Raw genomic sequence first — 69972 nt, forward strand, 5'->3', positions numbered from 1 at the left:
ATTGGGCAATCACTAAGAGATGTCCCGCCCCTCAGCCTATACCACAATGTGTTGGAGCGCTAGCCAATAGAAGTTTGGGTGTGACATAGTGATGTCAACAAAGGAGTTGTTGAGAAACACCCATAGAGTGGGTGGAGACATTAGCCTCATCTCAATACCCCTCCTCGACTCCTCCTTTTCCTCACTCGCGTCCCTTCCTTGCGTCTTAGCTCCGCCTCCGTAAGATGCGAGCGAGAGACACGAGGAGGTGACGCAAGGACAGAGGAGTCCTCAGGTATTAATTGGGATGTCCTCGTTCACTCAAACGTCACTCTTAAACGACGTCTGTTAATGATGACATGTGCACAGCTGTATCCCCTCTCATTGGGTTTAACTGAATAACCTTTAGAACCGGCCCATTTGTTGTTGAATATGTATTTAAATGATGAATCTTTCTCTTGTTAATCAAGGAATTCAATGTATGATGGTTGATCCTGCTTTTGTGTTCCGTTTTGGTGTAAAATGTACATTTCAATAAAATTATAATTATAATGTGAAAGCCTTTACTCTGAACATGTGTGTCCTGTAGATCCCCACATTCACCACAAACCCACATTCAGGACTGTGCATTTTAAATAATTTAACTACTCAATATTTTAACACAAAACAAAACAAATAATTGTTATTTATCAAGATCTAGCCATTTATGAAATAGCTTTCTTAATAGCTATGTTTTAGTGACGTTCAAGATCATTAAACATGACTCAAATTGTTAGTATAGCCTAACCTTAAGAAATGAATTGCACATAAGATGGGGTTGTAACGGGGGATGAGGACACAGGATTATTTATTATGCTTATGTTTTAGTACAACATTGTTTATAGTGTGTGAATTCCTCTTGATTACTCACGCATGTAAACAGCACCACACACACAGTGACATGTAGTCTCTGCATGTTCCCGTCCTAGAAGTTTGAACAGTGGGCAGCTATTATATAAAATACCTTTTATATTAGAATCATATATTAGAGGAAGATTTCTCTGGTGCCTTGCTTAAGGGCACTTCAGCAGTGCTCAGGAGGCAAACCTCCCCCTCCTAAAGTACCGGTCCACTCACAGTACTTGGTTAGTTCTGGGACTTGAACCGAGGATCAGGGGAGGAATGGAAGATAAAAAGCAGTAAGCATAAAGCTTAAGCTACATTTCTGTAGCTTAGTGAGATTGTAGAGTATTCAATGTATTCAATATTTTCGTTATATTATTATTATTGAGATACTCTATAGTGATATACAGTATGTCCTTTCTATTGTGAATTTGAAAATACTTTCTGCTCATGTTAATTTTATCTTATTGTATCTTTTAAATATGTTGAACTCTTGTAATGCTCGACAACACCGCTGCTGTGAAAAAATTATTTAACAATTTGGGATGAATATCTATCTATCTTTGTACTTTTACTTACGTCTTCATTTTGACTCTTTCCTTTCTTTTCCTGTTTCACTCGTATTACTGTTGCTGCTATAACACGTGAATTTCACTATGGGAATAAGGCGTGTCATTACGTATTCATATAGAAGCGTTATACAATTCTTGAAAAAAATACATTTGTCACCTTGTTGTATAATCACAATCATTTATTTTAAAACATAACCCATGGTCCACCATGATCCGCTGCAGGGACACCATGACTGGACTCGGCTTTTGGAAATATAAGCACTGATAGTGTGGTAGATAGTACAAAGGTCAGTGAAAACAAAATCTTATGATTAAATGTTCATGATATTCAAACTGAACAGCAACTTACACATGTAGCTAGTGCCTCCTTTCTTTATTCAATACAAAAACATCACTGTACTCATAGACTCTACCCACCAGTATTGATCACACACCTACCCAGCCACCCACCCTCTACTTCAGCTGCTTTGAAAACAAGTACACACAGAAACCAGACACCACTAGATCTACAAAACTATAGCCCATTAGAAAACATCAACAGGCTATTTACAAAAACGCTTAGCAAACTAACATAATGAGTTAACACAGAACATCAAAAGGAATGCTTATGATCTCTTTATGGCTTCATCAATTTCTGAAATCTGGTCCTTCAGTTGGGTCCACTGTTCAGGATTCAGGGAGATACCTAGGAGAAACAGAGGGTGAAACTGAGTCCAGAGGCCGAAGCCAGATTTTCGCTTAGCGAGCTAACTTCAGGGAAAACTCGGGGTTTCCGGTCCTACGACGCTGGTTCTCTTTTTAACGGGCTAGATCTCCATGGTAACTTATGCTGAGCGGCTAACCTGCTCCGGAGCAGGTTAGGTTCCAGGATAAGAGATCAACTCAGTGAAAGCACTGCCTGCTGACCAATCAGAGCTCAGTGTGCGGAGTTTAAAGCGATCAAGTCGTATTACAGGATTAAGGAAATACAGTTTAAACTGCCGTTGCAGGAAAGACGGCCGGCCAAAATCACAGACTGTGTGAACATGAAAATGAATAGAATATCCCCTCCCATCTTCAGAGCAATCTGACTAATATAACATTAAGAAAGCTTAATTAAATATCTGCCACAACATAAGTAACCGGATCGAAGTAACAGTACAGTCCGCGGCATATCACATCATAATGTATCATATATTTCCTTATCTGAGTCAGCTGAGCCGTATCTGGCCGTGCAACACTCACAGTGTCACATACTGTATGCAGAAGTATTATTTTAAGCAACACATTAAGTTGACGAAACACTCGAGTCAAATGTAATTAAAGTCAGATCCACTCGTGTCTTAGACGGGGCAGTGATATCATAAACCTGTTAATGTACGCATTCAAACACTTTTTCTTTTACCAGCTGTATTCACCTTGCAGGTGCAGCTATGTGGCTTTGATCCTGGATAAAGTGTTTAAGTCATGGATGTTTAAAGTTTAACTTCTTCATATTTGTCTAATATTATAGTTTACTTTTCATTCAGAAGTATGACGCTGCACTGTCAGTACGCTTGTCCATGTTTGTGATTGGTCGAATGCTCCAAATACCACTTCCTGTTCTATTGTCTCCGAGTCAACAATTGCTGTAATGTATATTTGTATAGAAGCCTGAAATAAGGTATGTGGCTAACACAAGCTGGAGAGATTTGAATGTTTGGTCCTACGAGATGAAATGCGTCAGTGAATACCCCACAGTGACTAGCGTCTAAATCAGACTACTAAGACCATCACCTAATTTGAATGTATAGTTAATTATTTGTTTTTAATACAACAGATGTTTTAATGCACCCAATCCAGTGAAATAACAAACCATTTTTATTATGACTGCCACTTTTTATTAATTAAAAATGTAATTAATTTGAATTTATGAAGCAATTTTGCTCTTTTTGTGTGTGTGAATTGTAAATTGTACTGTGTGTTATTTTATCCTATTGCCAAATACACATTTCCATTATATGTAAGTTTAATGGATAATAACGTTTTCTGAATCTGAATCCAAACGTCAAACATTAGCCGCCTTTAGCTTAGCGGTGGTGATGAGGGTCCTGACTACGGTTTCCAAATCCGACTTGCCCATTGATGCATGTTTTAAGCAACAATATGGTTTTATTCCCCTTGCAAAAGGTAGTTGTTGCTCTTAAAGAACTACTGGAAGTTTGTAGAGTTCTCTGGTCATTTGCCCATGCTGGCTTGAAGATGAGCCTTCAATTCATTCCATTAGTAAAACCTTCAAAGTATAACTATACCACTAATCATGTTGATGCTCGGTCCTGAATCAAATTGAGTTCCTTAGTATAACATTTGAATCTGCTGCATGAAATGTAAAGTGTACGAGCTGTATTACGAGCAGGTGTTGCAGAAGAAATAAACAGGTCAAATAAAAATATAAACATACTAATTTATACAACTAGTAATTGTATGTCCTCATTCCTCTGTTGCTTCATATGCAGCAACAGTGTTACTTTTTGATGTAATAGTAATGACCTATTGAAGGATGTAGGCAGCATGCAGTCCATTTTGTGCAGCAGGAGAGCCAAATGACCCCCAGCGCCCCCTTCTGTGGAAACGAGCACAGAGCCCGATGCACAAAACTCTTGTGGGAGCTGTTATCTCTGAGAGTAGTTTTTCGCTTTGTTGCAAGCTAACGCAAACAAAAGCCTGGCTCTGTCAAACTTAATCTGTGGTACACCCCTCGTGTGTAGTTTCAGATAAATATGGACTGTGGGTGGATGAATGAAACCTTACCTTTCTTCCCCGGCTTCATCTCCCCATCCGAGTTTGTCCAGTACTCTCTGACGTCAATCAAGACTTTCCCTTTGAAGTCCCTGACGCTGACGTATCGCATCTTTCCAATCTGTAAGAAGCAAACTGACCGTCACAAAACGGTTTTTCTTCAGGAGTTTAATTTATAGCTTTTAGAATACAACAAGTACTGAACAATACCTCTGTCCACACACAAACTGAAGGTAGAATATTGAAGGCAACAAGACACTGTGCCTATGATATTTTTTTGTAATAGAGAATTACAACAACATTTGTGACCTGCTCTATCGAAATCAGTCGCATTGACCCGAAGACACATTTTGAGTTGTATTCACTGTTAGAAAGAGGAGATTCCTAGCTTTCTAATGATGTCAGGATTGTTGTTGTACTCCAAATATTAAGCTAAATATGTCACATTATATAATGACTGTCACCGAGTCATCATTTTGAGAAAAAGGACTTTAAAGTTTCCTCCTCTCTGGAATCCATCGATCTGATTGGTTATTAGCAAATGATCAAAATAGTCCGGAGGGAAGATATTTTCGTTTGGATTACTGGTCTGGGGGAAGCTCGCGAGAGTGTGTGTGTGTGTGTGTGAGTGTATGTGTGTGTGTGTGTTTGTGTATTTTTGCGTTTCTGTGTATTGTGTTTGTTTCCCGGGGAAAACACTCACGAGAAACACCGGCTGTTGTTATGCCTGCTGTGACGTTAAGTTACTCCGTTCTCCGCTTGTAATTATGCCGTTACAAGCTTCAAAGTTGTATTTATCATCTGAATTTGCCAAAACAAGTGTAATATTCTGAAAGCCAAGACTTTGTTTGATTGAAATCAGATGAAAACAAACTGTAACGGACCCTGCCGTGTTATCTATGATTACTATACGCCTTACATTCATAATTTCAGCAAGGTGAGTGAGAGCTGTCTTCTTCCCTTTACAAGCTTCAAACATGTATTTATCGTGTGATTTTGGAAATAAAAGTTTCATATTCTGAAAGCCAAGACTTTGTTTGTTTGAAAACAAACAAAACACCCGAACAACAATTTTTTTACGCAAATCCACGTTTATTTTGAAATGAGCCGGTGCGACTTCCGACTGATTTCGATAGAGCGGGTCACAATTATAGTATATTTTTTGCAGGACATCACTCACTTTTCCCCTTTAATAACCCTGAACAATTTGTACATATTTTACTCTACCTCTGTACTAGGTTTAAATGTAACTTGCGCACTTGTATAATTTAAGTATATATTATTTTATGTTTGTATATTTTGTTTAGTAGTAGGTTGGTCAATTACAGTAAATCAAACGTGTTCTTTATATTTCATATAGTTCTATCTGTTGAAACTCTATAGATATTTATGTTTCTACTGTTCATTACTGTCTGTCTATTTTATATTTGAATGAGTTACATTTTAAGTCAGTGTAATGCCGTAACAGCTTTAACTACTTCAGATCAATAAAAGTAGATCTAAACTAAATAAAATGTTATTCAAAGTATTGAAACTTCAGAAATGTAAAGTGTACACAGTATAGCACCTACATTTAAACTAGATCTGTGGAAATAAAAAAGTACAGAGATGCAATTAAAAAAAATTGGAGTTTGAATGTTCCATGTAAGCAGAGCACCGGGACCCCCACCTGGAACATGTTGTCTCCAGCATCACTGCCGCCCTTGGAGGAGCCGCCTGGCTTGGAGCTCTCTCCACTCTTTACTTTCTTGGCTGGTTTCTCTGGTGCACTGGACTTCTTTCTTTTTGCCTAAAAAAAAAAAGACGTACTTTTCAAATTCTTGCCCATCATTTGTGATCCAGGGCTAACTGTATATGGATAGAAAAGGCAGACGTTTTATCAGCAGATTTGGAGAAAGGAATGAATGACAAAAGCAGTAAAAGGAAGCACTGTCAACTATGGTCAACAATTGTATTTATTTCACTATTTAATTAAATTAATTCTTAGCTCTAGCCACCTTTACTCATAGTTGACTCCACTCCTTCAGTATGTATGTCTCCAGGCTTGTAATCTGATTTTTATTTAAAAAAACTCAATATTTTCTCAAGCTCGTCGTTTTCTAATAAGATCTGCTTTATGCGCTTCAAATGTAAGTGAGTAAAGCAAACACATCAGCAGTTTATATTGAATACAAACCTTGGTTTCTGCTTCACTGTCAGAGTCACTTCCAGATGTGGAGGACAGTCTTTCCTTTGATTTTGGCATTCTGCTGACAGAAGAATCAACTATCAGACCTCTTTATACAGCAACGTATGCATGCACAGGTCTTTTTTATCTTAAAATATTCATCAGTCCATTTAGTTGTCACATAATCTCATAATACAATATCACAATATGTGTGACGGCCTGTCCACACAGCGGCGTTGGAAGCTTCTTCCCATTCACTTTGAATGGGGTCACTTTTCACCGAACTGTGGACTACAGGAAGCAGCAGGGAGAGGGACACGCCCCCATCGCCATCAATGGGACTACGGTGGAGAGAGTCAAAAGCTTCAGGTTCCTTGGGGTCCACATCACTGAGGACCTGACATGGTCTATTCACACCACCACCATCACTAAGAAAGCTCGACAGCGGCTCTTCTTCCTCCGCAGGTTGAGGAGGTTCAAAATGGATTCCAGGATACTCTGCAACTTCTACAGGTGCACGATAGAGAGTATCCTCACTGGCAGCATGACGGCCTGGTACGGCAGCTGCACCGACCTCGATCGTAAGGCTTTACAGAGGGTGGTGAAAACTGCACAGCACATCACCAGGACGGAGCTGCCATCCATGGAGGACCTTTACTCCCAGCGGCTCAGGAAGAAATCACTACGGATTATCAAAGACCCCCATCACCCCAGCCACAAACTGTTCTGTCTGCTGCCGTCTGGCAGACGTTACCGCAGCATCCTGGCAAGGACAAGAGTTTTGGAGACAGTTTCTTACCGCGGGCAGTGAGACTGTTAAAAAATTGAACTGTTGAAACAACTTCAAACATTCATCTGCTACTCAGTAGTATGTATCTAATACCTAATATATATATATCATTCCAATTAACTTGTATATAGACTCATACTGCACTATTCCACATCATAACTTTATTTCATTTTTATAACTATTATTATTTTTGTATTGCTCATGCTCTTATTGTTATTATGTTATGTTATTATGTTGCATTGTTGGAGAAGCCTGTGACATAAGATTTTCAACTGCATAATTACTCTGTAGCTATGTCAGATTGACAATAAAGAACCTTGAACCTTGAACTGCATTGTGGGAAGCAGAGCGGAGCTTTCCTGGCGTTTCAGGCTGCAAAAGTTGAGCAATGTTCAACTTTTGAAGCTTCTGAAGCTTTCGGTGGAAGCGTCAGCCAATCAAATCATATGCCAGTACAAGATCTAGCCAATCAAACCGCTGCTTGTGTGTCAGGGGCGGGAGATTCATGTGATTGGTTGTTGGTCGAGCTTCAGACACGCCCGCCGGCAAGCTTTTTCCAAAGCCGCTGTGTGGACGGGCCGTAACTTAAACAGAACACATTATGAAATGCAAGTCTCCACAGTGAGCATGTATCCATGGGCACTATGAAGGGCTCTCTCTCCAGCCAGTGTGGACAGGAGGAAAGATTACAGCGGCCAGTAACTCTGCATGTTGGCATGAGAATGGTATTAGGATACAAAAAAATCTAATTTGGAGTATTAGAACAGCAGGTACAATAATATTTGTGTCTGTACAGCGTTTTAGCCACTGACATATTACAGGAGCTGGATCTGGATCAGAAAAACCTTATGCATGAATGTACATCATGCGAACAACATGCTGTTATTTTTAAAAGTGTAAATCCTGCACAACATTTAGCACATCTCTGCTCCACACTACCTCTTTTTAAATCTGCACAGCTCTACACTTGAATATAGTATTTGTCATATTGTATTTAATTTGACTGTCCTCAGTTTCTTACATATTTATATTTTGTGTAATATTGACTTTTTCTATTATTTTTAATTTGTTACAATAGTCTTTAAATGGCTTTTATAATAGTATGTGTGTTGCTCTTTTCGTGTAAGGGTCTTTGAATGCAGCATTTACACCAACACAAATTCCTCGTTTGTGTAAAGCTACTCGGTAATAACACCGACTCTGATTCCGTTAAATTGCGTTCTGACGGCACGGTGGTGGTTTCCAAAGGTAGCAGCATTAATTAAGAAAAATATAAATAAATTAAATCTAATCCATGATATTCTATGAAACGGACAACATTGTAAATAATGTTTATAAAGCAGCGGGGGGCATGTGTTATCATCCAGATTGAATCATGAATTCTACTAAACGACCAATCTCCGCCATTAGTTCCGTATATTGTGGTAACGGTGTCATTAGTGTATTATTGAGGCGTTTAAGCGCTTTAGAATGCATGTCTCTGAATTCTTTCACGTTTTAATTCCAGAGCCTAACGTGCAGTAGCGTCCCGCCCAGCGTTAGCTACTACCCTGAGACTTAGTCCTAAATGCACCATATTAAATTCCCCATGAATGCACCATAATGATACCAGCTAATAAGCTACATGCTATCTGGATAGCTCTGTCACGGTGGCTAGCGTTAGCAGAGCTGAACCCCAGCACATGCACTCTGCCTGCGTGTTTAAGATAAAAGGACCTTCTTTAACTAGTGCACTGGAACAGTTAATATGCTGCGGAACACCGACTTGCTCTATTGAACCAACCATCTTTGCACTGACACGTTTTAGCATATTATTTAGAAACTGTCAATGCTTACATGATGTGATGTAGCTGAGCGGATGTCTTGACAGGAAGCGGAAGCTCAATGATTTTCCGGACTAATAGAGTGGCGAAGTCCCTCCCCTTCCGGTTGAGCCCCATGGGACCTTATTTCGGAAAAGTTATGCATTGAAGTCAATGGAGAGAGAAAGATTATCTTTCGATCCCGTTTGAATTGTGCCACGAATTACACATATGATGTTTGTCAATTTAAAAGATAATTTTGCAAGTCAAAAAAAAAAAAATGTGTCGTAAAACTGTGAAGTAACACATTTGTTTGTGTGAAACGCTAAATGAACTACATCTCTGGTCAACCACACACGTCACCAAGATGGCCGTCACTACTGTCATGTCAACAAACGATTGACTATCACCACAATGAAACACGTCCTGAAGAATGTCATGCAAAGCCTGCCTTCCTTTGATTCTCTCTGAACTGCCTGGTCGTTTTAATGTTTAATGTCAACCATTTGTGCAGATAGCATGAAGTAGAAAAGATCGCCGATGCTAACGTTAGCGTTAGCATTTCTCCCCCGGAATTAAATGGTGTATTATAGAATGATCACACCGGTGACAGTACTATTCAAAGGGTTCACGAAATATGACTACTACTCTTACTGTTTAACATTTTGGGTTACTTAATGTTACTTCATGTTAAGGCTAATAAAAATGACAAGGCTGTAATGCTAACTAACGTGCTAGCTACTAGCTAGGTAGCTAACTTGATCAAGCCACTCCTGGTCGTTTCATCAGACGGGAAGCAAAAGAACGAGCAAGACCCATTGCTGGTATAATAACAACCTGGTACTAAGCACACAGGCATCTTGTTAAAGTTATCTTATCTTAGCCAGCGCCATATAGATAGATTCTATCTATATGGCGCTGATCGTATATATACGGTATTATACGTATATCGTAGTGTCTCAATTGTGACATCACTTACGCGACTCTGGGATTTGTAGTCTTTCTAGTTACGTATTTTTCATAGTCTTATATTTCAACAGTTTTACGACAAACTGTGACTTTTTTGACATGGAAATGATTTTTTAAGATTGACAAACATCATATGTGTAATTCATGGCACAATTCAAACGGGATCGAAAGATAAGTTTTCTCTCCCCATTGACTTCAATGCATAATTTTTCCGAAATAAGGTCCCATACCCCGGAAGTAAGTGGGAGGGACTTCGCCACTTATCTTTCGATCCCGTTTGAATTGTGCCATGAATTACACATATGATGTTTGTCAATCTTAAAAAATCATTTCCATGTCAAAAAAGTCACAGTTTGTCGTAAAACTGTTGAAATATAAGACCATGAAAAATACGCAATTAGAAAGACTACAAATCCCAGAGTCGCGTAAGTGATGTCACAATTGAGACACTACGATATACGTATAATACCGTATATATACGATCAGCGCCATATAGATAGAATCTATCTATATGGCGCTGGCTAAGATAAGATAACTTTAACAAGATGCCTGTGTGCTTAGTACCAGGTTGTTATTATACCAGCAATGGGTCTTGCTCGTTCTTTCGCTTCCCGTCTGATGAAAGAGGAGTGTGTGGATCAAGCTAGCTAGTAGCTAGCACGTTAGTTAGCATTACAGCCTTGTCATTTGTATTAGCCTTAACATGAAGTAACATTAAGTAACCCAAAATGTTAAACAGTAAGAGTAGTAGTCATATTTCGTGAACCCTTTGAAGAGTACTGTCACCGGTGTGATCATTCTATAATACACCATTTAAGCCCGGGGGAGAAATGCTAACGCTAACGCTAGCGATCTTCTCTACTTCATGCTATCTGCACAAATGGTTGACATTAAACATTAAAACGACCAGGCAGTTCAGAGAGAATCAAAGGAAGGCAGGCAGGCAGCTTTGCATGACATTCTTCAGGACGTGTTTCATTGTGGTGATAGTGAGGGTAGTCAATCGTTGTGTTGACAAGACAGTAGTGACGGCCATCTTGGTGACGTGTGTTGTTGACCAGAGATGTAGTTCATTGAGCGTTTCACACAAACAAATATGTTACTTCACAGTTTTACGACACATTTTTTTTTTTTTTACTTGCAAAATTATCTTTTAAATTGACAAACATCATATGTGTAATTCGGGGCACAATTCAAACGGGATCGAAAGATAATCTTTCTCTCTCCATTGACTTCAATACATAATTTTTCCGAAATAAGGTCCCATGGAGGTCCACCGGAAGGGGAGGGACTTCGCCACTCTATAGAGAGGCGAAGTCCCTCCCAAGTCAATTGGGAGAAAAAACTTATCTTCTGATCCCGTTTGAATTGTGCCACGAATTACACATATGATGTTTGTCAATCTTAAACAATCATTTCCATGTAAAAAAAGTCACAGTTTGTCCTAAAACTGTTGAGTTATAAGACTATGAGATTCAAGATGGCGCCTGTGTCGGCTCGCCGCTCGCTTAGCTCTCTACCTTTAGCTGTTCTGTTTTTGTTTTATGTTTGTCAGAATGTCTCTGCTCTGCTCGTTTATGATCGCCAAGCTCTCCTCCACCTCAGACCCTCACTGGAGTTGATATTGCTGCCCAAACCTACATCTGGCAACCATAAATCGTCCCCCCCCCCCTCTACTGTCGGATATCCCCACTTACCTACGCCGGTCACACTGCATCCTGCCTCGCCGAAAGCGCTTTCGACGACGGGGAAAGCGTGGTGGTGCACTGGTCCATCTTAAGCCATACCTGACGGCTTCTTCTGTGAATTATCCACGCCTCGGATGTCATGGCCCTCCCGCTGCACGCCAAGTGAGGGATCGGTGGATTCACCCCGTTTTTCCGGAGCTCCGGACTCTGAGGGGCCCGCTGGCAGCTCCTCCTGCCCGACTGACTGCTCCCGGCCCGCGCGGCGTTCAACACGCACATCTTCGTCAGCTGAGACGCACTACACCTTCGGCAAGCCCGGAGCGAAAACTTTGCATGGCTTTGCTAAATGCTAGGTCGATAGCAAACAAAACGTTCCTGCTAAACGACTTCTTCACCTCTCGTGAACTGGATTTTATGTTCCTGACGGAGACCTGGGCCCACGCTGGCGAGTATACACCGTTCTCTGAACTTCTTTCTCCTGACTGTACATTCTTCAGCTCCCCCCGTGCCACTGGCCATGGTGGGGGCATAGCATCAGTGTTTAGAGCTAACCTCCAATGCCGATTGCTTCACCCTGTATCTAGCTATGCCAGCTTTGAGTTGCAGCTTTTTGAACTGAACCCGGCCTCGCCTATACTCTGCGCAGTCGTGTATCGTCCGCCAAAGTGTAATAAGGATTTCATAAATGACTTTTCTGACTTTCTGTCCGGGATCATGGTGAAATATGATCGTGTTTTGATCTCCGGAGACTTCAATGTCCATGTGTGTTGCGAGTCCAAACCTCTGGTTAGGGACTTTTTAAATCTCCTTGATTCCTTTGGTCTCGTTCAGTCCGTGGCTGGCCCAACACACGAAAAAGGACACACTTTGGACTTAGTATTATCGTTTGGACTGTCTGTATCTGTGGATGAAATATGTGCAGCAACGCGTATCTCAGACCATTTACCGGTTCTGTTTACAACCTACATCCCTTCCGCAGGAGTCGAATCACGTGCCCCGGCGCGTCGTCTAGAGATGGGCGAGTCCTGATTCATCCGGATCATTAACCCGGATCCTAGAAATGAGCTGGTCGTGACGAGTCTCCCCTCTCCATTAACCCGAGTCCTTGAGTCCCACACTTGGTGTGACGTACAAATTAAAACTATAAATTGCGTCACTCGCTACTCTCTTTATAACATGTAAAATCACATTACAACGTACCCCAGTCCATCTACCTACCCTTTAGCAAGTATACAGGATAGCTGCCTGCCAGAAGTTATCGTTTGGCTCAGGGGAGGGGACGCGGATCAGTGAAACTTCCTGCAGACTCGTGGGGACTCAGAGGAGCCGACGGCTCCTAACCGTAATAGCATAGCAGATCCAGAGATCCATACTCGTCATGTGCACGAGCATAGCCCCTCCTCCAGCACCCGGCTCCCGCACGAGTCAACAGCAGACTCGCAGATTCGCAGATTCGCAAATCCTGACTCGCTGCAACACACAGCAGATCAGACTCGTGCGGACTCGGAGCCGTAACCATATAGCAGCAGATCCAGAGATCCAGCAGACTCGTCGTCATGCACGAGTCCACAGCAGACTCAGATTCGCAAATCCAGACTCGTGCGGACTCGGAGCCGTATATAGCAGCAGATCCAGAGATCCAGCAGACTCGTCCTCATGCACGAGTCAACAGCAGACTCAGATTTGCCAAATCGCAAAATAACCCTTTTTTTTGTGATCAACATTTTTTATTAAAGCAAAATACACTGTGTAGCGGAGGTTAATATAATGTCAGTTTAATAGATAGATAGATAGATAGTACTTTATTGATCCCAAATTGGGAAATTGTTGTTACAGCAGCATAAAAGGCATTTTACAATAAAACAAAACTACAAAATATACAAGAATAGAAAGAAAAATAAAATAAAATATAAAATATAAAATATACATGTCGAAATAGAAAATATACATGCAGATATTATATATATATATATATATATATATATACAAATATATATATATATTCAAAATATATGGAATAATAATATGCTCGTGAAATGCATCAACTTTTCGATTTCACCGATAGGATTTCTACGGTCTTGGTGATGCTGACTCATATGACTCAAATGACTCATATGATCCGGATCTCTTCAATGACTGACTCAGAAGACCCTGAGTCCGTAAAAGGATCCGGATTTGCCATCTCTAGCGTCGTCTGCGTTCGATTAACCCCTTGACTGCCTCACAGTTCTCTGATGTTTTTAATGCTTCTCCGATCTGTAAATTAGATGTGAACTGTGCTTTTAATGCTGATGAGCTTATCTCCATGTTTGATTCGACATGCACACTAATACTGGATTCTGTTGCTCCTTTTACGCTTAGACGCACCAAAGTTCTATCAGAGCCGTGGCTCAATGACTGTACTCGTGCTCTCAGACGCGCTTGCAGGCGTGCAGAGAGAAAATGGAAAAAGGATAAACTCCATGTCTCCCTAGAAATCCTTCGTGCTTGCCTTTCCGACTACCAGACGGCAGTCAAAGCAGCCAAAACAGAGCACATTTCTCTGTTAATCTCCAAAAACAGCCATAAACCTCAGGTTCTTTTTAATGTCCTCAACTCGATCATTAATCCCTGTGATGTTTCTTCTATTGTCCCATCGACTACTCTCTGTGATACATTTCTTACATTTTTTATTGAAAAGGTATCTGCTCTTAGGCTAGCCCGCTACCCCAGATCCTGCTCCTTTTCTGTGCCCTGCTGTCCTCGACCACTTTGAGCCTGTATCCCTCTCTTCTCTCTCGGATGTAGTCAAGCACCTGCGGCCGACAAACTGCACCTCAGACAGCATTCCCTCTCGCCTTCTCAGAGATGTTTTTGATTCAGTTGGAGCAAGTATTTTATTACTTTTAAACACCTCTCTTACCTCAGGATGTGTCCCAGCTGCCTTCAAACATGCCGTGGTTAAGCCACTCCTTAAAAAGAAAAATCTCGACCCCTCCATTCTCGCAAATTTTAGGCCCATCTCCCAGCTACCTTTTTTATCAAAAGCCCTGGAGCGAGTAGTCTACGCCCAGCTGCAGTCTTTTTTAACCACGCATGGAATCCATGAAAAGTTTCAGTCTGGCTTCAAACCCATGCACAGCACTGAAACAGCCCTTTTAAGAGTTTTTAATGATCTGCTCCTAGCCGCCGACTCAGGTAGCCCAGCTGTCTTGGTGCTGTTAGACCTGACAGCTGCCTTTGACACTGTGGACCATAGCATCCTGCTGTCACGGCTTGAACAGTCCGCTGGCATCACAGGCTCTGCCCTTGCATGGTTCAGGTCCTACCTGACAGACCGTAGCTTCTCGGTACAGCTAGGTGCCTTCTCCTCTGCCAAAGCCCCTCTTACCTGTGGGGTTCCCCAAGGCTCGATTCTGGGCCCCATCCTTTTTCTACTGTACATACTGCCCCTAGGTTCAATACTCACAAAACATAACATTCCCTTCCACTGCTACGCCGACGATGTACAGATCTATCTGCCTCTCAAAGCAAATGTCACACACTCACTACAGCAGCTGATGGACTGCTTAGCAGAGATAAAATCCTGGCTGAGCAAAAACTTCCTCAACCTCAACGAGAGCAAGACCGAGGTCATCTTTTTTGGACCGCAACCTCCAGCCTCTCCGGTTGATATTCTGGGCTCTATCAAAAAAAACATCCTCCCCTCGGTCATGAACCTTGGAGTGACCTTCACCAGCACTTTTAAATTCGACAAGCAGGTCAGCACCGTAGTAAAATCCTGCTTTTTTAAAATAAGACTATTGGCCAAAACCAAGTCGTATTTATCTTTTAAAGACTTAGAAAGGGTTATTAACGCCTTTGTAACCTTGAGACTGGACTATTGTAACGCTTTGTATGTGGGTATGGACCAGGCCTCAATCAAACGCTTACAGCTAGTCCAAAACGCTGCTGCACGTTTGCTGACTGGCCACAAAAAGCGCGACCACATCACCCCTATTCTGGCCTCACTACACTGGCTTCCAGTTCGGTTCAGAATTGATTTTAAAATCCTTTTATTTGTTTTTAAAGCACTAAATGGGCTGGCTCCGGCCTATATAGCTGAACTGCTCCAGCGCTACACCCCAGCCAGAGCTTTGAGGTCTGCTGACCAGCTGCTGCTGGTAGTGCCCAAGACCAGGCTAAAAACCCGAGGGCACCGAGCCTTCGCAACAGCTGGCCCTAGGCTCTGGAACACTCTGCCCCTCCATGTGAGGTCGGCCCAGACCCTAGGGGTTTTTAAATCAAAACTAAAAACACACTTCTTCTCTCTGGCTTTCTAGTTAGAGCGGAGCACGACTCCTGACTTTTCCGTGTGTTTTATTTTTATTTTGTTTTTTAAGATTTATCTGTTGTAATTTATTGTCGTTTATTGTGATTTGTAGTAATGTGTTTTTATTACATGTACAGCACTTTGGCTCGACCAAAAATCGCTTTTAAATGTGCTATATAAATAAAACCTGATTTGATTTGATTTGATTTGATTTATGAAAAATACGCAACTAGAAAGACTACAAATTCCAGATCCCATTCTGGGTCGCGTAAGTGATGTCATAGGCGATAATGCTCCAAGTGGTTGCGACTCGCAATTAAAGCAAAGAAAAAGAAGAAGATGTCATAACTGATTTATTCCCTCCAATAAATATAAGAGATTGCTAAAATAAATGTACTTTTACAAGATGCCTGTGTGCTTTGTACCAGGTTGTAATCACAACAGTAATCATACCTCTTGCTCGTTCTATCGCTTCCCGTCTGATGAGAGGACCAGGAGTCGCTGGATCAAACATATCAGGTAATATCAGAGGTAATATACATGTTGTGCATGGAACATAGTCAAGTTAGCTAGCTAGCTAGTAGCGAGCACGTTAGTTAGCATTACATTACATGACTTAGCCTTGTCATTTTTATTAGCCTTAACATGAAGTAAACCAAAATGTTAAACAGTAAGAGTAGTCATGATGGTAAGTATTTCGTGAAACGCCTACTGCGCCCTCCACCGGGTGCTAAGGAAGCAGTTCAAGTGTTGTTACTTTAAAGTGTTGTTACTGACCTTTTTCTCTTTTATTTTCTTTACCTCGCCTGTAACTCTGCTGAGACCATGAGGAACATGCACACTGGACTGACCTGCTCTGGCAACCTGATTTCCACTGTACGTATTTGGTTATGGTATATTATTTATATACATCAAAGGCACAATGCACCCCCCAGAGCTGCACCCCACATAGACACACATGTATTGAGTGTGATATTTTGCATAGGTCATGTGAAATCATCTTTACACACTTGAAAACTGTAGGAGCGGCAACTTGTTTTGAAAATTGAATTTTGAATATCCGATAATAAAGTTGATCTGTTTTCTTTATTCTTCTCTCTTCCCAGCTCCATCCATCACCATTCTCTGTTCCTGCAGGTCCTGCTTGCTAATCAATGCTCATATTTTTTTACACTATTACAAATAAAGTCAATATATTGTATGACATGAAGTTGTGCTTCATTCTGAGTCAATAATAAATTCATTCTGCCTTCATTCATTCTGCCTTCAACTGCACAATGATTGTGGACTGCACCGACATCCATGTAGCTGCCCCCCAGTAAGATGAACCAAGCAAAGTTGACATACTCAACATACAGCTGTGCTCTTAAGTTTACATGAAGAATTTGTGAAATATTGGTAATTATTTGGAAAAAATGACTGATGATGCAGAAAACTTTTTTTATTTAGGAACAGTGGTCAGGTGAAACCATTTATCACTACATATATGTGTCACACATAAAAGGCCAAACACACTGTTTGGCATTTTAAGAGCTCTGTCTTACTTCCTCGCTCGTGGTCCTCTTCTACCTGGTATTAAAGACAACCAAAACACACACAAGCTGAATGTTAAAAGTGCTTCACAAGGTAAATAGAAGAGTGCAGACTGTTTAAACTATGGGTAGGGGGACTATTTGTGTGCAGTCCAGTTGTACCTGGAAGGGGAAAATTGTAAGAGAATGGCAAAATATTCAGCAGCAGGCTTACCTGATGATGTATCAGAATAATCACTTACATGTGATGTATAGGATGCTACACAGGTCACTAAAGATAAAGTGTCAGGAGAAATAAGCAAGATACAGGATCTGTTTAATCGCCATGTAGGTTCTCTTTATTGCACTCTCAAGACATAACAGTAAATAGAAGTTCACATTTTTTATGTAAATAAAATAGAAGTTGTACATGTAAGTTAACATTATCAATATAAAATAAAGTGTCAGTTGTATCAAGACTATATAATAACAGTAATAACAATAATATAAAATAAACTGTCCCAGGTGTAGGGATAGGCTCAGCAGCATACACACCTTAGTGCAAAGTTGTGTGTCAGTATTAATAAAAACAATACAAAATGAACTGTCCCAGGTATAGGGATAGGCTCAGCAGCAGACATTTTTAACAGTGGCAACTATAGGGAGGAAGACCTGTTGGCTTTCACTAGCTGGGAAAGCACTTCCAGAAACCCATTCTGAAAAGTGGTTTGTCGCTCATCCTGGCGCTCCTGGCGCCGCTCGCGCTGCGCCGACACTTCATCCTGGCGCTCCTGGCGCTGCGCCCACACTTCATCCTGGCGCTCCTGGCACTGCACCCACACTTCATCCTGGTGCTCCTGGCGCTCCATCTGCCGCTTCAACACTTCAGCCTGGCGCTCCATCATCGTGAGCATCTTGTCCTCCGTTTCCTGGGCCTTGGTTAACAGCACCATCTGATCCCCGTGCATCGACTCTTTCACCACGGCACGCCGGTCCTCCAACGCCTCGACGGTGTCAAAGAAATTCACATCCCGTGCCCGCTTTCCTAAGAGGGAAAATAAGCAAGATACAAGATCTGTTTAGTCGCCATGTAGTTTTACAACATACTAGGAATGTGTTTACTAGTCAACATTGGACAGGGTGCAGGCCGGGACAAGACAGTGTACACAATGCAGGTGTATAGTAGAAGATAATATAGGATCAAATAGCATAAAATATATATATGTATATATATATATATATATATATATATATATATACACACACACTGAGTGTGTGTGTGTGTGTGTGTGTGTGTGTGTGTGTGTGTGTGTGTGTGTGTGTGTGTGTGTGTGTGTAGCTGCCGCTCAAAGTGCCCTTATTTATTGTTTTGTATTTTTGAAGAGTGCTTCATGTATGCTTGAACTTTGTTTAATGTTGTTGAGGCAAGTTTTCTTACCGGAAGTCATGTGACCTCTAGCCCGGATGTTTACAATGTTTGTGAGAGAGTAAAAACGGCGCGAAAATGTGTAAATGCCGGTCTAGGCGAATACGTTTTCACGCTGTTTCATAATTGTACCAAGAAGGAAATAAACGTGATTGTGAACATCAGTTCGATGCGTAACGTTCTTTCAAGACCAAGTTACAGTGTGTGTACCTTTGCGTTTGGTTGCTGGTAAGGGGGACGACAAAGCGCTGTGATCTGGAAGGGAAAGCTTGCTTGTTTCCAATCCTGAGAGTTGTCCAGCCTCGCCTGAAACAGACGATTAGTGCCATGAGTTAGTGAAGCAAATTACAGAAACACTGCACAGTTATTCACAAGTCAAAACGTTTTCATAGCGGCCGAGAATATCTAGCTAGCTAGATGTTATTATCCAGCTCGGGGCCGGTGTTAGCCAGTTCAGCCTAGCATGGCTAGCTTGATCTACTGAGCAAATAAAAGTACATCTGAGACCATTATTGTAGTGATGTGTCGGTCGCGAACGAGCCGATTCTTTTGAACGGCTCTTTGGTACGAACGAGGGGAACCGAGTCGTACTTGGTGAGAGCCGTTCTTCTTATCGTTCAATCAAAGTTGGTCCGCACTCACTGCCTGCCAAAATTCACTCGCCTTTTAAAAAGCTTGATTTTGTTCCCCAAACGTATTCTGTGAAGACCCGCCCCTACTCTGATTTGTAGGTTTCAGCACGAGGAGTTAGGTGGGGTGGGTCTTAACGGAATACGCGAGAGAGAGAAGTCATAACAAGTGGTACTGGACAGATAGACGACGTGTTTTTCGGATGTAAAATGAGCCAAACGCGAAAACGCAGCAGCATTTGGATGCACTTCAACCAAAACCCAGGCAGTGATAAAGCGCACCATTTGTAAAGGCAAAATATCCTTTAAAGCAGGGTCAACAAATAATCTCCATCGCCACTTAAAAACACACTACTAATATTAAGAGTTGCGTGAATTTCATTCAAGGCAAGGCAACTTTATTTACTTAACACATGCAGAGGGTAAATTCAAAGTACATTCACTGACATGAATGACATGGATATGGCGCCACCTTGTGTCATGTTTACAATGCAGATTATTGACATTAGGTCTGGCAATGCAGTCAATCATTATCCTGGTGATTATTTCGCAGATAAACCTAGTAACCCCGCCCCCTTTTTAAAAAAACGGCTCTTTTGAACGGCTCTTTTGAACGGCTCTTTGAAAGGAACGGAGCCATAAGATCCGGCTCCCTTCAAAGAGCCATAATTCCCATCACTACATTATTGTGCAGATTAAGACCCCAGTGCATGTAGTTGATTTTACCTTCGTCGTGGTCGTCATCGTTGGCCACTGAATCCGCCGTTTGAGCGGCGGCCTCCCACACCATCGTGCCCGAAACGAAGGTCGATGCTGTGCCGGAGAAAGGTCTGTGGCCTAGCAGAGCATCCAAGCTCTCGTACCATTTACTGGTCTTCCGGTCGTTACCACTCTTGTTATTATAGTCTTTAATTTTTTTGTAGTCCTGCCTGAGTTTCTTTATTTTTAGCCGGCGTGCCGTGGCACTGTGCACGATTCCCAGCTCGAGTAACTTTTTCGAACAACGCTCGAACATTTTGGAGTTGGGTACTGGCTTCAGTAGCATTCCCTGGGTCGCGTCCTCGGCGTAGATTTCCAGAAGCGCCGACACCTCCTCATCACTCCACCGCTCCGATGATTTATTGATGCTTGCCATAACTGCTTTCAAAACAAACTACTCTCCGTTGGTGCGCTGGGTTTATGTAGCGAGCAAATCAAATGGCGGCTCTCCAAAACATTTCAGAGTTTTACGGGGCGCGGTTTGCAATTCGCCCAGCCAATCAGAACTGGGGCACTTTTTTCCCTCAGGAAAGTACGATCTCTCAGCAGGCACTAAAAATGGGGGTAAAAGTTCCCGAGATTAAGTGCTATTTTTGGTGTGAACGCGACATAAGGGGTACTAACGGAACTAAACGCGAAAGGTACGGTGAAAAGTACTCCGGTGTGAGCGCGGCTATTGCTCTTAAAACTCATTTCCCTGCTTCTCCTGGGCTGCGTCTCAGGTCGATTAAATGGATTCCTTGCGTCCCTCACTTGCGTCGTTTCCCTGCGTTTAGTCCCTCCCACCAGGGAAGCATGGAGAGACGCAAGGAAACCACGAGAAGCAGGGAAATGAGTTTTAAGAGCAATGGGACGTCCTTTCCTCCGGAGCGTCACGTAAAGCGACGTCCGTTTGTGATGGCGCCGCACAGCTGTTCGTCTGACAGCAGCCAGCTCTGTCCCCGTTATTTTCACAAACATCCCCGCCTCTGTTAGTACACATTTACTGACACAAACATTTGTATCATCTGTTGTAGACCCAAATACATGAAATGCAATAAGAACTCATTCTCAAAAGAGATAAACGCCATTCTTAAAATGTATAAACGAACAATAGTTAGATTAATATTGATTAGAGTGCACAATAGAAATAAAATAATTCAGAGAAGAAAAAGAGATATGTTATCTATCAAAACCCAGTTAGATTAACATTCATTGGATTGCACACTTAGTTTGTGTGGATATGTAGCAAATTAACATGTTAAATAGCACTTAATGACTGACTGAATGGAAATGACAATAAATGAAAATGTAAAACGAAAAAGCGATCATGAAAATGTTTCCAATAAATTAATAAAATAATTTTTCATCACTTTGTTGTTCAGATATATCACATATTTGTAACTGAATGATGCATTAATTGAAACAAAACACAGTATAAACTGAGGAGTGAGTCCCGTGAGTTTCATGTGTTTTCTTCACTCCGCTGGGAAACTGCTCTCATGTCAAGAAGCATCAGATCAGTGCATGCGCTGCATCGTCCAATCAGTGAGCGATACACAGTAAGGGGGCGGGGCGAGTATCTGAGGATTTCATCGGAGGATGGTCTGGTAGTTCCTCGGTTATCGCTCCTCCATTATTGCTCCTCGCTCCTCGATCCTCGGTCCTCCGGCAGAAATAAGAGCCATGGGACGCTACTCAAGATGGCGCAGACAAATCAACTTCCGGTGAGACCGAGGACCGACGACCGAGGAAATGAAAATAGTCGACCTGAGACGCAGCCCTGGGGTGTTTCTCAATCGCGAGTAAAGCTGCTTCCGAGCCACTATTTCAAGCATACTACGTCATCGAGTGCCGCCGAAGTACTGTTCCAATCTCCAGTATACTTGGAAATCTACCGAGCCCGGCGTACTCCGTTTGGAGAAATATCGAGTCTGCACATGAGTGGACTTCGCGGCCTTAAAATCCCCACACGGACGGACCAATTTCCCCAAATCTGTGGCGGAAGATGTAAGGCGGGGCCTCTCATATGACGCACACCTGCACACTTGCTAGCGTGTTCCACACTTCGTTTTTCCGAATGCCAGGAAGTATTCTTGACTCGCTTCTGAAGCAAGATGCTCGGCAGACATGTGCTACCAAGCAAGCGTACTCGCGATTGAGAAACACCCCTGGTTTCCTTGGGTCTCTCCATGCTTCCCTGGTGGGAGGGACTAGTCGCAGTGAAACGACGCAAGTGAGGGACGCAAGGATTTGATTTAACCTAAGTGAGATGCAGCCCCTGTGTGAAGCTATCTCTGAGCTACAAACGATCCACTACCGCCCCCTACTGGCCGGACAGGGTCCAACACTGATCCACTGCAGATGGAAACATTACGCACTGTGTCAAAGGTTCAGTCAGTGTGTCATTAAATGTCATTAAAATACTGCATTTCATATGCTAGTAAACAAAGTGAACTACACATGCTAATTTGAAGGATTTTTCCAGAGCCAGGGTGGGAAGGCCGGCATTAATATTAAAATATTATTAAAAAATATACTCCCAACCGGATAGGAGGAAATAAAAAGAGAATAACTAATGTACCCTGATGTATAATTTAGGCAAAAATAGCAATGCAATGCATACAGTATGTGAAAAAATGTCTGGTATTTACGGTAAAGTGCTTGTGAACTATTAATTTATACCACTTGCTAATTTGTTCACCTCCTTAAAGCCAGTTGAGTAGCACTTGAAATGTTTTGGCTTTATGAAACCTGATGTACTTATATGATTCTGTTTTCTTCAAGTCTGTATCTTCCTGGTCGAATGCACTTATTGTAAGTCGCTTTGGATAAAAGCGTCAGCTAAATGCAATGTAATGTAATGTAAAGTAAGAAATCATTCCAATGTGTACTATAGGACAGTAAAAAAAAAACAGTTTAAAAGGGGAGTGATTAGTCAAATATGAATAAATAAAAAGAAAGAATGCTAACTAGGTAACATAAGATAAGAATAAACAAGTTTAAATGATTTGTTATTGGTTGTGATCATATTCTAAAGATGTTTGGATTATTGAAAAGTATACAGCTCCCTTTCATCTGAGTGTTGAGAGCTGTATCCATCAATTCATGTTGTGCTCAAAGTGCTCCAGATTGATGCATTTCACTTCAACATTTAAAAATAATCTTCCTGGGGGTGCATGCCCCCGGACCCCCCTAGAGGAGGTGAGGACCCCCCTAGAGGAGGTGAGGTCCACCCCCAAATAAAGCAGGTTAAAATTATTAAATTGCATACATGTTCTTTTAGTAAACACTGCAAACGGGTCCCACAGACCCAAACAGCAAACAGCAAAAGGTAAGTATATTATAATGTGTAATGAAAAAAATACCAATAACTGTATTGCATTGTTTTCTTATGCGCAATTACTTCATACTGTCTTTGTCTTTTTCGTCCTGCATTTATTGTGACCCCCTCAGAAAATAACTGGCCCCAGCCTGGCCCCCCCAGTCAAATTGGTCTAGAACCGCCACTGCTGTGGTGCCCTTGAGCAAGGCACTGGACACCGTGGGTGGGAAGGATCACATAATTAATAATTAATAGAACAAAATACACACAACTAAATAGAGAAAAAGAGAAACATTTATGTATAATGTAGGCTAAATAAGGTGAATGGTGTCCTTATCTGAGGACCTGTGGCTCAAAGACTGGATATTGACCATAATAAATCATTTCTGTCTTTTTGGGATGTCTGTACTTATTTACTAAAGTGTGATAAAAAATAGTTTTAAACAGTTACAGACATTTTATAATATTATTGTAAAACAATGCATATTTAAATAATACTATTCTCATATAGACACACATTTAAAGTTAATTAGTGAAATGTTATGTATTTTGAACAGGCTGCAACCATCAGGGTCGGTCAGATGCAACATCTGACATCTTCCTTTCAAAGGTATTTTGTGAGTTAAAGTAGAAGTACTCAGATCTTGTACTTGAGTTAAAGTAGAAGTACCAGAGTGTAGGAATACTCTGTTACAGTAAAAATCCTGCATTCAAAAGGTCACTCACTTACAGTAAAAGTAGAAAAGTATTATCATCTAAATAAAGTTAAAGTACCAAAAGTAAAAGTAGTCATTGTGCAGATTGGTCCATCTCAGAATAATATATATGATATGTTTTATAATATATATATAAGATTGATCATGAAAGTGTTCTCAAAGCTGGTAAAGGTGCAGCTAGTTTGAATGACTTTGTATACTGCAGGGTAGCTTGTGAATTTACTCCAGGTGGAACTAAAGTCTGATTTAACACTTGATTATATTTCACATCATTCATCCACATCTGTAAAGTAACTAAAGGTATTCAATACATGTAGTGGAATAAAAGTAAAAACTTTAACTCTGAATTGTATACAGTAGAAGAAGTAGCATACAATGGAAATACTCAAGTAAAGTACAACTACCTCAAAATTGTACTCAAGTACAGTACTTAAATTAATCTACTTAGGTACTTCCCACCGCTGATTATAATTCCACAGTGCTATAAGCTGATTTAAATAAATACAAATGTTACACTCATTGTGATGAATGTATTACAGACATGGGCGTATTATAACATGTGGTTGTGCTGTTCACCATCAGGGTGTGCTTTAGGTCTCAAACCGAAACTCAATGTTCACTCAGCCTTCACTGTTTCTACTGCAGACTGCAGACTTCAGTCCTTTAGCAAGACTGTGTTTCACACACACTGTTTCACTGTGTTTCACACACACTGTGTTTCACTGTGTTTCACACACACTGTGTTTCACTGTGTTTCACACACACTGTGTTTCACACACACTGTGTTTCACTGTGTTTCACACACACTGTGTCTCACTGTGTTTCACACACACTGTGTTTCACACACACTGTGTTTCACTGTGTTTCACACACACTGTGTCTCACTGTGTTTCACACACACTGTGTTTCACACACACTGTGTCTCACTGTGTTTCACACACACTTAAAACACACTGTGTTTCACACACACTGTGTTTCACACACACTGTGTCTCACTGTGTTTCACACACACTTAAAACACACTGTGTTTCACACACACTGTGTTTCACACACACTGTGTCTCACTGTGTTTCACACACACTTAAAACACACTGTGTTTCACACACACTGTGTTTCACACACACTGTGTCTCACTGTGTTTCACACACACTGTGTTTCACACACACTTCAAACACAGACTCTCATAGGTTTGATTTATTTTAGAGTATAAGGGAATATTATACTTGTAATGCCAGACAGTGGTGTAAAGTAACTAAGTAAATCAAGTACTGTACTTAAATACAATGTTGAGGTACTTGTACTTTACTTGAGTATTTAAATTTTTCGCTACTTTGTACTTCTACTCCTCGACAATTCAGAGGTAAATTGTGTTCTTTTACTCCACTACATGTATTTAATACCTTTAGTTACTTTACAGATTTGGATTAATGATGTGAAATATAATAAACTCTTAAATCAGACTTTAGTTACACCTTGCTTTTGAATGAATATAATAAGGAAATGTCTCTGAAACGCTCATGATGACCTCAGACAGTGTCCATGTTTTCAACTTGAACGCTTCAGACCACACTGTTTTAGAGCGGGTGGTATTTCCGACATGTTGTCTATAAATATGAAGCATGAAACTGCTGCAGTTATTTCAGTTTGTTCTCTACTTCTGTCATCAATTTCCGTGGTGCTAATGGTGTGAAAGAGGAAGTGAGAAGGAGGTGCTGAAAGCCCCACAGTGTGAGAAGGGGAAGTGCAGAGCTCACTCAACATCAGAAAACAGAGACAACTGAATATTCTCCAAGCTGGTAAGACATCAACTTTATTCTTCACCTTCATTTGGTTCTTTCTGAGGACAGGAAGATCAGCTCTCCTCCTTCTCTTTGGTCTTTATAATATAACAATGTGTTGACGGTATTATCACAGACAGAACTTGTAAAAAACTACTCTAAAATGAATCCAACATGTTCAGTTTTAGAATCGTATGTAGATGTTCAGTAACCAAAAATTAAAGTAAATGTTCAGTTCCGACATTCCCTTTATTTATTGTTCTAACAGCAAAGATGGATTCACAATTCCTTTCTGAATACATTCATGTTTGATGTGGTCCCCAGAGGACAACATCATTGATTTGATATTTGGGGAACTTGTGGCATTTCCACAGAAGACCAAACCCTGGGATGATTTTGGCAACATCAATAATAATTCATGTCATGTTCGATAATGGTACAATGATTTGAAACGCACTCTCTGTGAATAAACTGAGCGGATACACAGGAAGTGAGATGTGTCAGCGTCTCTTTCCTGCAATGTGACCATGTTGTTTAGACACACACACACACACACACACACACACACACACACGCACACACACACACACACACACACACACACACACACACACACACACACACACACACACACACACACACCCCTACTTATATAATACTGTACATACAGTACATGACAACATGATACTTTGTTCTTTTCCGCTGCAGGTCTGATCAGGTTCCAGAATGGCTCAGAGCTGCCTCAAGTGTTTGAAGTACATCATGTGTTTGGCCAACTTACTCTGTTTTGTACGTATGTCTGAAACACCCAGCCTCACATCCACACATCATTATGGTGCAACACGTCAGGATCTATTTTCATCATGATGTAGCTCAGCTAATACATAGTTATAAGTAACGTAACTATTTGAATTACTTAATCAAAACGATGTCACTTCTAACATTGATTACTTTTCTATCAAATATGTAAACATGGGCAATAAAGCTGAATATACAGTTAAAGCAGCTCACATCAGTATTCATCAGTTAACACTTTTCAACTTTTATTACAAGGCCTTTATTTGAACAGAAATTAATGTTGGATTACAGCAGGAGAATACATTTGATATATTATACACATCATATTTTTACTCAAAGAAACTTATTTGGTAATAACCCTTTTGTTATCCCTAACATTTTGATGTTGTGTGTGTGTGTGTGTGTGTGTGTGTGTGTGTGTGTGTGTGTGTGGCAGGTGTGTGGTGTGGCAGTGCTGGTCCTCGGGGTGTACATGATGTTGAGCTTCAGGATGGCTGCCCTCACCCCCACCCTGGCCAGCTTCACCGTCCCCAACATGCTGCTGGTCAGCGGCATCGTCATCACCTGCGTGTCCTTCCTCGGCTTCCTGGGAGCTCTGAAGGAGAACCGCTGCCTCCTGCTGACGGTACCACACACACACACACACATACACACACACACACACACACACACACACACACACACACACACACACACACACACACACACACACACACACACACACGCACACACACACACACACATCATCATCATCATCATCATCATCATCATGTGTACTCAATAAAGCCCTTAAGTCCTTTTCTTTACTGAATTTTGTTAAATGTTTTGTGTTTTTTCGACAAAACCAACGCATTTGACCAAAAACATAACATTAATCTGTATTTTGTTTCGACAGAATCAACATATGTTGGCAATGGTTATAGTAAGAGGTGGAAAATACCCTGTTCCTTAAAAAAATTGTACAAACATTCCATGACAAGCAAAAGTCCGGAATTCAAAGTGTTGTAAAAGTATAGTGTTATAGAGTGGTGCCGTGATGACATCTTTGTAGGCTGACCCTGAAGGAAGCTGCTGGTTCCCTCGACAAAAAAGCAACGGGATTTCTCCATAGGATTTTGGACTATTGTAAAAAAAAGATCTGTGGAAAACGAACCTGTTTGATAAATGCACGTTTTGTTCAGCCGGATAATATCCACATGTCTACCCTACTTTAATCATGTTCGAATCATAAATCTAATGGCCAGAAGCAAAATGCTAACGTTATGCTATAAAGGAACTACAGCCGAGTACAGCAGCACGACTTCAACGTCACGCCAACTTAAGATCCATATTCAAACATACAGATTCAAAATTGTACAAGTTGAAGCGTTTGTTTGAACAGTTTGCAGGAGGCAGGGGGTGTTTCTCAATCGCGAGTAAAGCTGCTTCAGAGCCACTATTTCAAGCATACTACGTCATCGAGGGCCTCTCATATGACGCACACCTGCACACTTGCTAGCGTGTTCCACTCTTCGTTTTCCGAATGCCAGGAAGTATTCTTGACTTGCTTCTGAAGCAAGATGCTCGGCAGACATGTGCTACCAAGCAAGCGTACTCGCGATTGAGAAACACCCAGGTACTTGCTTTCAAGCAGAACAGGGCAAACAAACTTAGCGGGAGTGTTTACGTGTTCGGCGTAATGACGTACAACGTCCTCCACAACTTCTGTAGTCCTATTCAGCCACTTGTTAACAACCATCATTTTTCAGACACGTAGGGTGTTTCTCAATCGCGAGTAAAGCTGCTTCAGAGCCACTATTTCAAGCATACTACGTCATCGAGTGCCGCCGAAGTACTGTTCCAATCTCCAGCATACTTGGAAATCTACCGAGCCCGGCGTACTCCGTTTGGAGAAATATCGAGTCTGCACATGAGTAGACTTCGCGGTCTTAAAATCCCCACAATGCTTTGCGCACGGACCAATTTCCCCAAATCTGTGGCGGAAGATGTAAGGCGGGGCCTCTCATATGACGCACACCTGCACACTTGCTAGCGTGTTTCCACACTTCGTTTTCCGAATGCCAGGAAGTATTCTTGACTCGCTTCTGAAGCAAGATGCTCGGCAGACATGTGCTACCAAGCAAGCGTACTCGCGATTGAGAAACACCCGTAAACTCTTCAAGTGGTAAAATGCTAACTCACTTCCTGGTTTTAGGACTCGCTCCTGCACCTCTCTATTAGGAAAAGTTACTTTAAGTACACATTATGGGGAGAGGGTCCTGACTCCTTTCACAGAGTTGTATTTGTATTGAGTATACTTTTAAATTATTAGTTTTTATGTGTAACCAATGTTTAGCCAATTCAAATACCACAAATACCTCAGAGTAAATTAGATTAGTTTATAGCATATTTCTACGTCCATCTTAAAGCTAGGGTAGGCTATTTATTTTAGTATTTATTAGTTGAAATTGTCTTTATATTAAGCCAGCATTTAACTCCGTTTCATATCAAAGCCGCCTTTAGCTTAGCGGCGGTGATCCAGGCATGCGGTCGTGCTGAAGTTGTTTTACATCGTTACTTCCCTTTTTACTTCTGCCCGATTGCATTTACAATCATCATAAAGTGGGGTTCATGTGTGGAGAACAGCTTTTCAAAACATGTAAGTATCATATATTTAAAGCCAAAAGTCCTTTTTCTGGCGGTTGCCTACTCCAGTTTTAAAGCAACAGTCTCCAATAACTCAGCTGTTCTCTGTGGCGCCCCCTGTGGTGATGAGAGTCAGTGCAGGTGTGTGAAGAGATCCAGACAGTTGGCTGCTTGTGTATTTTCCAGCAAAGGCAGTTGTTCATTTTTAAATCAGTTATTCTCTGATAAACACAAGGTTGAAACATATAGTTAGCAACGACCAAGATCTAAATAGTGTATAGATAAAAATGTGGCTCAAAATGATGACACATTTATGACAGCTTGACACACACCTGTGACACATGTTCAAAGGGAAACACAGGACACACACCGCGGCGTTACCTTTATTAAAATGACTTGGTTTTTGAAACTAATTTCAAATATTTAAAAACATTATTAATTAATTATTTGAGATCACTTTACAGACATTCTTTGGCCTAATCACAATTTTTTGAATTCATTTTATGTGATTTTATTTTTTGTTTCATTTTATTTTACTTTAATAAAACATACGTATATGTAATTATTCTAAGATATTAAATGTCAGTCAGTGTTTCCCAAAGTAGGGGCTCCATTTACAACATTTTGTTTGCATTTTAGAATATTATCATTTTATATATAATCATAGTTAAGTGAGCCATATACATCATCCAACTAATTTGCATAATATAGAAAGTAAAATGTAAAAAAAAAAATGTGGTGTGTATTTCAAAGAGTGATCATATTGTGTGACAGTTCTTCCTGCTGCTGTTCTTCCTGATGCTGGTGGAGCTGACGGCAGCCTGCCTGCTGCTCATGTATGAGGGGGAGGTAGGTCCATCACACACTATGAACATAACACTGATGACACACACACACACACTCCATGATCTGCAAATCTCACCTCACTGTTCAGATTGCTAGAATGGTGAATGACGATCTTACCAAGGGTCTGGAGTTGGCCAAAGGAAAGACTGGAAATAGCACCATGAGTGAGTGGGACTATATCCAGGATAAGGTGAGAGACCTGCGAAGTGGGAGGTGAACGAACGAGAGGTCACCTTGGTCTGTTGATAAAGGACTTTGTCTCTCTGAATGATCTGTTTCAGCTCGACTGCTGTGGAGTCCATAACTGGACGGACTGGGGGGTCAATGTGCCGGAGTCCTGCTGCCGCCTTGGGGTCTGCGGGACCACCGAGCCTCTGTACAGAAAGGAGGTAGACCTTCAGCTTTTCCTAACCTCTTTTCCTTAACCTCAGTTAAAAACGTCACAAGGGTAAAGAACAGAGGTGGGAAGTAACTAAGTGCATTTACTCAAGTACTGTACATTCTTTAGATACTTGTACTTGAATTGAGTATTTTCCCTTTGATGCTACTTTTTACTTTTTACTACGATACATTTAGTTACTTTACAGATCTGGATGAATGATGTGAAATATAATCAGCTCTTAAATCAGACTTTAGTTCCACCTGGAGTAAATTCACAAGCTACCCTGCAGTATACAAAGTCATTCAAACTAGCTGCACCTTTACCAGCTTTGATAACACTTTCATGATCAATCATTATAAAACATATAATATATATTATTCTGAAATGTACCAATCTGCACAATGACTACTTTTACTTTTGGTACTTTAAGTATATTTCGATGCTAATACTTTTCTAATTTTACTTGAGTAACATTTTGAATGCAGGACTTTCACTTGTAACAGAGTATTCCTACTCTCTGGTACTTCTACTTTTACTTACAAGATCTGGGTAATTCTTCCTCTTCCACATCTTCCACCGTGCATATCACCATTCAAACATGCTGAATAAATGAATAGCTTAAGAAACAACACCCAACCCAGTTAACACCTTTAAATGTTGACTTACTTACTTTAAACTTAATTGTACAGTTGTTAACATAAGGTTCATAGTTCAATTGTTTAACTTTGTCGACAAGATTAAGTTGAATGCTTAATAAGCTGCGTTTGTCTGTCATGATTAGTTATTTCAATAAGAAACTTTGTTTCTATAGGTAACTGCACATCTGAGTTGACAAATATGACATGTGGGGTACCTCAAGGCTCCATCTTGGTGCCTCTTCTCTTTAACATCTACATGCTACCACTGGCTCAGATAATGAAAAACAACAACATAAGTTACCATAGCTATGCGGATGACACATACATTTACATAACCATTTCACCAGGAGGCTATGGCGCCGTTTACACGAGGAGAAAACTGCTTGTATCTGCATAGTTTCGCGTGCGTATAGCCCTATTATTTACACGAGGCCGATAGAAACGGACCCCACAAACGATAACGGGTCCCAAGGTGGATAGATTTGCAAACGAAACGCTCTGGGGGGTCAACCGAGTCCGTGTAATCACCTCTATACGAATATTTCCTGAAAAAATAGCGATAGCCCCACCTCTCCCCACCTCTCCTGCTCACTGCTGTAGCAACTATCAAAAATAGCTGTGTTAATTAAACGCACAAGGGGTTCTTGAATGAAATAATATTATAAAAGGCAAACCAGAATTGTTAACGCCCAATATACTCCTTAAACAAAATAAACAGAGTCAGATTTCATGCATTGATCCATTATATTGACAAAGGAGTGATCTCACCCGGTGTTTGTAGAGAATATCTCTCTTTCTGAGCGTGTCCTCTCCACAGAGACGTGCTTCTTGGTCGGTCGATGCAATATCCACAGATTCGGTTTCTTTCAGTTAACTTCCCCGTTGCATTTATCGATATGCTGAGGAAATTACTATATCCCGCTGAATACCAGCAATCGCCACACACTTCCTCCTGTCAGTAGCTACTGCTAGTGCTACTGCTACTGACTATGCTACAGATATTAGTGCAAAATCTACAGCTCCTCTACCACAACCATCAGTAACTAGACCCTCCAGAAAAACGCGGGCTAAAATCCTTGATTATGCGGGCTAAAATCCTTGATTATGCGGGCTAAAATCCTTGATTATGCGATTAAACATGCGGGGTTTTTATGCGAAATATGCGGAGAAGTTGCGAAATATGCGGAAATATGCGAAAAGTTGCGAAATATGCGGGAGGCGGAAAAAAGGTGATTCTTCTCCCACACCCTGTTACTAGGCTACTACTGAATGAAAGGAAGCCCTTTTAAAGAGTTCCTATGATACACACACACACACACACACACACACACACACACACACACACACACACACACACACACACACACCTCCGCCTCATTCTGTTTTCATTTACCCGTTCGTTATCTGACCAGCTACCCCCCACTTTCGTGCAAGACATCTGCGTACTGCTTTGCCCGGTCTTTAGCAGAAATGTTCGTAGGCAAATGGGATGGATTCGATTTGTTCATCTTGGTCAGAGCCGTATAATAGTATAATTATAATAGTATATAATAATAATAGTATAATAGTAGGCTATATAATAATGTATATGGCGCTGATCTTGTTGCTTTTCTCTCTCGTGTGAGTTCCACACATTCACTCTACGGTGTTGTTTACCTGCGCGAGCTGATGACATCACTACTTCACGTTAACTTTTTTTTTCCTCAATTTTGTGTGGAAAAATGCGGGGATTATGCGGCCTTTTAAAAATATGCGCTATTTTGCTGATTATGCGGTAAATTATGCGATCGCATAATCGCGTTTTTCTGGAGGGTCTAAGCAACAAGTGGACATGGAGAATTACATGAACTACATGTTGCTAAATACACCGCGGGGCTTAAACAGAAGGGTAGCCATGGCAACATTGCTGCGGGGCTGCTCGGGCTGCTCTTCTTCGCTGCTTTTGGTGTATTTTGGCGGAAGTTACAGCGCCACTTACAGTCCCGGCATATGTACTACAGCGTTTCCAGCGGCCTCGTTTGAACAGACACGTTAAATGAAACGAATGCATGTGAACGGAAGACTTTTTTGAATACGCATACTGTGCATAAACGCAAACGTTCCCGTGTGAGTGGGGCCTAAGCTCCAATTCAAACACTGAGTAAGTGCATTGAACAAATCAATGACTGGATGTGTCAGAACTTTCTCCAATTAAACAAAGATAAAACTGAGGTAATGGTTTTTGGAGCCAAGGCAGAACATATAAAAGTTAGCGCTGAGCTTCAGTCTGCAATGTTCAAAACAACAGATAGAGCCAGAAATCTAGGTGTAGTCATGGACTCTGACCTGAGTTTCAACAGTCACATTAAAACAGTTACTAAATCAGCCTACTATCACCTAAAGAACATATCTAGGATTAAAAGACTAATGTCACAGCAGGATTTGGAAACACATGCTTTTATCTTCAGTAGACTGGACTACTGTAATGGTGTCTTCACAGGTCTCATAACACATCTATTAGAAAGCTGCAGCTGATTCAGAACGCTGCTGCTCGAGTCCTCACTAACACTAAGAAAGTGGATCACATCACTCCAGTTCTGAAGTCTTTACACTGGCTTCCTGTGTGTCAAAGAATAGATTTTAAAAATCTACTAAACTATATCATACAAATAAAGAGAATGTAGGCCTGTTATATTGAGATATATATATTATAAACACTGCACAGCTGTTCTCACTGTAAACATTGCGTCGCGATGAAAGCAGTTAATAAAATAATATCCAGGGGATACATGCAGAGCTGTCATTGGCTGAGATAAGTCTGGCCGTGCGTCACAACTCTTTTAAACATCACTGTTGCCGGAAATACATCCGCGGAGGAGCCATCAGTGTATCCTCGGTTATAGCTCCTCCAGAGAGCCTCCTCGACATTTAGAGAAATGAGATGTCCTTCAACATGGCGCGCTGAAATCCATTTCCGGGTCACTACCGGAGGACCGAGGATTCGAGGAGTCGAGGAGGGGAAATTAGTTAAATGAGAAAGGGCCCTTGCCTTGCCTAAGCAACAGCATGACGTTAGGCTTGTTTGGACACACTGCAGAGGTCAGAGGTCAGGTAAAGTGCCAGATGCCTCACCTTTGCATTTCCCTCTGTCTGCAGGGTTGTTTGGGGACGCTGAAGACTTTGTTTGAGGATAATTTCCTCACCACTGGGATCTCTGTCATCGTCCTCTGCATTATCGAGGTAAACTGATGGTGGTTATATTTACCATATAAATACTTTCAATTCATACCAAATAAAGACACTTTTTTGTTATCTTCTCCATACAAAATATAAGTAGGTTGTTTATAAGTGATTTATTTGTCAATTTATGTTCGGTTAATCTAAGATGCAATTGATCTCACAGAAAGAGGCTGCTATGTTAGTCTGTTTAGAAGTAAAGAAAGGCTGCAGAGTACGGAAGCTGGTGCTGCCATGGCTCATGGTAGCACCCTGAATTAGAAATACAACTCTATTTCCATTTACCACAAGTTTTACTCTTCTTTTTGAAATGTATGGTTAATAGACCTAATTTACACAAAATCAAACCTCATTTCTGAGTTAAAAAAGGAAACCATGTTGAATGATTTCGCTCCATTGACCACAGATGCTATACATTTGAAAAAAAAAAAAAAACCCAATGAAGATGATCATAAGTATTTTCTCATGGGAAAACATAGTATACAATCAAACATGTTATTTATTAGACTTGTGGTGCGCCAAAATATAATTGAATTTAGCGTTAATAGAATATCCAAATCAGCTCAATTTAAAATAGCTTTAAGATAAAATCTACTTTATTAATCCCAATTTGGGAAATGTTTTCGTTGCATGTAAAACAAGTATTGCACATTTAAAAAAAAAAGGGAACATATGGAATCAAAGTAATTTTTTCAGTTTAAAATGCTACATGAATGTTGAGGTTGTCTCATATAGGAACAGCTCATCAAATGTATACATCTCTTCTCCCAGATGATCTGCCTTTTACAATTCACCATGTCCTCTTGTTGGTCCACAGGTGCTGGGAATGTGTTTCGCCATGACGCTCTTCTGCCACATCAGCAGATCTGGACTGGGCTACAAGTTATAGACTTTACAACTTTGATCTTTTATCAGTTTTTCACAGTTAATATCCTTTAAGGAATCATGTTTAATTGATGATGCTGACAAATCTGAAAAGATCAGAAAATAGTTATCTTGTGAAAACGAAAACGTGATTTTATTAATCTTTGTGTGACGACAAAATATCTTTGACCTTAGCATAGAAGAAAATAATGTATCCAGTAGAAATGGGAAGAAAATGTTTAAGACATGACCGCGGTGTCCTTTAACGGAGTGAAGCTTTTTAGATGCTTTTCAGTCTGCGCTGTGTGCAGGGAGACGACTGTTGCCGTTGGTTTCTCCAGACTTTTCTACATTGTGTCTTTTAAGAATAATTGCAGTATGAAAAAAGAGCTTTTCCTGTAAAATACATGACTTATATTCTGTAACTTTCTAACAAAGACTCATCCTGTAATATACCAATAAAGTATTGTTTACAGTATTTACACTGCTCTGCATCCTCCATTTTAACTTCATGTCGTCAGAGGATCAGCATTTCCTGTTCTTGCTCAGTTCACTGATGTGAATGTACATGTCACCACTTCCTCTTTAGACTCCATCAGTTGGTTCCTCTAAAATTAAAAAAACACCTGAAACTGACTTGAGTTCCTCTTAATCCACTATTTTAAGAATGGAGCACCCTTTAATTTAAATGTAAAGATTGATTGGTTCTTTGTTAAGAAAGCGTGATTGTAATGTTTTCCTTGTATGAGAAATAAAACAAACTAACTGACTTGAAAGACAAGCGAAGGTTTTTCAAACAGTTGGAAACAAGCAGGTAACACAGATAATTGCTTTTATTTGAAGAATAAATCCTGCATCAATATTTTAAGACAACAAAACTAAAAAAATACTAAGATATCATTTACACTTTAAAATAATTTTGTTCTTTTGAAACCACACAAAAATAGAGAAAAGTACAATTTTTGTAATTAAAAAAATGTAACTGTACAGAGAAGAATATACCATTTATTGCAAACTGAACACCCCTGACACCTCAGAAACTATAAACACAAGTATTGCAATTCACCTAGAGATATGGAAAGACAAAAATCTATTCTGATACAGATCGCTCCGCCCCTTCTTCTCCGAAACAAGCAGCTGTTAGTCCGTTTTCTCTCGGCCGCCCCAGGAAGTCTCCAGAAGCAGCGCAGGCTCCTCTTTGTCATCCAAACGTTCAGGTCCATTTGAATAGATTTTCAGTAACTGTGGCATTTGTTGCCATTGGATACCAGATGAACCGTCCTCTTTGGGAGACGCCTCACTTTCTGAACAGGAAGTAATGAGTTCTCCACTACACAGTCCCTCTGAGAGGCTATGCACGTATGACTTAGATTCCCAGGAAACCTGGTCCACCAGTGCATCATGGACATTCTGTCTGAAAGACTATAAAAGCATCGTATTTAAAAAGGTGGGTTTCTTTCATTCAGCAGCCAAAAGGCCATTCAAATACTGAAAAGCTACATTTAAACGTCACAGCCCATATCACGAGTATTTTGAAGTGTTGTCATTAACAAATGCTATCGTAGTGAAAACCTATGAACAAAATATTGCAAAAAAGTTTGATATCTAGTTTGTGCTTAAGATGTTTAAAAGACATGTCACTACAAATGCCCCTGCAGGAGACAGTATCAGAATAAAAGTTATTTGAAGGAGCAGACAGTACCGAGCCTAAAAAAACATTCTTGTTAGAGAGCGATGGCGAGTGTTGCAGAGAGTGATGTCCCTCTGCCAACATCTAACCACCTCACAGAACACATTAATAAATAAAGACAGAAACTAAGTCTTTCATAACTCTGCTTCACAGATCCCCACCCCAACAGGTTAAACCAATGCCCCCCCCCCCCAAACCACGAACCATCAAAAGAACTGGAATGAGTAAGAACAGTAAGGGTACCCAGCCCCTATCTTCACAACATTCAAATATTACGGTTTAAATATCTGGTCTGCTGTCAGTTCATTAATGACTGATGCATACAATATACAGCGGAGAAAAGCCAGTTCACAGAACACCCCCCCCCCCCCCACACACACACACACAGCTGGTCCATTTACACTTGAGGGTGACACTAAAATCCAAACCACTCAGTAGTATTATAAAGCTAATACTTCCAAGAGAATGACATACGAGAGCTGAGAACTCTGTATTATTGAGCCGTTCAAACACCGCTGCAAGGAAGAGAGCAGGCGACTAACCCGTCGCCGTGAAGAAAACTAAATTAGTTATTTCAGATGTTACTTTTAAATCCAGGAAATATTCTACATGCATCTAGAAATGGGACTTCAGGCATGTGGATTTCTCTCAGTGGAACGAAGAGTTCCCCATGCCACTGACACTGATGATGTGTCCACATTAGTTTACAGTTTTTTCATGGGACTAGGATTATAATCCCTGAAAGAGTTTAGCATGAACCAAAACAATTCTCCTGTAATGAATAAACTCCCATGATGCATTTTGTTCTGAACAGGACAAGTGTTGGGAAAGAACTGCAGACCCATCACAGGTAGACATCCAACAGTTGAGGCTTGTTGTGAGGTCTTTCCAATGTTACATTATGCCCCTAATGCGCCAGGGACACTGCACACTTAATTACAACTAAAATGGCAGAGAGCTGCACACACCATCACACATCCACCATCGTTATTGATCATTACAGTGAATAACAGTTGATTACTGATCAAACTGTGAGCCATCATCTACAAGTGAGTGTTTGTTTGTTTCCTTCTGTTCCAGAGCGCCGGGAAACACTGAGCTCATCCTTATTGCTCCCTCAGTCTGTTTGACAAGGTCTTCTCCCCCCACACATTGCACAGAAGCTGCAACTCCATTACAGTGATACAACAGCTTTGCAACAAAACCTCTAGACAGGTATTCAAGTATCCACATAACATGCCAGCCAGGTGAAATAACTGAAGCCATTTGCATTACCTAATGTATGCATCCTGATCCTGACTATCAGCAGCTGAAGTGCTGACCCAATCATCCAGAGCATGGAATCAAGGGCAATCGGAATTTCAAATATCATTTTAAAAACAGAAAATCTGACAGATAAAACAAATCTCTTGACATCACAATAAGAATGAATTTCAAGCTCATTTTTTTATTCCTCACATAATTAGCATCACTGTGGGCGTAATGGAGAGCTACTCCGTGAATAGAAAACTGTAATGTTGAGACTGCTGGAGACAAAGAATTGGTGGGGAGTTTGGCAGATGTTACAGCAGGTTTTAATCCTTTAACACATGCACTGGAACCCTGAAATGATCTAGTCATCACCCAGAAAAGCTGTATGTGAGAACGTGATCAACGTGACCACACAACAGGTGGACTTCACCCTGACGGCTCTAAGTAGAGTCTGTGGAAATCTGATTTGAGCCCATATGTGACTAGAGTTCTCACGTCTAGCGAGTGGGCGTGTTGATGACTTTCCTTTCACAGCTGGCAGTGTCAACCAGAAGAAACCAAACAGCCGAGTATAATGTGGAAGGGTCTTTTACATGGAGACGCCACGGACAAAAATGTCTAACTTGATAAAGGGCGAGATAAAAGCCAACTCCAAAGATTCAGAGCAATTTGAGGGCACAAGAGACAAGTTATCCAAATGACGAACCGGCTAAATGACTGCACTCATGTCATGATGTGCCTCCTGCATGCTCTACCCCTCTCTTAGACCAAGTGAGAACGCTTCACCTGTTGTTGGCTACATGTGTGTAAGGGAAAGAGTTCATAAAGGAAACAGCTCAAGTTACTCAGCGTTAATGCACTCCCAAAAGCTACAGTACTAGTTAAAGTGTGTGCCGGTATGACCCTGAAATATCCTCCAGTGGTCGATCCACGGTGAGCGTTAGAAAGGATCTGCTCAGACTAGACCGCGAGAGACTCGATGAAGCTGTGCGGGGTGCACAGTGTCTCTGAGGCGTAGAAACACAGAAAACACAAACGTAGCGGCAATAACAACTAACCATTTACATTTAGACTGCAACTTACTATGATCTCTCAATTCCTTATCAGGCTAAAAAAAAAAAAACACGATGTGATGACATTCTTTTTGAAACAATCTGCAATTTCACTTCATGTTCACCACAAACATGGAACTATATGGTGTGTCTCCGCGTATAAAGGGGCAGAGCAACACAGTGGTCTGTGGACACAAGATTGAAATATTGCCGTTGAAGTAGAGACTCTAGATTTGTTTACCTCATTAGAATTGATATTCTTCTAGGTTTAAGTGCCATCTATCTAATGATTAGCAGGGGTTATAAGGACGGTTTTTTTCTTGACTGGAAACTTAAATGATGATTTGAAACTTATATCTTGGAAATGTTCAATATCAGAATGATTAATAAAATGGTCAGACAAACCCTTCTGTGTACACTACAAAACTGTTGGTCCTAACGATGTAATCCTATATTCAGTGTGAAGCGTAATACAACAAGCTAAACAATGAACCCAGCGGGGCAGGGTAAATATCATTTTACATGTAACTGATAGCCTTTAGTTACTTTGAAGAAAATGAGTCAAACTAGATAAATGTGTCCTGTTGTTGTTTAGTTCAGAATCAACAAGAGAAGCACATTTTCATTCCCGACAATCTCCTTTATCTTTTTGAGCCGGTTACTGCTTTATTGTGTACCCAGATACTTTCCTCTATCTTACTTCCTATCATTCATTTGTTTTTTCCAATAACACTTTTTTAATTAGTGAGTGTCGAAGGTTGCCATTTTCTTCTACACTGGCAATGGATTGAACTTTCTTATTCTCATATGCCTCCACATGTTTATTATGTCGATGTGGTTGAAACATGACATTCATTCTAGCAGGGAAATATTTGCAAAAGAATGAAATAGAATAGGTTTACATAGAGATAACATGTCTTGTGTTTTGAAAAACAATCCCAAATGGGCAGTTTGTTTTCAAATCACTATCTTCACACCTAGACTGACAGGGCCGCATGACAGCTGAGCGTTTGAATGATGGAATCTGATCAGCTGACCTGAACAACAGCTCTAGCATGTCGTACACTATAATTACACTACTCCACTGCTGTTAGTAGGCTGCCTCAATGTTGCAGGGTACGTGCAAAACCTGTCTGTTTTGACCTTTTCTTCAAAGCAACTAAAACACCTCCTTGTAGGTTAGGTCATGAAATGCATCAGTTTGATGGCTTTTCTCTCAAGTGGACTGATCCGAGGCTTCTAGATCCAGAACACTTAATCAGCACATCTGTTTTCACTTGAATAAAGGGAAGGAGATTCTATATCAGATAAAACATGTGTTCTGGTTGTTTCTGCAGCTGTAAGGCTCTGCAGGCGCAGGGAGTGAGTGGGAGGGGGTGGGGGACAGTCAGCCTCTCCGAGGCACGGAATGCTGTGGTCTTTTTTAAAGGGTGACGCCCTCTCTTCCCCCATAGCTGGGGAGCTTAGAGAGGCATCAGCCGGGTGGTGTGGAACAGGAGGGGGTTCAGGTCCTCAGCGTGGACGGCCCTGTGGAGCGACGGCTCCGAGCGACTCCGCTCTATTTTTGGCAGCAAGTCTTGAACCTGCTCAATGGATACCAGGATCTGAAGAACCAAAGGTAAGGATTTGTCAAAAGGTTGTGAACACTCATCCTTGCATTTTGAAAAGTTTTTAAGATATGACAGTTGGAACTCCAGCTGGTATACTAAAAACAATAATTGTAAGGCATACACAACAAGATGGGAAATCTACACTCACCTGTGGAAACAAGGGCCTCTCGTCACGTTTGAACTTCAGGCAGTCAATGATAAGCCTTTTCATTGACTTGGGTGAGGTACTAGACAGCTTACTTAGGTCTGGAGACAAGTAACCACGTCCAACCATAAAGATAATCTGAGGAAAGAAAGCAGAGGAAACTGATGCTGAAACCTGACAGAGCTGCTTGTGAAAGGCAACAATGCTAGTGTCACAACAAGATAAGGTGATTTCAACGTGCTTAACTTAGAAGGCAAGGCAAGTTTATTTATATAGCACCTTTCAACACAAGGCAATTCAAAGTGCTTTACAAAAATGAAAGACATTAAGAAAATGGCATTTAAAAACAGTCATTAAAAAGCAAAGATAATAAAATAAACATTAAAAGAAAAAATACATGAATAAAACTTACAGTAAAAGGGTTAGCCCCAAAATAATCATTGGTTTATTAACTCACTGTGTAACACCATGAATTTGTGGAGAAAACTTTGATGAGTAGCACGAGACTGGTTAAAGGTGGGGTAGGTAAGTTTGAGAAACCGGCTTGAGATACACTTTTTGTTATATTCCATGGAATGCTCTTAACATCCCGATAGCAATGAATATCTTAAGAGCTTTGACAAAAAATCCATTAAAAAATGTCATCTGTGGAAGCCGTAGTACTGTAAAAAGTACGACCAATCATTTTAGCCGGCCCGGCTAAAATGATTGGATGGCCTACCTGCCTGTCAGCCTTCCATCTGTGTACAAACTTATCTCGTGCCCTCATTGGTCATGTGCGCGTTCGTGTGTGTTGGAGGAGGGGCTCTGTAAGGAAGTGGCAGATTTTTTCCGGCTGTGTATTTTCAAATTCTAGCGATCTCGAGCTGGTTTCTCCAAAATGACCTACCCCACCTTTAAGGCAGAAGTCTTTTAAATGGAGACATTTTCGCTAAATAAATGTAATAAAACAAAATATATGAAAACGAAAACTTTTCTGAAACCAAACTAAAACTTGTGAACTATCAAATAAAATAGAAAAGTCAAAACTAATATACCCTGTGAGCACATAAACACAAGAGGAGGAGTGTAAAGTAACCTGGTCTCTGTTGTTGATATTCGAGTAAGGCAGGGTCCCTGACATCAGCTCAAACAGCACAACTCCGTATCCGTACACGTCAGACTGGAACGTGTATGGGTTGGTGTCCTGCATCCGGATCACCTCAGGAGCCTAGGAAAGACAAAAGATACAATAAGCAAAAGAGTAAGCACTACTCAATGAGGTGTAATGACCTGCCAAATCCAAAGTTACACATTGAAGTATTCAATATATAGGCTGATACTTCTTAAACACATCAAATATTTCTATGCTAACATCAGCACTCGTTTCCCCATAAAACCTGCAAGGGTATGAAATGTATCCTAAAAGCGAAGGAATACATTACATAAAAGATCTATTTTTCCACATTTACATAAAAATATACGCAGTAGGGTGCACCATAGGGATGTCCCGATCCGATCACGTGATCGGGGATCGGAGCCGATCACGTGATTTTCACGTGATCGGGGATCGGGAGAAAAAAATCGGGGATCGGATTTTTTTTTTTTTTTTTTTTTTTTTTTTTTTTTTTTTTATAAAATATTTTTATACATTTTATTTAATGTTACAAAACAAAAATGACCATGTTCACGTCTTAAAGTCATCCTGAGGCCTTAGTTTTGGGTTAAAATTACACAACATCATGTATGTGTTGCTTCTTTTGGGCTTGTTTTCATAGACCTGGTTGCTTATTTCTCTCAAATCTGGCAACAGAGTGGGCGCAGTGTCTAATAGTAGCAGTAAGCTAACGAGAGGCTACATTCAGCTGGTGACTCGGGAGTCGGGACAGAGAAAATGTCAGGAGTTTGGAAGTATTATAAAATTGAAAGCGAAGGCAGTGTAACAGCCAGATGCAATGTTTGCAAGGCGGAGGTTCCGCGTGGTGGAAAGAACAGAGCTACGTTCAACATGACCAATCTAATACAAACACCACCAACAACAACACGACGAGTACACAGCGGCCACTCAGGTAACGGCACTGAAACAACCGACACTTTCAGAGACTTTTAAAAGGAAAGAGAAACTACCCCAGAACAGTGAAAAGGCCAAAAAAAGAACAGCCAAGATAGCTGAATTCATCGCGTTGGATGACCAGCCGTTATCTGTTACCTTTTTTTTCCTCTTAATGCATTGCATAAAGATCGGATCGGGAAAAATCGGTATCGGCAGATTGTCAAAATCAAATGATCGGAATCGGATCGGGAGCAAAAAAAGGTGATCGGGACATCCCTAGTGCACCACAATTATTTTTAGATCATCAAATAAACAGAGGAACTGGGTTTCTATCTTATTATTCAGAGTCACTGTGAAATGTTGTCTATAGCCAGACCGTCATCTTGAAGGACATCCCAATTTTGAAATTGCACATCGAGGAGCGAAGATCGAGCAGGCTCGCTGGAGGAGCTATGACAAATTATACAAAATAAAAAAATTCTGATTCTGATGTAAATTAATGTATATTTTCTTGTGTCTGACGCGTTGTGAGAAAGAACGTGCATATGTATTTACTTGTGTGCGCGAGCGTGACACGCATTGCAGACCGCCAGTTAACCGCAAGTTTACCTTGACTTTCTAATGCTTCTAATGCCTTTTTTGCCGAGGTTCAAGGCATTGACTACAGACAAACAGTGCCATTTTTCCCACTAGTTCAAGCCATCATCCTGTATGTATGTATTGAATGTGTGTGTGTGTGTATACAGGGGCGCCGTTTACCGACAGGCAAGGCAGGCAAGTGCTTGGACCAGAAGGGGGGCCCCCAAAGAAGGTAGATTAAGAAGGTCCACAGCAACGACAACATGAACAACTTTAATTTACTGCAACGACATGTCGGGAAACCCCCTCAAGGGGAGCCATGCATAGCGCGCCGAAACTGCTTCTTAATTTCAGTTTCGTTGCTCCGCTCCGGGGGGGGCATTGTACACTTTACTGGCATTGATCCGGACCAGTGACCTTGTATACAATTCACAAGTGGACCTTTAACAAAAAAGTTTGAGTACCCCTGCACTAATGTATCCTTCTGGGATGTATTTCTGGCAACAGTGAGGTTTAAAAGTGAATATTCGCATCGCTCTAATCGCTTGAGTTTGACTACGGCTGTCAGGTGTGTTTACTCGCATCATTTAAACAAGACGCGCTGGCGAGGGGGGTTATCTCCATGTAAATACTATGGTAGATACCAACTACAACAAAATGAACATATTTTACCGTGATTTAATTGTAATGAACGTTTCATAATGATGCCAAAATAACTACATACTGATACCGGATAGTAAAAACCATGAATTAATGCTTTGACGAGTCTTCTTACAATACTGCAGGCAAAACACTTTTTAAATGTGTGTTTTCTGAATGGAGATCTGATCTATCAGGCTAAGCTAACATGTAGCCTTTCTGTCCACACTCAGAACAATGAGTTTTTACATAACATTTCAATTGTGGCCTGTCATTTTATTCTCTCATTGTAGCGGAGATAGATGAGGGAAATATATCCAGGCTCTGATAGTGATAAGATATTATGATAGTGCTCTGATAATTGTTTGATTCTCAAATCTTATTCGTATGTTTTTATTTAGCATGTCTACAGGATAGTCCGTAGTTAAATCAGCTTATTTAATTCTATTTAAAAGATTTTCCCCTCAGTCAAATCACACCAGATCCATACTTTTAATTAGTTGAATTTCACAATATCTCATTTAAATCACAAACATGGACATATGTAGCCATCTTACTTTTTGAGTTTAAAATAGATTTTAAAATGTTGCCTTATGTATTACAAACTGACCATCGTTTTATGCGTCGTTTCTTGTTAATGTGAACATTTAATTAACCGATGAAGTCACATGCCAAAGGAAACAATAATGTTTAAGTCTAAAGAAAAACAATAAGTGTTTACTAGGACTAATCTTAAGAGTGGTCCCACAGCCCCAACACACTATATTTGGACCACTTTTAAAATGTTGTGAGGTTTGGTTGTTTCTACTGTAAAGACTTTTGTAATTTCTAAAATAGTTGAAAACTGTTCAAATCGAATGTGGATCAAAAAGCAAAGTAATCTATCACTATCATAAAATAACACGTGAAAAGTGTTACTAATTTTTTAGATTAATAATACATAATCTATAAAAAGTTATAAATATTCATCAAATATTATAAACTTTGAATACGAGAGAACTGAATCAGAGAGCTTTCCAATGACTTACAATGAGAAAAGGTGACAATAGTTTCATTGGATGTCTCTTCATGGACTCAGTAATCATATAGTGTGAAGAGAGGCTTACCATCCACAGAATGGATCCACTGGGCTGCTCCACCTGCTGAGAGCCGCTCCACCGAGACTTCACTGTGGCCAGGCCAAAGTCACCGATCTTTACAGTCCAGCCCTCGTGGAGAAAAATATCTAGCAGAACAGCTCAGGAAACATAACAACAAAGTCTGGTCGTTTTTACTTACCACAAAAACCATTAACAAGCAAGAGATTATAAGAAGGGCGAGGTGTCGAAAGGAAGCTTTCTGTAGAAAACACTGGAACAAAAGGATACTGTTTGATTTCAGGTCTCGATGAATTATGTTCTTTGCGTGAAGGTAACTGAAAGGGGAGGAAATACAATCTTTTTTACAAGACTTGACCCCACTTATTACATCCTGCACAATATTAGAGAGCCTCTGGGTTACGTCATCAGCTTATTCAGAGATTCTACTGTGTAGCCAGTCTTGACTTTTACCAATACCATAAGAGTGCTTCCTGTGCTATGGCCAACAATACTAAAAAAACTATTTAAATGTCTTCTAATCTACAGCTGAAACAAGTTTGACAACATATAAACAGTTTATCAAAAGTAAACATGGAATAATTATTAAATCCAAACTGACTATCATTCTTACAAAGTGCTTAAAATTGCGTGAAATTAAAACGTGATTTCTAGCATTTGATAATCCTATCAGCAGTGGTTGAGTGGTGATGCGGAAATAGAATATAGAAGCAGGTCTTACTCCATGCCCTGTGCTGTTTGTCTAGCCACATCAATGCGACGCATCGTGTCAAACTTGGTTTCTGTGACGTGCAGATGGCGGTACAGGCTGCTGCCTTCACACCACTGAGTGATGATGGCGAAGTTGGGCTTAGTCATATAGCCCATGAACAGCAGGATGTTGACGTGGCGGGTCTTCCTGAAGATTACAAAAATGGCAATAGTGTCAGAAATGAAAAGATTGAGGTAGTTATGGAACTGTTATGATTGAGTCATATACATGTTTGACTAATACTGGTTCATTTTGAGATCGCAGTCAAAGTGGTTTTTAACATTGTGTTTCAGATTACGCTGCAATGACAATTTGGTACTTTATAAGTCAGGACAATTCAACTGAAAATATGTAGTTAAGTTAAAGATATTATTACTTATGAACCTGGTAAAGCAGTGTATTAGCAGACACAATTCAGACGTCAGGGATCATAGAAAGGAAAATGAATTGTAAGTATTGGTATGTAAATGTAAGCATTGATAAGTAGACTTTATGAAGTGGCAGGTACAGGGTTCTTACACCTTTTCCAAAGTCAAATTCAAGCACTTTTCAAGCATTTTCAAGGTGCATTTTCAAGCTTTTCAAGCATCTTACAGCTGTTGTAAATTACATATTTATATACACATACTTATACTCAAATGATTATTTCCCTACCTCACATTAAATCAGATGTTCTTTATGCTATAAACAACCAAATGTGTGTTTCATAATAGCATTCTACATGAGGATGAAAAATTAAAGAAAAGAAAACTAAGTTTAATATTTCAAAATGAGTGACCCATCTGTACGTAGACTGGGCATCCCATATAACCTGGCTGAGCCAATATAAAACAATCAGCCAAATAACTTTTCAATATATTATTGATTACTATTTTTGAGGTACTTTTAGGTTGGCAGTAAACACAAGTCAGAGTTAAATGGTGTACTTTTCCTCCACTACATGTATTTAATACCTTTAGTTACTTTACAGATGTGGATGAATGATGTGAAATCTAATCAAGTGTTAAATCAGACTTTAGTTCCACCTGGAGTAAATCCACAAGCTACCCTGCAGTATACAAAGTCATTCAAACTAGCTGCACCTTTACCAGCTTTGAGAACACTTTCATGATCAATCATTATAAAACATATCATATATATTATTAGGGATGCTCCGATCGCCAATTTTGGAGCCGATCGCCGGAATCAGTATCGGCCGATACCGATAGCGCTCTCTTTTCCTCTCTCCCCCTCTCTCTCTCTCTCTCTCTCCTGACAGCCCGTCAGTATCTCCTGCAGCTCACTGATCCAGTAATGAGCGACCCGACAGTGAAGAATAAATATATTTATAACTAGTTTAGCTTGTTCCAGAGGTAGATCAAATAGCTAAGTGTGTTAGGTCTAACTCTTAATGTGTGTTCTGCTCCGCTCACCGGTCCGTCACAGCGGGTGGAGCTGCAGGATTTCTGCTTCACACACACGTTGCATACCGCTATTTTATTGTCATTTTCGGACACTTAAAATACTGCCTAGTGAAGCCATTTTGGCGAGCTTGTTTTGCCGCGCACAGAGAAAAGTGTCATGTATTTTACATGCAACGATAGCCTAATCTAAAATGCTCTACTCTGGCGTACCTTTCGTGTGGTGTGTGTCAGCGCAGACTCTCGCATCGTTATTGTTGCACACTTTGCAGGAGGCTATTCTTGGGCTTCGCTTGACCCTCGTCTTAGCCATGGCTTGTATTTGTCTTCTGCTAGCCAACGCTCGTTGACACGGCAACCTCCTGGCATACTGTCATCTATCACTCTCATCAGAATGCCCAGGTCACACACGTAACAAAAACACTTGCCGGTCACGCGCATTGCGCGGGAAGGCCGGAGCGGAGCTGTTTTATGTAAAAGCGAAGCAATTAAGCGCGCTCCGACTTCTTTATTTTCTTTTAATCTAAAAAGCGAAGTAAAGCATTTACAATTTCAAGCACTTTATCCCAAATTCAAGCACCATTCCCAAAATTCAAGCACTTTTCAAACCTTGAAAACACCTCGTACAATTTCAAGCATTTTCAAGGATTTCCAGCACCCGTACGCACCCTGCAGGTAGTCTGTCTCCTTTGTTGATTGTGAATTATTGTGTATGGCAATGATTATATTCTTTCTTATGTTACTGTAAAAAAAAAATGTAAGTAACTGTAAATCAGAGACCATCTATTTCTGTTATCCATGCTTGTTTATGTGTCATGGGATGTGTAAATAGAGTTGTGTTTTGATTGTGAATCTTTTTTTGTACACTACCGTGAGCAGAATAAATGACAAAAGGATATGACTGTTTTTTTGTCTTGTTTAAACTGAGCATTTTGAATGATACTCTCAATACATTTTCCAAAACACAGAAGAAGCCCAATTTTGAATAAAAGAGACTTTAAGTTAGAACTTCTTACCGTAAGACCTGCATTTCATTTTTGAAGGCCTGCAGCTGTTCCGGCGTTGGCTCAGTGACTTTCAGGATCTTGATGGCCACGTCTCCGTGCCACTTGCCCTTAAAGACTGTTCCAAACGAACCTGCACCTATTCTCTTCTGAATGTTGACTTCTCGAGAGTGGACTTCCCAGTAGTAACTGGAGTCTCTGTAGCCCCCTCGGTGCTGAAACATCACATGAGATTTAATGTCATGTAATTAAATGTAAACCCTCAAGATTTCATCAATGTGAATAGGTCAACCAATGACCTGAGAATAATGTCAAAGACTACATACCACTTTCTTTTTGTCATCAGAAGAGGAAGGCTTGCGCTCCTTATGCTCTGAGGGAGACTTGGGGGGTCTACTCCCTGGGGTGAACAGAGAAGAGGGCGGGCTGGTGGAGGGCTTTGGTGAGGGCTCAGGACCTGCAGGCATGACAAGCAGGACAACCGATTACTTCAAAAAAAAGAGCACAGATAAAACTACAACTGAATACCAATTCTGAAAGGGAGCAGGAAATCAAAACTGTTTTTGTTAGATTTGAATCACATACCCATTGTGTTGTTGAATTTTAGCGCTTCCTAAAAAAGGAGGAAAAACCCAATATTATACATTCACATTTGATAAACGATTACACAGGTAAGTAAAAAGTGTTGAGGTCGGGTTTGCCTACTTTATAAGGACCAGCAATTTCAAGCACTGGAGCTATGCGTTAGACTTGTGGTGTTGTAGTGGAAATTATATAAAGAAGTTAGTCAGCAGTTGGTCAAGGATAAACATTTCTGATGCACCACAGCTGGTTAGTGTTTGGAGCCTTCTTTTTTCTTTTTCACAAGGTGCGATTTAGGTTTTACAGCCAATTGAGCTGTTACACATTGAACAGGTACGTACATTCTATACAATTAGGTCTCCTTAGCATTAGACACCACTGAAAACATGAAGCAGGCAACCAACACTGACCTCTATAATGCTGACACCAGCAGGGCCCACTGTGCTGACCATATGAACATTTGGAGTAGAGGTGGAGCGATGCCTCTGTAGAGACTGCCCATCTCCACCAAGCAAAGGAAAGCGGAAGGCTGAAGTCGGAGACAGGAGGTCCATCCTGTGGAATCAAGTAAATGGTCACATTTTATAATTCAATATTAGTTTCACAGACTAAGGGGTCATACACACGCCCTTGTTCACTTACATCCAGTGCTGTCAATGTACACGTGTGGGTACACGTGTGGAAGGCACCATCAAAATGCTGCACACAGTTACATATGGTTCAACTTTTGTAACGCAACAGCGCCCAGTTTGTCAAGTGATGAGAAACAACGTATTAATTCTTATGGCATCGTTCCTTTTTTACGCAACTCATTCTTCGGTAAATGTGATCAATTTAGTGAAGAGCTATCGTTACCCAAAGCTTTAAGGTCTGCCAGTGCACACACACACACACACACACACACACACACACACACACACACACACACACACACACACACACACACACACACACACACACACACACACACACACACACACACACACACACACACACACACACCACACACACACACACACACACAACACACACACACACACACACACACACACACACACACCACACACACACACACACACACACACACAACACACACACACACACACACACACACACACACACACACACACACACACACACACACACACACACACACACACACACACACACACACACACACACACACACACACACACACACAATATTACCTAGCCAGACCAGACCAGAAGCCCTGTGTCTACGAGGCGGGAAAGACATTGTATGCGTTTGGCCCTAAAGACTTAACTGACACTTGAATTTTATTTGTTAGGGTTAGCTTACCCAGCAGGCTCTGGGGTTAAGGCTAGGTTGCTCTGCGATGGGGAACTTTCTGGCAATAGTATCCGTGGGTACTCATCTGTGCAGAGATTAGGATCACACCTGACAAAAAAAATAAGAGAAAAGGCATAAGACCAAAGAAAAATTTAAACAAGGTGTCAGACAAAGGAAGACCGATTTAAGGAAGTTGGTGCAACTCTCGTTACATGTAACTATATTCAACCTACCAAGAGTGATCACATTTTATGATCTATGCTGTTGACCTGATTTTTTTATTTGTGTATTTATATGTTTGTATTGCACCCACTTGTTGTTTAGACTTTTATATTTCACATACATTGTGAAGGAGACATCTGTTAATCAGCAAATATATTTTTTGTGTTAATGAACTTCGCAGTCCCTCGGAAACAGTTATGAGAACTGAGCAAGTTGAAGAAGACATTGAAATGTGGTTTCAAGCTTCTAAAGAAGGTAGTATGTCGACTTTGAGTTAAGATCATTACTCCATCCATTGACACAGGTGCAGTTGGAGTTTATCTTAATAAAAATGAAGTTCAGAAAGTAATCCAGCCTTCCCTTCACTCATGCTAGGGGGTTGCGGCCATGCAAAAGAAACAGGGAGAAATATTGCCCTCATTGATGATTTCGAACACTTCCTCAACTCACCGTTTGCTCACTGTGTCCATGTCCACACACACTGTAGGGACCTTGCTACTGCAGTGCTGGTGAAATTTGTAGCCACATGTCTGACATCTGAAGCCGTTAAAAAGAAACTTGTGGCAAAAATCACAGTAAGCCAGCTTGAAAAATGTTTTCCGTACCTGAACAGAAAAAAGCCACAACATTTAGATTACACCTTAGGCATTGAAGAAACATTCAAGCAAAAATATATATTTATGAACCCAAATATAAAGTGGAATATCAACCAAGCCAGCTCCTTACAGGTTGGCCCTCTGTTAATATAAGGTATAACAAAGAAGCCAAAAAAACATGTCACAGCTACTCACAAAGTTGTGCATTGTGAGGGGAATATCATCCAGAACCTCGACTAAAAGCTCCTCTCCAACCAGGGGAGTGATGTCTGTGTCCCAGTCCGTCAGTCTCTTACGTCTGGAAACGCATAAAAAAAATGTATTGATCTCCGAATTTGAGACTGCAATTTAAACAGTGAAAAGGTATTGAAACGTCTATTATTATAAACGTATTCTATAATGAAACATAGTTTATTATATGATGTATATGATTCAAACAAGTAGTGAACAAGAAGTAAAACTGAATTTCCTTCTACTTGAAATGTCACAAATAATCTGTCTTTGCACAGGTAAACAGTGTGCACACAAGTACGTTAAGAAAAGGAAGCCTGTCGAAAAACTGGGTTAGACCACCGCTGACAGCAGGGTAATTATTTTATGTTTGCCTTAAATAGAAGTATGATTAACCTGGGCGATTTGGCCATTTGATTATCCGACTGTTGTAGTTTCTTGTCGAGTCAGATTTGTTTTTTGGAGATGTTTACAGATATCCGCAATAAATTCGTATGAGTCCTCAGGGCAAGAATCATGAAACTACATTCAACATGTCCCTTTAAACAACACACACATCTGCACAACCTATATATATAAGCCAAATAATTAGGATCAACCAGAGGAATTCTTTGTCTCTTTTTTACTGATTTTAAATTGTTAGTTCACTGAACTTGTAGCTTAAATAAATTATAAATAAAGTGTATTTATTATTAATTTAAGCTACAGGGTGTAAATAGCGGTTTACAATTAAAAATGTAAGTATATTATTTTATATTTAAATTATAACAAAAGACTCTAAACAGACCAGCACGTTTCTGCCCATTTCCAAAAATCAAAGCTGATACAAGAGGATGGGCCAGTCGTATATCAGAAAGAGGCCTAGGAGGAACTGCATTTATGAGCATGTTTAAATTACTCAAAGAATGGGCAACCATTTTTACTCTTCAGTCTTATTATTTTACAATTATATCAAAAGAACACAGTCTACAATATTCAGATCTGAGACTTGTGTTTATTGTTTGCCGATGCCCTTTCATCTTTTATGTTGGTGATTAGGAATGCATCCTTTATCCCTATATGGTGTTGTAGGACATTCAAAGGACAGTAAGCAATCTTACCCTTCTAGCAGGCGAAACACAGCACAGCAGTCTTGGCTCAGGCCTCTCACTTTGAGAGCTTTATCTAGACTCTCGTACACAGTCTGTCCTTGGCGAACATTCACCTGAAAACAGGAAACTGCATTTCAACAAAAGCGACTTTGAAAAGAAAATCATTGGCCATGTACACACAGGAAAAAAGAATGCATACCAGAAGTCCTGAAAAGCAAAAATGACAGCTGCACATTTTGAGTTCATGTTGTTATCAGATTATCCATGTTATGACAGAACTTCAGTCCAGTTTACAGATAACCTTTTCCTTTTCCATCCTATTCCTTTTTTGGACTACATCAGAGCTCTTAAAGACAACATTGATGTTTGGCAGTGAACACAGCTGCTGGTCCCATACTGATGTTACCTCCCCAAAATGTCACAACTGTGTGCGCATTTCTCACATGGTAATCCAAAACCGATTTTGATCATAGCGTGGTTTGTCTGTTCTTTTGATATAAGACACCAAGCAGAGTAACTGGAAGAGCTCAGCAGTCAATACATTTTTCAAAAACAGGTTGAACATATATTGTCACAAAACTATCAACTCAAGTTTCACGTAAAAGGCAACAGAAGTGGACATGTATGGTTTGCTGTTTTCAGTTAATATGAATAACAAGATGAGTGCATTATCAGTATTATTAACATTTAGCAGAACAGGAAACGACAATATAACAAATATGATTTAAAATCTGTACAACCTCACACCACAGCAATTTTACACTAGCTTACTCACTGACATCTTTAGGAGGATGTCACATTCTGTGTGAGTTATAACACTTACAACCAACAGTGCTGGCAAAATTATTTATACGGATATAGATTCAGCCTTCCCATAACATTGATACTTTTTGTATTAAAAAATGTGTTTTTCTGCTGAGTGATTGATTAGAAGCAAGTAAAGCAAATCATCTCACCACTGTCCTCTGTTTGTTGGGGAGGTAGACCCGTATGGTGCCCCCACCTCGGGGTACATCCTCCGGACTGGTCTCCCCTGAGGAGGAGTAGGAGGAGGAGGTGGAGGACATGATGAGGCGGGAGGAACTGGGACAAGGAGCACTTAGACACCACCTCTTTAGGAGAGCTTCATGCGCAGTGGGATGGATCCAAGAGAGTTAGCCCTTTACTTGGAGCCTGCAACGACATGGACATATTTCAGTTTTGACACAATATAGACTACCTCCTGTGTGAATAAGGTGGATGCCGTTGTTGGGGGAAAAGGCCATTTTCTGCCCTAGATATAACGATGATCCTATTAGATGAAGCTAAAGGTTCCATTACTAAGAAACAATTAACACATAGCAGAAAGCCTGTCCCAAAAACACTATACATGATCACAGCACGCAAACAAGCAAAGCTGTACAAAACCAACGCTGTCCATAACTAAAATGGCTATGAATCACGACCAACTATTTCAGTCTATATCTCCATTCACAATACCAGCCTACATGCATAATATGGACACGACAATTATACATAAATAGTTTTGAATTCACAAAATGCAGAACGCAACGATTATTGGCAGCTCTTGCTGGTTATTTAATTCAAAAGCTAAATTGCATACATTTACGAGTTTTGATTAGAGGGAGTGTGCAGGTGAATTAATACAATTATACCCTCCCACCGCTTTTACCATACAACGTTAGTGAAAATGCTGTGTTTGTTAGGTGGGTACTTGGTGTCGGATACACCAAACAAACTCTGTGGAATGGCATCAGTCTTAATACATCTATATAGAAACATGTGTTGCTGACAAGGAAAACCGTGTATGCAAAGATACGGAATTAGTTCTGGTAATACAAGAGAGATAGCACGTACCCGGTCACTTAGCGGCACATACAAACGAGAACCATGTTTAAAGCTAATGCTAACTAGCATAACAATTATACACGTACACCAACAGAAACATCCGTGCATGTGCCGACGAGCTTTCATTTCATGTAGAGATATAGCGCTGAAAGACAAAGTTGCAAACCTGCAAACTTGCTATCAACTCGCATGCTAATGCTTGCTAACGATAGCCTTTTAGCTTAGCATGGGCTTTGCCTGCTAAGCAACATGACATCTCGAGTTTGGAAGGCCATGTTTCTCTCGGAGCGCTAGTTAAACGATTTAAACTAACTAGCAAACTACTTTAAGAACTGCAGAAGATAGTACGATGTGGGTATAAACTAATGTAATAAAAAATGTACGCTAATGCTAACGATGCAATATTATTATTGCGTTTGTAATTTCCTCTCAGCTCGACTTGAAACTGTGCGAGTCAGCTGGTTAAATGCTGAGGGGAGTAGGAGAGGAGATTGTGTGGCCAACTCAGAGGCTAGTTAAGTTTACTCTACTGTACAGTGTTTTTAAGCTACTCCTAGCCAGCTAACATTAGCCAAAGTGGGGTTTCTACCACCGCGTCAGCTTATTGAGTACTTATGTGTCTTCCCAAAATAAACAGCAGTGACTTATTTAATCGACATGCTGTAAACTGCACACCGTTGTTGCTATACAGTTGCCAGGATAACAGCAAAGCACCTTCCGTCACATTGTTTATTACAGTTTAGATACAAGTAAAACGCTTACCTGTAGCAGCCATTTTGAATTCTTTCAATCTGAAATCAGATCTGTCAAGAACTTCGTGGAAAGCGGAAAACCTCCGAACTGCTCCGCCCACATTGGTTGATTGGTTGAAAGGGCCAGTGGGTGGCGCCAATTCACCGTCATGTTTAATCTGTCATTACTGATATTCAGTAATAGCCTATTAATACACATGCCAACAAAGCAGGAGTGCACATAGTGCTGTACGTACCGAACGGAAACTAAGTAGTAGTTATTATTACAATATTGAGAGTAGTGACCAAACAATGTAGGCCTAAGTGATAAAAAGGTTTTTACATGACATAACATTTAGCTGACGCTTTTATCCAAAGCGACTTACAAATAGTGCAATAAACCATAAGATTCAAACTAAGGACAACAAGAACAGTGCTGACATATTTACTACAAACAAGCAATATAATTGTAAATGCATGAGCATAAGTAAAACGTCTCTAAATATCTAAGTTTTCCTAGATTAGTAGGGTGAAGAGGCATGTGGGCTAGAATATTAGTTAAAGCAAATAGCCATCTTTCAGAAGAGTTCAGAGAAACTATAGCAGTGCTCCAAACTGGATATCATAAACACAGAAAGTAATCAGAAACAAGTTTATTGCCAGGTACGTTCACACGTGCTTTGGTGTCTGGTGGTGCTGAGTGCTGACATAAACAATCTAAGAGAATAAGTTGTCAGAGTGGGTCAAAAATATAAATGTAATAAAAAGAAAGTATTTTTTACAAACTATTTGGTATTACAAAAGAATAAAGACAAATATTTACACCAATTTGTATTTAAATATACAAAAGAACTTAAAGAGCTTAAAAACTAAAATACTTAGGACAATGAATATATGAAAATGTATATGGCAAACTACAGTGTAGTATTGTATGTGGAGGGCTGTGGATGGCCTACCTGCCTGTCAGCCTTCCATCTGTGCACAAACTTATCTCGTGCCCTCATGGTCATGTGCGCGTTCGTGTGTGTTGGAGGAGGGGCTCTGTAAGGAAGTCTGAAGGATGGGGCAGATTTTTTCCGGTTGCGTACTTTCAGCGCACTCGAGCTGGTTTCTCCATTCTTACCTACCCTACCTTTAACATTGGTCTCAGAGACGGCTGGTGATAAAAATGTCTGGTGGGGCGAAAAAAAAAACAACCTACAAGCAGGGGCGGACTGGCCATCGGGACGTTCGGGACGAATCCCGATGGGCCGGTACTGAAGTGGGCCGGTTGGACGATGCGGGCCGGTCGGATATTTACTTGCGGCACAGAGGTGGGCCGAACGGATAAGTCACTAGCACCCCCCCGTAGACAATTTACTAGCAGTCTTTACTTGCGGTACCGAGGTGGGCCGGCGGTACCGAAGTGGGCCGGTCGAGAGTCCCTGGATGATTTGTAGTCCCAGTCCGCCCCTGCCTACAACACCACTCTAAAAGGAAATTGATTGTGATTCATGGACACTATCCCCGGTTGTAAGCTCGTCCTCGATCACTTGCCTGCTGATGAATTTTTAAATCGGGTCGGTCCGGTCCAAGCTCCTTTATTCTCTTTTTTTCTTCCAGTGGACGCCTTGTGAAAGGGTGTTTTTGTAAAGAAAAAACTGAATTTTCTGCGGCCGCACTTGAATTTGCCATGACAATATCATCCAGAAAACTAATGGCGGGTGTGAACATAAAAGACAGTGTCATAGTCCAATCACATCAGGTCAAAGATCATGAAAACAATACAGATTCGCTGCCAATAAAAGTGGGAGGGTGTTGGGCGCAGAGAGTTGCGCCCCGTGGGAAAATATGAAGCCGCCAATCAGCGAGCAGCTTTTGGTCACCTGCTTACCAAAAGTTGAACGACTTCCATTAGGCTTGTTTGAGACAAGCGAGACCTGCGCAGACCTGCGCAATTGCGATCAACGTCTTGCTAGTGCGTTGCATGATGGTTAGTCATTTTGTCCGACTTGCTCTGGAGGCTCGCCTACATGAGACGTTGAAATCTCGCGGGACAAAGAGAGCGAGGCGCGGACTTGAGAGCGAGGCGCGGACTTGAGAGCGAGGCGCGGCGAGGCGGCGCAGTTTCTCTCCACGGGCTGCGGAAGCGAAATGCTTGATGGGAAACGACTTGCTGGTATCTCGAGCTGAGCGCTCATTGGTGGGTTTTACCCCGTGCTGGTGATGAAAACTCTCCATTGGCTCGGCAAAAGTGTGTTGTTGTTTTGTGTCAGTTTTACGTCGCCACTTCCATTCACATTTTCATCATTGTTCCACAATGTTTATCATCATTAAATTAATATCTATATATTTTATTCTATACTTGCACTGCGGAGGTGGTGGCGGTATGCACCTTAAAGTTGTTTGAAATCCGCCAAAAAACCGAGAGAAGAAGAAGAAGATAGAAGCCGACTCCGAGCTGTCCGACTTCAGGCGAGCTTTTTGAGACCTCCCCCGGCTGCGATCGGCTATTCTCGTCTACTTTCGAGACGAGAGCAGCTCTTCTCAAACAAGCCTATTCACTCTGATTTGGCCGGCGTTCCTCAACCAGGAAGTATGTATTCACACAAAAATACCCAAAATGCGGAACAATTTTTTACGGAATGCAGACTACCATGCAGGCGCATCGTTCAAGGGAACACGTTTATTTCATAATATTTTATATATAATAATTCACGTTTATCATGTTTAAGTAGACTTTCTTCTCGAGATATTATGAGAGGGGGCGGCGCCCCAGAGCCCCGCATTGACCAGCCGCCACTGGTTGTTCTGTCGTCTGAAGTGAAAACATCTTATTGATATTTCTTTCTATTTTATTGCGTTTGATGTTGAGCTAATCCAAAAGTAACGGAAAGTAATTAGATTACATTCCTTTAATATTGTGATACTCAGATTAGGTTACTGATTATATATTTTGTACAGGCAACTAGTAATTGTAACGGATTACATTTTAAAATAACCGTCCCACTCCCAACTCTGATGGTAATATATTTTAGTTTTGTTTCCTGCTATCTCCTGTCCACCATCCGGTCCAGTAGATGGCGATAATGCACCAACACGTCTCACCAGTAAACCTTAGAAAAGAAGAAGAAGAAGAAGAAGAAGAAGAAGATCTCCCAGCCTGCACTGCTGCTGTTGTGTCCGACGTTACCGAACTACCCTGACTACAATCTGTGAGAGACTGTCAGCCCTGAACCAGACACAGAACCAGCCGCCCTGTGTCTCCAGGATGAGTATCCGGACCCTGCTCGCCTCCGGCGGGATGATCGCTTCCATCGGGCTCGGCTACGGGATGTGGTCGATAATCTCTCCCGGAGAAGATAGGCGCAGAGAGATGCTCAAGGTGAATCAGCTGATCAGCATTCACTGTATACACTAGCCTACTAAGTGAAACTCAACTTAAGATAAAAAATGTAGCACCACTTTGTGTATCAAGCACAACAGTTGCTTTTATCTTTTAGAAGCTCACATTCGATTATAGTTTCCTACTGTAAATGTAATATATCGTAGCCCATGACACTGAAATGTCTATAGTACTGTCTGTGGATGGTTGGCTCTCCATGCAGATTCTGTCTTTATGTGCAAACGATCCTATTTGGTATGCTTTTATCCCTGTGCTTTAAACAGTTGCCTGCTAGGGGACTTCAAATTAATATGATCATTTTTTGCATATTATGTAATTAATAAGCACTGTGCTTATGAAATAATTACATAAACTACGTGTATTATTGTTGTTCTTCAACATACCAAATAAATTCTATGTTAAATCCTAGTCGCCGATAAACCTTATTTGGGATCAAAAGTCAAACAAAATTGTCGACAAATATTAAAAACCAGCACGACTAAAAGATGCTTTCATTACATAAAAGGATCATAAAACTGCATGTGTGATTTGACTCGTTAACATTTTGGCAACAATACATTTAAAGGTGGGGTATGTAATTTATTTCAGAAACACTTTTTGTTATGTTCCATGGAATGCTCTTAACATCCCGATAGCAATGAATATATTAAATGCTTTGACAATAAATACATCAAAAAATGTAATCTGTGGAAGCCGTGGCGCTGTAAAAAGCACAAACTTATCTCGTGCCCTCATTGGTCATGTGCGCGTTCGTGTGTGTTGGAGGAGGGGCTCTGTAAGGAAGTGGCAGATTTTTTCCGGCTGTGTATTTTCAAATTCTAGCGCACTCGAGCTGGTTTCTCCAAAATTACCTACCCCACCTTTAAGGTGAAAGTATTTATGCAAATATCTTTTGTGACAACATTCTCTTTATGTAATAATAAATAATAATTCATTTATTTTATATAGGCGCCTTTGAAGGCTCTCAAGGTCGCCGTACAAGCACACAAAAAACAAGATACACAATACATAACACCAGCATAAGAAACGTAAACAAGACAATGCAGTATATAAAAATCTAATAAATAAAACAGGATGTGTGATGGATAATGATCAGGGTGGATATGCGACTGTGAAGAGATATGTTTATGTGGTGAAATACACTTATTAATTCCATTTATCTGCCTCTTGCTTTACCGCCCATCAGAATCTGCCTGAATACAACTCACAAACGATGGACGAGACGAGGAAGAGGACCGCTCTGGTGATGCAGACACTGAAGGAGGCTTCTGAGTGCAACGAAAACATATCACGAGGGATCGGAAGGAAGTGAACCTGTTGGAAAGTCTCTGTGTAGAAAATGCTACTGTCATGCAGGGCCTCATCCTGTGCAGAAACAGATGGACGTTATTTATTCCAGGGGAAATTGCTGTCTAATGTTCACTTCTATTGCTTCATTGTCTGTGACAACTTTATACTGTTGGATGTTAAAAAATATATATTAAAACTATCCAAACAACATATTTTCAGTCTTGTTGTAAGTTAGCTGGCCTGTACTACGAAGCCGGATTTTCGCTTAGCGAGCTAACTTCAGGGAAAACTCTGGGTTTCCGGTCCTACGACGCTGGTTCACTTCTTAGCGGGCTAGATCTCCATGGTAACTTATGCTGAATGGCTAGCCTGGTCCGGAGGAGGTTAGGTTCCAGGATAAGAGATCAACTCAGTGAAAGCACCACCTGCTGACCAATCAGAGCTCAGTGTGCCGAGTTTAAAGATATCAAGTCATATTACAGGATTAAGGAAATACAGTTTAAACTGCCGTTGCAGGAAAGACGGCCGGCAAAAATCACCGACTGTGAACGTGAAAATTAATAGAATATCCCCTCCCATCTTCAGAGCAATCTGACTATTATAACATTAACGTTAAGAAAGCTTACTTAAATATCTGCCTCAACATAAGTAACCGGATCAGAGTAACATTAAGTACAGTCCGTGGCACTGTGAGTGCAGACGTCGATGTGTCCCATTATCATTCATATCATATCACATCATAATGTATCCTATATTTCCTTATTTGAGTCAGCTTCTTGAGCCGTATCTGGCCGTGCAACACTTACAGTGTCACATACTGTATGCAGAAGTATTATTTTAAGCAACACATTAAGTTGACGAAACACTCGAGTCAAATGTAATTAAAGTCAGATCGTGTCTTAGACGGGGCATATCATAAACCTGTTAATGTACGCATTCAAACGCTTTTTCTGTTACCAGCTTTATTCACCTTGCAGGTGCAGCTATGTGGCTTTTATCCTGGATAAAGTGTTTAAGTCATGGATGTTTAAAGTTTAACGTCTTCATATTTGTCTAATATTATAGATTACTTTTCATTCAGGAAGTATGACGCTGCGCTGTCAGTGCGCTTCTCCATGTTTGTGATTGGTCAAATGCTCCAAATACCACCCCTTTCATGTGAACGCGCACCTAACTAGATAGGGCAAAGCTGGCTTGAGTTACCGAGTTGATAACCAGCGTCGTAGGACAGTTTAGCGAGAGCGAGTTTGTTTTGGATTAGGTAAGCCGGGGTAACTCAAACATATCCAGGTTAGGTTGAACCGGCTTCGTAGTACAGGCCTCAGGAAAAGCTTGCTCCTATGTTGTCCAAAAACCTGTTAAATATGAACTCATAATTAAGCCACATCTTTTTCTTGGGTGACATGGCTGACACGCTCCTGCAGGCCTCACCAACTGAACCCCAACTCTTTATGGTTTGAAAAGTTCCTAGAAAAACTAGCTGAGATAGATAGATAGTTAGATAGATAGATACTCTATTTATCCCAAATGTATTTTGTTCTAGCAGCCGTGTCAAGCATTATACAAGTTTATAAATGTTTAAAAGATACAATATACAAATATAATAAAAATGTAAATTAGCGGCAACTATATACAAATTCACAATAGAAAATACATATATCACTAGACTGTCTAAATAATACACAATATAACTAAATATTGAATAAATGGAGTGCTCTACAATATACAGTCTCACTAGGCTACTGGAATATATAGAAATATACTACAGACACATTATTGCAATGGATTGAATATTCATTATAGTTGTGCAAAAAAGCTGTTGTGCAAACTGTTCTGGGTGATGGAAGAGTAGACACTTTACGAGCTATGGGGCAGTGAGTTCTCTGCCAGCCAGAGGTGAGCTGTTATAAAGTCTTATGGCTGTTGGCAACAATGTTTTCCTTTATCTCTGTGTGACAGAGGAGCTGGAGTAGTTTGTAGAGAAGGAGCTCCTGTCTGTCCAGCTGCAGGTGGAGAGGGGGGGTGGGGTTATCTGTCTGTCCAGCTGCAGGTGGAGAGGGGGGGGGGGGGTTATCTGTCTGTCCAGCTGCAGGTGGAGAGGGGGGGTGGGGTGGTATCTGTCTGTCCAGCTGCAGGTGGAGAGGGGGGGGTGGGGTATCTGTCTGTCCAGCTGCAGGTGGAGAGGGGGGGGTGGGGGTTATCTGTCTGTGCAAGGTGGAGAGAGGGGGGGTGGGGTTATCTGTCTGTCCAGCTGCAGGTGGGGGGGGGGCCGGGTGGGGGTTATCTGTCTGTCCAGCTGCCAGGGTGGAGAGGGAGGGTGGGTGGGGTTATCCATGATTGATTACAGTTTGTTTAAAGTCCTCCTCCACCCAAATTCTACCCAATTGTCCAGTTTGACACATGATGACAGAGCCAGGCCTTCTTCAATCCGTTTATTTGATTCTGCTTGGTATCCCCGGCCTCTGATGCTGCCCCCCCAGCAGACCCGCAGCCCCCCCGCAGCAAAGTAGATGCTGTACTGGCAACAGCAGACTGGTTATAGAAGATCTCCAACAACCAGACTGGTAGAAGGGATCTCCAACAGCAGACTTGTAGTACTAGTAGTAGAGATCTCCAAACCCAGCATGACCGTGGTTAGAAGATCTCCAACAACAGACTGAGTTAGAAGATCTCCCACAGAAGACTGGTTACGAAGCATCTCCAACAACCAGACTGGTTTTTAGACATCTCCAACAGAAGACTGGGAGAAGATCTCCAACACACAGACTGGTCGAAGATTCTCCAACAACAGCACTGGTAGAAGATCTCCAACAACAGACTGGTAGAAGATCTCCAACAGCAGACTGGTAGAAGATCTCCAACAACAGACTGGTAGAAGATCTCCAACAGCAGACTGGTAGAAGATCTCCAACAACAGACTGGTAGAAGATCTCCAACAACAGACTGGTAGAAGATCTCCAACAGCAGACTGGTAGAAGATCTCCAACAACAGACTGGTAGAAGATCTCCACAAACAGACTGGTAGAAGATCTCCAACAGCAGACTGGTAGAAGATCTCCAACAGCAGACTGGTAGAAGATCTCCAACAACAGACTGGTAGAAGATCTCCAACAACAGACTGGGTAGAAGATCTCCAACAACAGACTGGTAGAAGATCTCCAACAGCAGACCTGGGTAGAAGATCTCCAACAACAGACTGGTAGAAGATCTCCAACAACAGACTGGGTAGAAGATCTCCAACAGCAGACTGGTAGAAGATCTCCAACAACAGAGTGGTAGAAGATCTCCAACAACAGACTGGTAAGAAGATCTCCAACATCTTGCTGCACACGTTGAAGGATCTCAGCTTCCTCAAGAAAATAGAGTCTGCTCATCCCCTTCCTGTACACAGCCTCAGGTTTGCTCCTCCAGTTTCAGTCCGTTGTCTAAGTGCACTCCCAAGGTACTTGTAGTCCTCCACCACTGCAACATCCTCTCCCAGAATGCACAGGGGCTGTGGACGTCCTCTTCCTCCTGAAGTCAATTACCATCCCTCTGGTCTTAGCTACATTCAGAAGCAGATGATTTCCTCCCCACCACTATACAAAATCCTTCACCAGTGCGAGTGAGACATCTTAAGGATTTTGTCATGTATGTGCTTAGGTTAGGCAATAAGATGGGGGGAGATTAACACAATTGACAGTGCTGGATAGTGCCAGTCTTATCCTTGAAGTAGGCTACTATACTTCAATAGTACTAGCTGCAGCCCCGGAAGACTGCAGTTTCAGGACCGCAGTCATGGGACCGCACTCCCTAGGGACCCCTAGTTTGTTTTGCAACATCGCCACCTAGCGAATTGGATGCCCGCAAAAGTACAACCAGCGAGTATGAGTCTCATACACAGCGTGTCCTCTTTAGACATTGTAATGCTTATTAACGATCTAAAAATGCATGAAAATATGGTTTTTTTCTTACAGAAATAAATTATTATTAACAACAATTTGTTGTTAATATGTTTTTTTTTGTAAATAAACAAATGTATTTTGTATGTCAGATGTAAAAAGATAGTCTTTTTATATGTGTCTTATTCAAATTTAACATGCAACGTAAATGTATCAATATATATACATATTGTAAGTAATAATGATATAATCTATTTATAATTGTAAATGTCTATTGTATGTAGACATACATTAGATGTATATTTTGTTTAAAAGAAAAGAACAAATGTTAATTTAGTTTTTGGGAGAAGGGGTGGGATTAAATACGTGTAAACTCCTTCCCACGCCTTTTCGGATGTGTAATTAGGTAGATCATTTTGTTTATATATAATTTGTAAGTCAATAATATTTAGTTTATCAATTTTGATACTGCTTACGTTTCTACAGTATCATAAATTTCTCTCTTGTTTCATTTTCATTATTATAAATTTTGTATTTTTTTTGTATTGCACGTTCAAAATATATCAAATCAAATGTGTCTTTGAAGAGGTGCTTGATTACTCAAAAACAAAAAACAACTGTTAAGTGTGTGTTCTGCACCTGGCTGCCAAAGATAAACATGCCTCAGTGCAGAATCAATTTGTATGTATTTAGTAGACGGGCACAATTTCCTGAACACGGACACGGAATGACGTCTGGAGTCCAGCAGTCTTTGAGTTCCTCTGAGCCTTCCTCCTTGAAAGTGGAGAGGACGCTGAGGATTCTTCTTCACTGGGGTGAGGCGGGTGTCTGTTGTTCCCTCAGTCACCAGAAAACAGCTCCAGTGCAGTAGTACTCCGGGGAAGCCCTCTTCGGAGTAAAAAACCCTCCAAGATTCCTCGCCGTCCACTTCTAACAAGTGGTAACCTACAGAATAGGCCGACATAATAACTGACTAAAACACCTCATGCAATATTACAAAACATGTCAAAATGATGAGACTGTCTGATAAACAGTAAACAGGCAGTCAGTACAGTTAAGATGATTTACAATGAATTCAAATAGTAATACAATGATTATTAAAGAAGCATTTACACTGAAGACAGAACTTAGGCTACTGCTGATTTAATGTAGTGGACAGACAGATCATATTGACATGCTTTTGTCATCCTTTGAAGTTTAATTAATTAGCTGACTATAATTAATGATCAGTGTTGGGAAGTTTACTTTTGAAATGTAGTAGGTTACAGATGACTAATTACCCTGTGAAAAATGTAATAAGTAATGTAACTGACTATGTACCTATTTGTATTGATATTCTAATGTTAATTATGGTTCTTTTATGTTTTTTGTGAGTCACTTTGGATAAAAGCCTCCGCTAAATAACATAACCATAACATACGGTTTCATTAAACAAATAAACAAAAAGGCTAACAGTTGGTTTTGCAGTGAGTCATCATAGGCTAACAGATGACTGTTTCCCTGTTAGACTCACATTTAACACGTGTTGCTTGTATTGCTGTCCAATTCAATACACCAGAATAGTTGTTAACTTTAAACAAACAACACGATTCACATTACTCACACTCTTACTGTAATTAGTGATTTAAATCAACATTTTAATGTAGGACACCTATGTAGTTTGGGCTTGCCAAAATCACACTACAGTTTTCATGAAACAAATAATGAATATGCTAACAGTTATTTTGCCGAAAGCTATAGCTAACGAATAATTGTTTTTAGTGTGCCTTAATACGGTTAGAAGCTATCATAAGCTAACAGATGATTGTTTTGTATTGCCTTAAGACTATCATAGTTAACGTTAGCTAATCACACTTCATTTCAAGACACCGGAATTGTTTTTTAATGTTAAACAAATCCAACTTTAGTATGGAATGCCGTTTAAGCCCAAAATTAAATAAATAAATAATAATAAATAAATAAATAAATAATAAATTAAATAAATACAAATGAATATGCCTATGAAATAAATTTCTGAATAAATAGATAAGGCGATAAATATATATAAATGTACATTTAAATACACATTTATTTATTTCATGGGACTTTTATTTCAATAATTGCCACATTTATTTATTTCAAGAGACTTTTATTTCATAATGCCACATTTATTTATTTCAGGGGACTTGAATTTCATAATGCCACATTTATTTATTTCAGGGGACCTTGTATTTCATAATGCCCACATTATTTATTTCAGGGGACTTGTATTTCATAATGCCACATTACATTTCCATTTCTTATATTCAAATGAACGGGGCGTGGTTAGGTCACAGATCCAGCCCACCAAGCAACAACCACCACAACACTGACTCTCTCTATAGCCCGCGTTCAAGGGTGTAACTTTGGGTTTGAGAAGTGGGGGGACACAAAACAGGGGGGTCCTCCGCAATTAAACATTTTTCCGATTTAATTTAAGAGATTTATGGATACAGCTCTCAACACTCATGAAACAGAACTGTATAGCTATTTCAATAATCAAAAAAAACATTAGAATATGCTCACAACCAATAACACATATTTGAATAAACTCCTCTCTCCATATCTTTATCTTACCTAGTCTGCATTCTTTCTTTTTAGTAATGCATATTTTACTAATCACTCCCCTTTTAAACTGTCTTTGATTTTTTTTACTGACCTATAGTACACATTGGAATGATTTCTTAACTTATTTTTTACAACTAGGCCTATATTAAATAGATGGAGATATTTGTTTACATATGTATGACCATTCCCTTTGAGACCCACTGAGATAAGTTAGACTAAAGTTTACAATCTAATACACTCAGAGAGTCCTTTACCTCACCTACTGTAAGCTGACGTTATCTCAGCGTCTCAGTCCGACAGGAGAGAGCTCTCCCTCTCCTTATTGTTGAAACAGCTTCTAATCTCCGTTAGCTCCGAGCTAGCCACCAGATGCTAAACAACAACCCCCGTAACTCTCCTCTGTCTCTCTGTCTCTCGGGGTTGTTCTCAATCGCGAGTACAACTGCTCAGAGCCACTATTTCAAGCCATACTACGTCATAGAGTCCCGCCGAACAGTACTGTTCCATCTCCAGTATACTTGGAAATCTACCGATAGCCCGGCGTTACTCCGTTTTGGAGAATATCGAGTCTGCACATGAGTAGACTCGCGGTCTTAAAATCCCCACAATGCTTTGCCGCACGGACCAATTCCCCCACAATCTGTGGCGGAAGATGTAAGGCGGGGCCTCTCATTAGACGCACACCTGCACACTTGCTAGCGTGTTCCACACTTCGTTTTCCGAATGCCAGGAAGTATTCTGACTCGGCTTCTGAAGCAAGATGCTCGGCAGACATGTGCTACCAAGCAAGCGTACTCGCGATTGAGAAACACCCTCTGTCTGTCTGTCATCTCTCTCTCTTGTCACTGTCTCTATCTATCTCTCTCTCTCTCTCTCTCTCTCTCTCTCTCTCTCTCTCTCACAAAATGCGCTCGTGCCACACACACACAGACGCTCCTCCGTGACGCTGACCGCTTGCGTAAAAAAAATAAATAAACACATTTGAAAAAATGGGGGGGGACACAAACGGGATTTTGAAAAGTGGGGGGGACATGTCCCCCCTGTCCCCAGTGGAAATTACGCCCATGGCCGCGTTCACACCAAGTACTTTGCCGTACTTAGTGCCGGCACTTAGGCCTAGATCCACCGGGTCCCATCTGCCGCCGCGGTTTTGGTCCGGCCTCCTCCGGCGTCATACCCTACCAGGCGCGTTTCAAAAGCATTTCAGAAGCGGAGCGTCTTGCCTGCCGGCTCGCAGTTTTTTTGTTGATTTGGGCATATTTCCTGGACAGGCTACCTTGTACAGACAAAAGTTAATAATAACTGTAATATTCCAGTTATAAACGACATGAATCAAAGATGTGTTGCTTGTATTTTAGTGGTAACAAAATGCATTCATCATCATAATTATTCTATATATATAATTTACACAGTGCCTGTAAACCGGAGGAGAACGCTGGCATTTCTCCTCCTACTTGAAAGACTACGGAGGGATAGGGTCTGCAAATTAGTTTGTGTGTGTCTATATATATATATATATATGCTATATATGCTCTGAACGTTCCACTTCCTGCCTGCCCGACCCTTACGTTATGGCTGTGCCGCGTCAAAAATAGGATTCATCCTAATTTTAGAGGAGCCCTGCGCGAGCCGCTTCTGGGCCGCTTCTGGGCCGCTTCTGGGGCCGCTTTGGGCCGACTTCTGCAGCCATAACGCGCCGCGTGTGGTGGAATAGCACCCATTGACTAGAGTGGCCGCGATCGCCGCGATCGCCGTGAGCACCGTGGCGCAGCCGTAACGCGCCCGTAACGCGCCCGTAACGCGCCCGTAACGCGCCCGTAACGCGCCCGTAACGCGCCCGTAACGCGCCCGTAACGCGCCCGTAACGCGCCCGTAACGCGCCCGTAACAAGCCCGTAACAAGCCCGTAACAAGCCCGTAACAAGCCCGTAACGCGCCGCAGACGGACCCGGTGGAATCTAGGGGTTAGTGCCCCGGCACTTATTACCCCAGGGCACTTAGTACAGATCGCGTTCACACCGGAATAAGTTCCCTGAGGGACGATTACGCAAATGAGCCGCTGACGTCACTTCGTCTTCTTCTGCTTTGGGTTTAATGGAGGCCGCAAACCACTTCACGGTGGTATACTGCCACCCGAAAGTCCCCCGCGCCGGAAGTCCCCGGAGTTGGGACTGGCTTCAGTAGAAGCTGCTGGGACTCCCAGCAGCTTCTACTGAAGCCTTACGAGGTAAAATCGCCAGAACGCCGACCACCTCCTCATCTCCCACGCTCCCATGTTTTTATTTTGTGTTGCCATAAGTAGTCCTCTCTGCGTTTGTGCGCTGGCGAATTGCTTAATGCTAATAATGCTAATGCGAGGAGAGGATAATAAATGGCGGCTCTACAAAACATTCAGAGTTTTACGGGGCGTTGTTTTGCAATTCGCCCAGCCAATCAGAACTGGGGCACTTTTTTTCCCCCAGGAAAGTACCATCTCTCAGCAGGCACTAAAAATTGGGGGTAAAGTTCCCGGCAACTCAGTACTCTTTTTGGTGTGAACGCGACATAAGGGGGTACTAACGGAACTAAACGCGAAAAGTAGGGGAAAGAAAGTACTCCGGTGTGAACGCGGCTAATATCTCTTGTTTCACACTCCAGGTACTCTTAAGTGGTTTGCCAACCGCCAATAAACCAACCGGTTCCGGACGGTTCAAGAACCGTTATTGTGCTTTTCTGGTGCTTAACTGGTTCTTCTCTGGTTCTGCCCCTTTTCCACCAAACCGGTTCCAAGGCTGGTTCCGGGCTAGAGCCTGATTTAGCTCTGGTTCTTCCTGTTTCAGCCGCAGCGGCGGCTCCAAACACCGCAAACCGGTTTCAACTTCTTAGTTAACCCCACTCGGCTGCCCGGCAAGAAACCAAGAACCACGCTCACGTCGGAAGGGGGCGAGTATAACCTGAGCAAATAATAGTTTATGGCGAGTAGGCCTACGGCAAAATACAAGATAGCAACAATGTAGTTAAGATAGTCAGTTTAGCTTCGGTTGCTATGCTAACATCCACCCATGTTATACCAGAGAAAAACTTCTTAACAGCGTTTGTGATGCCCCAAACAGCGCCAATTCAGACTGAAACACACACATTCACTTAAAGTGGGGGGGGGGATGGGATATTTATCAGCTGCGTGTGTGACAGTCAGAGAGACAGTGAATACTTTCCAGCGGCCGTGAGTTAACGGAGAGAATAAAACTCTGTTGTACGAGCAGCACTCGGTAAATGCCGCTGAACCAGGGGCGGATCTACCGGGGGTGGCATGGGGGTGGGCAACTGCCACCCTAAAATAGACACTTGGCAGCCCAGCAGTGGCGGCGCCAGGTATGGCTGGGGTAGGGCTACAGCCATACCAAGAAATGGCTTAGCCCACTTAGCCCCACCATGAAAAATGATGTTAAAGTAAGCAAAATAAAGTCCGCCAACTCGCGTGGAGTAAATTGCACAGACAGCAGTTAGTAAGATTGATTTCAGTAGCCACTTGTCTGGAAATACCGAAGACTAGAAACAGTTTTGAAAACTTTTGTCACGTAGTGATCGTCTTCTCAATAAA

At 41.0% G+C, this 69972-nt stretch overlaps 4 protein-coding genes across 6 annotated transcripts; 2 read left to right on the plus strand and 2 right to left on the minus strand.

Annotated features, from left to right (window-relative positions):
* Positions 1 to 1589: 1589 nt before the first annotated feature.
* sub1b (SUB1 regulator of transcription b) lies at positions 1590 to 9052 on the minus strand. Of its 2 annotated transcripts, none has more exons than XM_034118594.1 (5): positions 8984 to 9052; positions 6367 to 6436; positions 5860 to 5979; positions 4203 to 4311; positions 1590 to 2118 (listed from the first exon to the last, which is right to left on the minus strand). In XM_034118594.1, the coding sequence occupies exons 2-5, from the start codon at positions 6433 to 6435 to the stop codon at positions 2039 to 2041; spliced, it is 378 nt and encodes a 125-aa protein (XP_033974485.1). In that variant the 5' UTR covers position 6436; positions 8984 to 9052; the 3' UTR covers positions 1590 to 2038. The 2 variants fall into 2 exon arrangements, with proteins under 2 accessions (XP_033974485.1, XP_033974486.1); XM_034118595.1 differs by having other exon boundaries at positions 6367 to 6439; positions 8984 to 9016.
* A 16879-nt stretch (positions 9053 to 25931) lies between these two features.
* LOC117473093 (leukocyte surface antigen CD53-like) lies at positions 25932 to 35871 on the plus strand. Its single transcript, XM_034118576.1, has 8 exons — positions 25932 to 26038; positions 26729 to 26809; positions 27255 to 27443; positions 30218 to 30292; positions 30378 to 30479; positions 30571 to 30678; positions 34445 to 34528; positions 35343 to 35871. Exons 2-8 carry the CDS (start codon positions 26747 to 26749, stop codon positions 35412 to 35414), a joined length of 693 nt encoding a protein of 230 aa, XP_033974467.1. The 5' UTR covers positions 25932 to 26038; positions 26729 to 26746; the 3' UTR covers positions 35415 to 35871.
* Positions 35872 to 36207: 336 nt separating this feature from the next.
* On the minus strand, positions 36208 to 55340 carry araf (A-Raf proto-oncogene, serine/threonine kinase). Of its 2 annotated transcripts, XM_034118574.1 has the most exons (16): positions 55283 to 55340; positions 53629 to 53845; positions 52682 to 52785; positions 51546 to 51648; positions 51205 to 51359; positions 50542 to 50640; positions 49632 to 49776; positions 49225 to 49252; positions 48966 to 49096; positions 48652 to 48854; positions 46206 to 46382; positions 45755 to 45801; positions 45494 to 45612; positions 42216 to 42347; positions 41141 to 41275; positions 36208 to 40986 (listed from the first exon to the last, which is right to left on the minus strand). In XM_034118574.1, the coding sequence occupies exons 2-16, from the start codon at positions 53737 to 53739 to the stop codon at positions 40846 to 40848; spliced, it is 1830 nt and encodes a 609-aa protein (XP_033974465.1). In that variant the 5' UTR covers positions 53740 to 53845; positions 55283 to 55340; the 3' UTR covers positions 36208 to 40845. The 2 variants fall into 2 exon arrangements, with proteins under 2 accessions (XP_033974465.1, XP_033974466.1); XM_034118575.1 differs by lacking the exon at positions 50542 to 50640.
* Positions 55341 to 58363: 3023 nt separating this feature from the next.
* On the plus strand, positions 58364 to 60136 carry LOC117473094 (ubiquinol-cytochrome-c reductase complex assembly factor 3). Its single transcript, XM_034118577.1, has 2 exons — positions 58364 to 58615; positions 59823 to 60136. The coding sequence occupies exons 1-2, from the start codon at positions 58502 to 58504 to the stop codon at positions 59946 to 59948; spliced, it is 240 nt and encodes a 79-aa protein (XP_033974468.1). The 5' UTR covers positions 58364 to 58501; the 3' UTR covers positions 59949 to 60136.
* The last annotated feature ends 9836 nt before the right edge of the window (positions 60137 to 69972 follow it).

This window comes from Trematomus bernacchii, unplaced genomic scaffold (assembly GCF_902827165.1).
Source record: "Trematomus bernacchii unplaced genomic scaffold, fTreBer1.1, whole genome shotgun sequence".
NCBI classification, from domain to species: domain Eukaryota; kingdom Metazoa; phylum Chordata; class Actinopteri; order Perciformes; family Nototheniidae; genus Trematomus; species Trematomus bernacchii.

Excerpts from the sequence above, each read along its gene's own strand:
- sub1b (XM_034118594.1), bottom strand. The coding sequence starts at position 6,435 with ATGCCAAAATCAAAGGAAAGACTGTCCTCCACATCTGGAAGTGACTCT. Across the intron at positions 5,980-6,366 it reads ACAGTGAAGCAGAAACCAAG|GCAAAAAGAAAGAAGTCCAG; the intron begins GTTTGTATTCAA and ends TTTTTTTTTTAG. Across the intron at positions 4,312-5,859 it reads CTGGAGACAACATGTTCCAG|ATTGGAAAGATGCGATACGT; the intron begins GTGGGGGTCCCG and ends TGCTTCTTACAG.
- LOC117473093 (XM_034118576.1), top strand. The coding sequence starts at position 26,747 with ATGGCTCAGAGCTGCCTCAAGTGTTTGAAGTACATCATGTGTTTGGCC. Across the intron at positions 30,480-30,570 it reads GGGACTATATCCAGGATAAG|CTCGACTGCTGTGGAGTCCA; the intron begins GTGAGAGACCTG and ends GATCTGTTTCAG. Across the intron at positions 34,529-35,342 it reads TCGTCCTCTGCATTATCGAG|GTGCTGGGAATGTGTTTCGC; the intron begins GTAAACTGATGG and ends GTTGGTCCACAG.
- araf (XM_034118574.1), bottom strand. The coding sequence starts at position 53,739 with ATGTCCTCCACCTCCTCCTCCTACTCCTCCTCAGGGGAGACCAGTCCG. Across the intron at positions 49,253-49,631 it reads CTGGTGTCAGCATTATAGAG|GAAGCGCTAAAATTCAACAA; the intron begins GTCAGTGTTGGT and ends CTCCTTTTTTAG. Across the intron at positions 41,276-42,215 it reads ATATCAACAACAGAGACCAG|ATTATCTTTATGGTTGGACG; the intron begins GTTACTTTACAC and ends TTCTTTCCTCAG.
- LOC117473094 (XM_034118577.1), top strand. The coding sequence starts at position 58,502 with ATGAGTATCCGGACCCTGCTCGCCTCCGGCGGGATGATCGCTTCCATC. Across the intron at positions 58,616-59,822 it reads GGCGCAGAGAGATGCTCAAG|AATCTGCCTGAATACAACTC; the intron begins GTGAATCAGCTG and ends ACCGCCCATCAG.